General features: G+C 35.0%; 1 protein-coding gene across 1 annotated transcript; it reads right to left on the bottom strand.

The window, feature by feature from the left end:
* Positions 1-14,689: 14,689 nt before the first annotated feature.
* LOC145297917 (uncharacterized) lies at positions 14,690-44,786 on the bottom strand. The gene is made up of 2 exons (XM_080144257.1): positions 44,639-44,786; positions 14,690-18,282 (listed from the first exon to the last, which is right to left on the bottom strand). Exon 2 carries the CDS (start codon positions 15,135-15,137, stop codon positions 14,829-14,831), a length of 309 nt encoding a protein of 102 aa, XP_080000383.1. The 5' UTR covers positions 15,138-18,282; positions 44,639-44,786; the 3' UTR covers positions 14,690-14,828.
* Positions 44,787-72,089: the final 27,303 nt, after the last annotated feature.

Raw genomic sequence — 72,089 nt, 5'->3', positions numbered from 1 at the left:
ATCGTAAATTGAACTCATTAATAAGAAAAATTTCAAATACAATGGCGAGGTATACTCGAACTTGAACAGGGGTTCATTAAATGATTAATCGAATGTTCTAATATAACTCTATACCTCCGAGATCAATAATTCGTTTTTTTTTAAGAAGAAATATTTTGCTAAGATTTCATTATCTCCCTTGCCGTATAAACATGTAACATATAAAAAAATCTTCCTGTAAAAATTCTTCGTTTTTATCTGTGAGAAAAAAAAAACTATTTTAAGGATCGTATTTTTTCGATTTTCGGTACTTATCGGATGAATTACAGTACAAAACATATCTAAGTAAACTGCCAGATATATAAATTACCTTTGTGTAAAATCAGAAAGAGATAGGCTCAGCCGTTTCGGAACCTATAATGAAGAAACTCACACACAGAAAGTGACTTTTATATAATATAAGGGATAAAGATTTATATTTATAATTTTTAGTTATTTATAAAGCATTATTTGTCTACACATTTGCAATACATGTTTCGCTTATAGCTTTATAAAGTCCGGTATTTTTCGATACTATCATTTTTCTTTACGTTTTTATTTGATAAAATGAGTAAAATTTACTTTCAATAAAAGCCTTTCAAAAAATAATTTTCAACTATCGATTACTATGGTTAAGAGCACTCTAGCCAAGAGGTCATGATACACTCTATGATTTAAACATTTACAGAAGACATGAATTCGAACAAATACGTAGAATACATTGCTAAGATTGCTGCAAAAAAAAGATGGACTCTCTCTGCCGTGCTAGAAACCTACTCACACCTGTAAGTATCCGATATCTCTACAAAACTACCATTCGACCATTCATCTGGGCTGGTGAATCAACCACTAGTTTCTTTCTTTCTATTAGATATGGTTATAGCTCTCTCTCTCTCTCTCTCTCACTCTCTCTCCTCCTCCCCTCTCTGTATATATATATATATATATATATATATATATATATATATATATATATACATATATATATGTATATATATATAAAGTATTATGGTATCTGTTCAGTGCCCATAAGTATGGCAAACCACTTATAATTCAATAGTTGTAAGTTTTTTTTTTCATAAATAAACAATTATAAACAGAACGACTCATAGAAATCTATCTATATTCTTTTTTCGTTTCAATAAACTTTCATAGAAATGTTTCTGTTATGTCACAAAAAACTATTTTCTTTACGTCACAAGTGTAACGCTCATACATTAATTGTGTAGTCTAGTATATATATATATATATATATATATATATATATATATATATATATATATATGTAGGGAGACCCGATGTTGCCTGGGAATGATAATCAACGAATGTTAAACACGGCCATAATTTCATTCTCATCAAAATCGGTGAAATCGACCATTTTTCAATCAAATCAATTAATTGCCTACTCCAGTTACAGAACCATCGCGAAGCACCGAGAGAAAGCCTTACATGTCTTCCCACAATGACGTAGTCCACAATACATTTTAGTCCACATTGCACTGTAGAGAACCTACTGTTGATTTTATATAATTATTATTTCATATATAATGGCTTGAATTAAATTTAAAGTAAGAGTTCAAGTATCATGTTTCAGTTGTGCTCTAAATAGAAATATATATTTCGAATGAACGTCTGTCATATCAAAGGACATACTGTTGATTTTATGTGCATTGCTTCACTGCTTTTGTGATGACAATTGCTTGAATTTAAATTTAAAAGTAAAAAGTCAAGTATCATGGCGCAATTGTGCTTTGAACAGAAACATTCATTTCGAACGCTCCACTGCCATAACAAAAAACTACTGTTGATTATATATGTCGAGCTTTTCGACTTGTGTGGTAATAAAAAAATTCAATGCACTTGTAATATTAGGATGTTTAACTTTAGTAAAAATCGTATGTTTCTTCTTCTTTTATCGGAATTTTATGCATTATCGATTATCGATTACCGATACTTGACGAAGATACTCTGATACAAAACCCATATAAGAACATTGCCAGTCACATAAAGTACCTTCGTGTGAAATTTAATAAAAGTCAATATATATATATATATATATATATATATATATATATATATATAGTTTGGTTTATCGGTGGGAAGATATCCAAAAATGGAAAATAATTGAATTTCAACAAGGGTCGTTGATAGTGTTCAATCATAAGAGAGCAAGTTATATTTAAGATTTTTTTAAAATGTAAATACAGTCATATCTTGCTACGATTTGCAGACCGTTTCAATCATATTAGACATCATCAGGCAAGATAAATTAAGGTACAAAAACTGAACAGGTTCAACACCTTTTCAAATTTTGAGGAGAAAAAATTCGTCATGAATTCAGTTTGACAGATCCAAAATGTTTTTGCAAATTACAGGGCGACAGACCTCAACATTTTTTTCAACGAAAACATGACACACTTACAACTATTTTTTTTTTCGTCCCCCGACAAACGGAGGATGGACCTGTAAATTCACCCTCGTCCAAAAATCAGAAGCTCACAGTATAAATGCTGGTGTCCCTCAGGGGTCCATCCTGGGCCCAACTCTTCTTGATCTACATTAATGATCTTCCAAATCACATCCTTACATCATTTGTAGACATTTATGCTGACGACACTACCATTTATGGTAGCACATCTAAGACAGTAAACGACCAAGTTCTCTCCGATTCTCTCTCCTCTGATCTTGAGCACGTAGTACAATGGGGAAAGGAGTGGCTGGTTACTTTTAATGCATCTAAAACCAAGCTTCTCTCTTTACATCATCAACATTCTGATCCACATCTGGCATCAATTGAAATGAATGGCTCTGGTCTTCAGAAGGCCTCAAGTTTTGACAAGCTTCTGGGCTTGACCTTTACTCCTGATCTTAAATGGAACACGTACATCAAATCTGTTGCCAAGGCCGCTGAAAAAATGGTGGGATCTTTCTATCGATCCAGTAGATATCTCACTGCTGATGCAATTCTCTATCTATATAAGAGCCAGGTACGTCCAAGGACGGAATACTGTTGCCACATCTGGACAGGAGCTGCTAGAAAGGACTTGTCCAGCCTTGATAGAGTTCAAAATAGACTTCGTAGCCTGGTAGATGTCCTTTTCTCTTCCCTGCAACCTCTATCTCACAGAAGAGATGTTGCGAGTTTGTCTCTGATGTATCGTTACTTTCATGGAAAGTGTTCGACTGAACTTAAATCTATGGTCCCCCTTCGCCAAACTTTCACAAGAAACACTCGTCTAGCTGAAAACACTATCAATAATTTCCCCCACTCTCTATCTGTGCCTAAACCTAAACGTAGATTCCATGAACAAAGCTTCTTTCTTAGAACTGCGCGCCTGTGGAATTGTCTTCCGTTTTCCTGCTTTCCGGCTGACTACAATATGGTTGTGTTCAAGTCTAACGTAAATAAGTTCTTGATGAGCCGTTCCATATAAGTTATCAAATTTACCGAATTTTCATTACTAATGATTATTATGATGTCCGATTTCTACTGTACACTCTTTAACTCTTATCCTTGAGTGGCCTCTTGGCCTTGATAAAGTGATGATTCCTATGTAAAAAAAAAAAAAATTCGTCCGTTCGCACTTTTCTCAATAACTACGACTTGGAATTTTTGGGAAATTTTGCACAAACATTAAACATGATATGAGTAAAAAAACTAACAGAACGGATTTTCCCGGAAACCTCCGGTTGCCCCCCCCAGGGGTGCCTTTCGGGTTAAAATGGCTAAAGTTGACACTTTTGTGCTTATTAAAAAAAATTGATGCCTTGCATTTTTATAAAACTGAAAAGTTGTAACTAACTGGGTTCTATATAATTTTGTTTGTCTGTACTTCACGATAACTCTTGGGTGTGTCACAGGGTGTTTTTAAAGGCTAATAAAAACACTCCATTTTTGAGACTATTTTACAATATTTGTCCAAAATTTTCTGTGTATGTCTATTTAGCAGTTTTGCATGGTGCTGAACTCAAATTGAAATATCTTAAGGCCTTGGGGACTTTTGGGGCTAAATGGGGAGGGGGGAAAATGATGGACTTAGTCATTTCTTTTTCTGCATGGTGCAGAACTGAAATTTATATATGCTAAGGCATAAAACTGCACCGTTTGTTCATTTTCACCAAGATTTGACGTCCTTTGGGGACTTTTGGGCTAAATAGGGAGGGGGGCAAATGCTGACTATTTTTTATGCCTCGTTCACTGTGCACTCACGGGGGATCATGGATGCTTCATTTGTTCAAATCAAAAGCACGACAGACTAAAAACAATTTAGTTAATGCATGACAGACTAAACATGATTTTCTAAACAAAAGAGTGACATACATCTTTTTCAAACTAATACATCGCAACAAACAAGCGACATAGTTTCTTATTCAGATATTTTGAAGCATCCCAAAATAAGATGCAATTATTCAATCTGACATTTAAAAACCAAAGAATGGTAGACCGCCCGACCGACGAAATCTCTCAGTGAAGTTTGTTGACGCGCCCCCAAGCAAATACTCAAAAACCAATCAACATAAAAACAAAACGTTCCAGAAAACGCCAAGAAACGACGAACGCCAAGCTGGCTAGGTTGAAAGCATCGCATGAAGAAACCAAAAAAAAAAAAAAAAAAAAAATGAAAAAAAAATAATAATAAAAATCCAAATAAATATCCAAAGGTTACAAAAACGCAGAAGCTTTCATCTTTATCGATTCAAGTCTCGCGTTTTCTCGTTGAAATCTCGCCCTATTTCTGTATTTTGTTAACGTTTGCTATTTTTAGCGTTGAATATAATCTATTTGCGAAAGATATCACTGCATTTGACGTTTTCTGACGCATCTAACGCCATGATATTAAAAGTATGATAAGCTTGTTTGTTTGCATAATGAGTTTTTTTTTAAATAGTGTAAGGTAGTGGTGTGCGGAGAGGGGCAACAGGGAAGAAATGATTGGTGGAAGGACGTAAACTTGAAGACTGGTACAAGGAAAGGGTGGTTACTTAGTTCTGTTATATAAGTAACCCTTTTCAGGTTATTTAATGTCGAGAAGTAATTACACGTATCCTATTGTCATGCAATATACTCATTTATCCTATTGTCACGCATTGTAATTACACGTATCCTATTGTCACGTAATATACTCATTTATCCTATTGTCACGCATTGTAATTACACATATCCTATTGTCACGCATTGTAATTACACATATCCTATTGTCACGCATTGTAATTACACGTATCCTATTGTCACGCATTGTAATTACACGTATCCTATTGTCACGCATTGTAATTACACGTATCCTATTGTCACGCATTGTAATTACACGTATCCTATTGTCACGCATTGTAATTACACATATCCTATTGTCACGCATTGTAATTACACATATCCTATTGTCATGCATTGTAATTACACGTATCCTATTGTCACGCAATATACTCATTTATCCTATTGTCACGCATTGTAATTACATATATCCTATTGTCACGCATTGTAATTACACATATTCTATTGTCACGTAATATACTCATTTATCCTATTGTCACGCATTGTAATTACACGTATTCTATTGTCACGCATTGTAATTACACGTATTCTATTGTCACGCAATATACTCATTTATCCTATTGTCACGCATTGTGCGACTATAGTTAAGAACACTTCCGTCTTGCTATAGGACAGGAATCTCCAAACTTTTCCAACGAGGGCTATATGTATGACCTCTTTGAGCAACGCTCCCCTTAATCACCTGGACATGTTTTATAGTTTTACTTAAGTGATTAACTTTTTTTTTCCAAAACCATATTCCATTTTGATCCTATCCTGAAGAAAAATGGCTTAACCGCCTCATTGTTTTCAAACATATCCGTTTAATTCTGTTCTCTGAATATTTTTACGTTTTAAATAAGAGCTTCGCGGGTCAGATTCAAGACTTTTGCGGGCCGGATCTGAATCGCGAGCTGTTATTTGGAGACTCCTGCTATAGAAAGTCACGTACACATCTCACATTCATTGCACCCAAAAATAATTCTTAAACTTCTATCATCGTAAACAATTCGTCCCAGAGCATTGTCCGATTTTATATATGAATTAGAACGGGGGCTTTGTCCGGACATAAAATACGCTTAAATATAATATTTTAATTTTTCCAAATTTCGCATATATTATTATAGAGTCGTGATTTCAAAAGTTAAAAAGAAGTATTTGAGTGCCATCAGTTAGAATCGAAACCGAAGCTGTAGCATGCCAAGCTGATGACGTTACCAGTGACACGCATATGAACTGATTAAAAATTGAAAAAATTAAAGAGGAACATACAAAATGTATAATGATTTAATGAATTTTGACCCATTTTTGACCGCTAAAAAACGATTTTAACCGACTAAAGCCCCGTTTAAAAACGGTGCGTAAAAATCTAATTCTAGCGCCGCTCTGCGACTTTTAGTTTCCGAGGAAACAGATTTTGAAAATATGGAGACAGAGTGACAGACCGACCGACAGACAAACATATACCCGTTTATGTATTAAATTTTAAACACACACACACACACACACACACACACACACACACACACACACACACACACACACACACACACACATATATATATATGTATAAAATATTTATATTGTTTATATCGTCTTTATTTTTATTGAAATCGCCCTAGACAAGGCATAAAGCCACTTGTTGTAAGGAACTAACTAGAAGGATAGACGTTTATTGCAAAGACAGGAGACAGATATTGGTCTTGAAAAGTCCAAGGCTATAGGTATAAAAGGAAACCAACCTAAAAGGAGAGTATGCGGTTATTGTAAAGAAACTACTGGAATAAGAAGTACAATGGGATATGGTCCTGGATATGACCTTAAATTATATCTGATGGTGGGGCCCCAGCTTGTGGGGTATGGGGAGTGTAGAGCCACACTTTAATTGTATTGCTCCCAGGTCCACTCTTAACCGGAGTGGTAGTACCTGTTAAGGTCCCAACTATGGGTTGAATAGAGAATGACTTTAAGAAAATATATTCTATTAAAATTTTTTCTTAAAAAAAATAACTGGACTCGGCATTAAATAACCTGAAAAGGGCTGACATGCCGTAAAACAAAAACAACCAACCAACAATGGGGTATCAAAACAGATAATTAATGAAGACCAATAGACCAATAAGTCAAACGAGCTGGAACAAAGGAAGCAGTAAATATAGGATAAAATTCCGAAGAACACACACAGTTATACTATTTATCTTTACTCCTAACATCTTTTTTGTGTATTGATATTCATATTAAAACTATTTTTTTTCTATTACGTTATTTATTTGCTTCCCCACTAAGCAAATTAGGCACAAACCCGTTTTTTAATGAGGAGAGTAAGAGGTGGGAGACCAGCTCCCCCGAGAGGGAACTGAATAGTGACAATTGGTATGAAGGCTTTCCCCTACACTGACTAAAACTAACTGCTCAAGAGCAATGGTCTGATATGTGGGGTTGCCCCCACAGATTTTTTTTTTTTACACAGTGGCCCGGAAGTCACTCAGGGATAAAGGTTATTGCAAGTACATTACGTTAGTGTGGAGATTTGATGAAGTGTTTACTTAAGGGGGCGGTTCATCAGGAATTTGTTAACGTTGGACTTGAAGACATCCAAGTTGTAGTCCGGTGGGAAGCAGGCAGACGGTACAGAGTTCCACAGGCGTGCAGTTCTAAGAAAGAAGCTTTGTTCATGGAATCCGCGTTTTGATTTAGGCACAGATAAAGAGTGGGGGAAACTTTTGACAGTGGATTCAGCTAATATATATATATATATATATATATATATATATATATATATATATATATATATAAACGAGGTGCCGGCAATAAGTTTCCATATTTTTTTTACGTAAGCGAGAGCAACGCGGGTTTCTATGCATGCAGGCGCACATATGTGCATATATTTGCACGCCAGGGCGGGAATGTATGTGTACATGTGACCGTTTCTTTTAAGTATATATGTGTGCACGTGCGCATGTGTGTACCCCGGCCCGCGTCCGCTAGCTAACCCTCTCCAAACAAACAGACTTGAAGACATCCAAGTTGTAGTCCGGTGGGAAGCAGGCAGACGGAACAGAATTCCACAGGCGTGCAGTTCTAAGAAAGAAGCTTTGTTCATGGAATCCGCGTTTTGATTTAGGCACAGATATAGAGTGGGGGAAATTTTTCACAGTAGATTCAGCTAGACGGGTGTTTTTCGTGAAAGATTGGCGAGGGGGGACCAGAGATTGGAGTTCAGACGAGCACCTGCCATGGAAATAACGATAAAACAAGGATAGGCTTGCAACGTCTCTTCTGTGGGAGAGAGGTTGCAGGGTAGAGAAAAGGGCATCCCCTTTTGGTCTTTGATTGCAATATCTGCTGGAACAGATACTACACTTTGATAACGGAAAAAAGATCTTGGCCCGTAGGCAAAGAAGAAAAAAGGCGCACCATTTTCCTACTTATTGAAAAAGAAAATACAACTGTGTTATATATGTGTCGTGGAATTGCATTCTTCTGCAAAAAATTTAGCTAATTTGCATATTCTTTTAAACGTTCATTTGAATTAATCCCCTATTAGTTTTTACGGGTTTCTCATGGGATTATCACCTTTAGTTAAGTATTACGTGTAATTATATTCATGCAGATATTCTACATGATTTATACTTGAGTAATATTTGCGTAAACAGTTTATAATAAACACACACCTCTTTCTAGGTATATTTATGTATGCGTATATATATATATTTGTTTAAAAAATTTGCCTACAAAACTCTTCTGTCACGTTTTAGTCGACAAACATGAAACTTAATATATAGGGTATTCGAACCCCTGCGAAGCTTTATATTTGGGTTTTAGCAGGGGGAAATCGATGCAAAAATGTGAAAATTAAAAAAAATGGAATTTGTCAGGTGAAGGTCGAATAACGGCATTACGAATATACATGCGTAACGTAATAACTATGTGTTTATGTTTTAATTTTTAGCCTTACAGCAAACATGTCTTCATAGTTCAGACATTGATGTCAAAGAAAAAAGTAACTCGTTAGTTGAACGTTTTGGTTTCGATTCTTGGTGGTGGCGCACGAGTCATTTTCTTTTTAACTTTTAAAATCATTACTGTATATTGGGTCCAATATAATATAATAATAAATACGCCATTTGAATTAATCAAAATATCATGTTTAAGCGTATTGTATGACTGGGTAATACCGGACGGCTTGCAAGTATATTTATGTTAAAAAAATGAAACTAGCAACATCTGTGTGAGAGAGAGAGAGAGAGAGAGAGAGAGAGAGAGAGAGAGAGAGAGAGAGAGGTTACAGAGAAGAAGAAAGATCGGGCCGATCAAATTACAGAAACATTTCTGCACCTAATCATGTATCATCACTAGTTCAAATATAACAACAGCGCTCAATGCATGGTCTGATAGATTTGTAGAGGTAGAAAATAGCCTCAAGTATTAGAAAGTCTTTAGAGCCATAGTTTGCGCTTCCTATTGTCTTACATGTGTAGTTTAGCGCGGTCAGTGAACAATGGCGTCTTCGCACCATTAGGGAACAATGCATGGCGATAACATCCATCTCCAATGGACATAACAGTGACACACTGCCTATTAGATAGATAGATAGATAGATAGACAGAAACCGGGAGAGAAAGAGAAAGCGAGAGACGGGGGAAGGGATGGAGCGACCTTTCAACACAATCCGATTAAAACGCCATTATATTTGACGATACTGATAGGAGAGGAGAAGGAAATGGTCGTCTCACTGCAGCCGGGGTGGGGGTGGGGGATACTAAACCAAACTTTCTTATTGCTAATTTTCGCTATCTAAATATTTGTCGGAGCTATATTGTATTTGGACACAAGTGAAAATCACGTTCCAAGTAAAAACCCTTTTAGATACATTCGGGTCATGCAAAAATCAGAATCGTCATAAAAAATTAGAAAGAACTATGGAGTTTAATTAAAGTTTATAAAATATAATAAAGTTTATATAAACTATAAGTTTAATTAAAGATAAAAATCAGTTTCCATATTTTGCCGACGCGCCATTCATTATTACTTGATAAAATGACGGGCTGAGTTATCTCCTCCTGTTTTACTGGAGTTTCTCTCTTATCAATAGCGGGCTACGAAATACGATGAAACATATTTTGATTTTTAATCGAAATTCTACTCAATAGTTTCTTCCTCTCCGTAAGACACGGTGGCTTTTCTTCTAGAAATAATTCTAGCTAGAAAGATATCGGGGAAACGGACGCCAACCAGAATGATCTAATCCATAAGAAATAAATATGAATGAATGATGCTCATTTTTATCGTCCTCCTTGTCATCATAATCATCATCATCAACATCATCATCATCATTATTATCTGCAGCATCATCAACAACACGCTCGAGTTAATTCCCCTTTTCACCGTGGTAGGGGCGTGGAAGTAGAAAACTTACCTGGTTCTAGTGGATATTCAGGAGAATCGGTGTCAGGATCCGTCGCCCTCTGGTGTTCCCTGCCTGTGCACATTGCAAACAAATAAATGAAGTTTAAGTGACAACGTTTCTGTACAAATGCCTTGTGTTTGTTCATGGACAAACCTTCCCCGACTTCGCATGCAACCAGTAAGTACTACTGTTGCCAGATTCGAGGGCAAACACCTTAAATTCTGCAGGTTAACGTATGGCTGTCATCAACCAAAAGGATTTCATGCAGACAAAAACAACCATGGGACACAATATTTTTGTGTGATGTACATGCGGAAATCTGATTCGCTATACTAACAAACACACAAAACAGCTCTTATAGTATAGATGTTCTCCAGAGTGTTTAGAAGTGATTAAAGCCGTTAGTGAACAATGACGCTGACGCATCATCAGGAGAAATGTATGGCGATAATATCCGTTTCCAATGATAGTAGCAGCAACAATCTACCTAAGATAGATAGATAGATAGATAGATAGATAGATAGATAGATAGGGACGGGAGAAGGGCAGGACGACCCTGTTGAGCTCTCAGATTGAGACCCATAATACTTTTGACGATTCGGACAAGAGGAAAATATTATTGCCCCACAGTAGGGAGTGCTAGACCAAACATTTCTAATATTAATGTTGTTAGGATTTTATTTAGACAAAAACTTGCCTGGGGGCACGATGTTTGTGTATGATATACATGCGGAAATCCGACTCGCTTAACAAGCAAGCACACAAAATCACTTCCTAACCCTTTGGGAGGTATTCATATTATAGTATAGACATCCCCAGAGTGTTAGGAAGTGATTTAAAAAAGAGGTGAATCTATAACAATGGGAGAACAATGTTATTGTTTTATTTTTCTTCTCTACATTAGGCACTATGATTTTTAGAGAAATTAAAGATGATTCAGCAGGTTTTCGAAATTAATACATAAAATACATTGGCACAGTTAGACATTAGGCAATCCTTGCTTCGACATGAATTTCAATAATGTTGTGTTTCTTTCTCCACTCATTACCATAATTTAAAGAGAAACACATAAAAAGATAATGGAGTAGGTTGAGGAGCTAAGTGTTTTGAATTCTCAAGACAGGAAGTTACCGAGAAGGCCATTTCCGCTTTGCGTTCACCCTGGGACAAAAAACGAGATTTGTATGATTTCTCATTCCCGATTTAATAAATTTAAGAGAGTGGTAGTTTGTAAACAGTTTTCAATTAGGGATAGTTGACGACAATTGATTGCTCGGAGCAGATCAAAAGAGCGACCTCGATGGACAACTAAACGATGGAAAGATAAAATTGTCGCCTTTGCAAAGACGACATGATTCCATTTCCGTTTGATGAAAACCAGTTATTTTTTGTCGCGGACCACCTACTAGTTAGCTAGTTGTGTACAAATCCCAAGAGCGATAGGAAATTTTTGTTTATGTCTGAAAGTGAAACAATGTTTAACGAGCGATATCGAAGATGCGCCACTGTACAATTTATGATCTCTACCGATCCAAGTTATGATCATTGCCAGCACTTTTAAAATGCAAATCCGGACGGTTCAACGTTTGAGAGCACAAAAGTGATCCTCTAGTGTAATCAGGTGGTTGCTGGTAAACCCTGAGTGTGGGAGTAGGACTAGGCGCTAACATACAAGTCCAAAGAGACCCAGTCTTTGCTTCAAAAGGAGTGCCCGTACTTTGTACCCTTCTTTCACTGACACTAATTTTTCCCCCGACCTGAACCCGCTGGAGTACTTTGTTTGGTCGTACGTCGAGAACATCACCAACATGACCTCCCACAACACTAAAGCCAATCTGATCGTCGCCATCTGTCGAGTATTCGTCAAGCTCCACCCGACGCTTGTGGAAAAGGCATGCTCCCAGTTCCGGACCCATATCGAGGCAGTTATTAAGGCTGAAGGCGGCTACATTGTATAGATGTCAGCTCTATTACATAATCAATTCATCTTAATTGATTTTTTCTAATAAAAGTTTTAAAATAAATCTGTAGTATTGCTTTCTTTAGGACGAACAATGTATCGTTCCACCCTGTAAGATGTAGGCGTTAGCGTTTAGAAGGTCGTTTTCCAGGATGGTATCACACACGCACCCAGTGTGCAACTGCTATCTACAGATTGCGTCGGAATCTGTGTTTTCTTTTGTTTCTCTTGCGTTGTTTATTTTTCAGACTTGTAAACCAGATCTCGTCACCATTTCTACTCGACAGACACCACGCCAATGTGAGAGATGCCGACACAGCCAGAACGAGAACGAAAAGTAGAACAGATAAATGAAAAATAAGAAAACCACAGCACAGAGAGTTGTGTCGGCCATTGTTGAGAGGGAAAATTGAAACTGCAGCATTAACCCTAACATGGATTTAAACGACTTCCTCCAAAGAAGGAGGTCCGGGTATGACCGTAAACTATATCCGATGTTGAGGCTCCGGCTTGCGGGTTTTGGCGAGTGTGAAGCCACCCTTTAATTGCCATTGCTCCCAGGTCCACTCTGACCCGGAGTGGTAGTACCTGTTAGGGTCCCAACCATGAGTTAAATAGAAACCAACTTGAACCCCCCCCCAAATATATTCTATTAAAAACATTTTCTTCAAAATAACTGGATGCGGCATTAAATAACCTGAAAAGGGTTGATATACCATAAAACAAAAACAACCAACCAACCAAAGAAGGAAGTTCCATGAAAGTATGAAATTCACAAACGATCATCAGTCGCATGTATATGCCCTTTAGGGGAGATGACGATGCTAGGTTTTTGAAACTCTTGCAGGGAAGTGTCGAGGTACACCTGCATAAGCGCCTGGTATTTTCAAATTGGTCACATAACTGATACTGATAGGCTCAATGGTGATCCAACAAGAACCAGTCTGTCAATGGGATCATTCCGTATATTGTTGAGATAGGGGCGCATTCGGATTGATCACCAACAGCAGCGGGCATCATATTGAAAAAGCGAGTGCCTAAAGTAAAGTAAAGTGTTTTTATTCGAGAAGAATTTTTTAAAAAAATAGGAGACATTACTTATGTCTCCTTTTTTTTTTTAAATTCTTCTCGAATAAATTAGAGGAGATTGTAACTTGCATTGTTATTATGCCTGTATATATGCATTCATGACCTGGAAGTTTCATCTCTCTGTTACAGATATTGACATGCGGCAGAAACAAATATGCGTCATTGAATTCCTGGTGAAAGTGCATTGAGAATGGTGGTGACTATGTAGAAAAATAAATTCTGGAGCACCAAAGATCACTTGTTTTAATGGTTCTACTTCCGTCTTTGTAGCTCTTCAACTTTTTAAGTTAAAAAAAAAAATTAGAAAGTTTACTTTTGAAACGACCCCCGTATGACAAACGCGCTCCGAACGCTCATGCACTGCTGTCGTTCGTCGCTGGCATGAGATAATGACGGTGACTGTGTAGAAAAAATTAATTGTGGGACACAAAAGGTCGGTCATTTTAATGGTACTACTCCCGTTTGCGTAGATCTTCAGCTTTTCGTGGTTTTAAAAAGAAGGCTTCACTTTTGGAACGACCGTTGTGGAAACATTTCCGCAATAAATATAAGTGGAATTCTACGTGGAAACAATCGCAATGAAATCGATATCGCCATTAGTAGGATTCGAGACGTTATTTGAGAATGGGATTACAATCGTCTGACAACGGAACTGCATCAACCGGATGTCTTCGTAAATTAAGTCAACGAGTGGTTAGACGAGGGAAGTAATTTCAAACCAATATTTCACCCCGGAGAAATCAAGAAACATGTGCCGACAGAAAGGATTCAATTAGTTGGACATCCGTTTTGTGTGGCGTTTCATTCTGAAATCTGCGCGTGTGCAATCATATGGACATCTTGTGCCTCGTCATATTTTTAAAATTAATTTCTCCCTATGACGTAAGCAATGACATTCAACCATTTCTTATTCAATTTTTTTTTTCTTCTCACCTTCCTTTATTTTTTTTTTTCTTCTTCTTCTTCTTCTTCTTCTTCTTCTTCTTCTTCTTCTTCTTCTTCTTCTTCTTCTTCTTCTTCTTCTAACCTATTTTATCTATTTTTATTTTTCTACTTCTTTAATTTTTCTTCTTTCTTCTCTTTTCTTTTCTTCTAATCTACATTTATCTATTTTCTTTTTTCTACTATTTCCTTCTTCTTCTTCTTCTTCTTCTTCTTCTTTTTCTTTCTTTCTTTTCTTTTTCTTCTCATCTATTTTATCTATTTTCTTCTTCTTATCTACTTTATTGCTTCTTTTACTTTTTCTTCCTTCTTTCTTTTCTTTTTTCTCATATATTTTCTTCTCTCCTACTTTTCTTCTCCTTTTTTCTCCTTCTCTTCATTCACATGTTTCTTCTTCTTCTTTTCCTCCTCCTCCTCCTCCCTCTCCTCCTGTTTTTCTTCTTCTTCTTCTTCTCCGCTTTCTTCTTCGTCTTCTTCTTCTTCTTCTTCTTCTTCTTCTTCTTCTTCTTCTTCTTTTCCTCCACCTCTTCCTCCTCCACCTTTTCCTCCTCCTCCTCCTCCTCCTCCTCCTCCTCCTTCTTCTTCTTCTTCTTCTTCTTCTTCTTCTTCTTCTTCTTCTTCTTCTTCTTCTTCTTCTTCTTCTTCTTCTTCTTCCAAAACAAATCTCCGGCTGATAATTTTATCGCCATAGTTATTATTATTTTCACTAATCTACAATATAAAAATATATACTAAACTAAATGTTATGCACCACACACAATAAGGAGAAAAACGGCCCAAAACAATATGCACATTCATTTACAAAAACCGTAAATTAGACTAACAAAACCACATACAATAAAACGGCTTGTAACTTTTACTATACATGATAGAGAACGAATCTAAAACGCAAGTTTTCATATTGAACAACGTGGAATCCTATAAAACCTGGCGACCCCCCTCTCTCCCTCTCTCCATATTATGCTTCCTTGTTTATCATACTTTTGTTGCACGTGATGAATAGTCAGATGAAATGCTTGCAGTAATCGTTAATATTGGAAAATTGGTAAATTGGATTACAAGAATTTGTTTATGTTAGACCTGAAGACTACCAAATTAACCGCTACCAAATTGTAGTCAGTTGGAAAACAGGCAAACGGAAGAGAGTTCCATAGGCGTGTAGTTCTAAGAAAGAAGCTTTGTTCATGAAATATAAGTGTAGGTTTAGGCACAGATAAAGAATGAGGGAAATTATTGACAGTGATTTCAGCTAGACGAGTGTTTTTCGTGAAAGTTTGGCACAGGAGGGGGGCATAGATCGAAACTCAGGCGAGCACTTGCCATGAATATAATGATAAAACAGAGACAGGCTCGCAATGTCTCTTCTGTGGGAAAAGGTTGCAGGGAAGAGAAAAGGGCATCCTCTACTAGGCAACGAAGTCTATTTTGAACTCTGTCAAGGCAGGATAAGTATTCTAGCAGCTCCTGCCCAGACGTGGCAACAGTACTCCATCCTTGGAATGGTAGAAGGATCCCACCATTTTTACAGCGAACTTGGCAACAGATGTGATGTACGTGTTCCGTTTCAGATCAGCAGTAAAAGCCAAGCCCAGAAGCTTATCAAAATAGTGAGCCTCCCCAAGACGAGAGCCATTCATTTCCATTGGAAAAATACTCGATTAAGAACACAAAAAGATTGATTTCCGCACTAAGAGACACCAACTAGAAGAACAATACGCAAAACAGTGAAACCAGAAAAAACAAGCACAGAAAAGCAACATGAACAATTCATAAAAAACGACAAAATAAGTGTATGACGAAAACACCTGGACACAGTCAAGAAAAGGAAACTTGAACAGAAAAATAAAATCGCTACCGATAGATTAACTAAACAATCTACTTAAAACTAACTACATTAAAGTTAAAATAGATAAAACTAAAAAAAAAACTGTAAATGTAGACTCTGTGGACAAGACAGTACATATAATGCTAATAATTGTAGGGACACTAGAAATAGTCGTGAAAGAGAAAGAGGAAGGAAGAGGGTTTGTAAATAAAGAAAATTTCACGGATGACACACGCACATGAAAGAAATGCAAGCTGGAACACAGAAATCTTGACCACTACAGCAAGATACACCGTCAAAATGCATAATTTAGGAAGTATGAAAACCAAAACTTAATAACAAGAAGAGAAACATATATATAAAGAATTCATATGAATTACAAGAGAAGAGAAAACACGTCGACATGGCAAAATATGATACTCGAACAGATAAACGGAATTGTTACAGACAACTGTACAGAACAACACGATTAAAACTAACAACATTAAAGCAAAAATAGATAAAGCCAAGGAAAACATTAAATATAGGATCTGTGATCAAATATGCGAAAGAATAAATCACATAGTAAGTGAATGTATCAAACCAAAGAATACGAGAACAAATACGATAACGAAAGGAAAGCAGTGCACCAGGAACAATGCAAACGACTGAATTTTGACCACGAAAACAAATAATACAGATACAAACCATTAATAGAAAAAGAAAAGGTAAATAACAAGGTGGAAATCTGGGAGTAATATGAAAGGTGGAGAAAATCACTAAAGTGTACGGGACGCTGGGAATAGTTCCGAAACTACGGGAACAACAACTAAGAGAAATTGGGATAAAATGGAAAAGTTTGAGACATAAAAAAAAGATTCATCATCATCATCATCATCATCATCATCATCATCATCTGAAGTGTAAAAGGCATTGCGTAACACGTCTGTTCTTAATGATCATATGATTAATTTCTCGTGATATCGATTCCATATTTTTTTTTATCTGTTAAATTTGATCGATGATGGATGAGGTCACGCAGTTCGATTTCACAAAAAAAATCTAAACAGATCCAATATCAGCAGAAAAATTGATTCGGTCCGCCCGACTTTAATTTGCTTAATAAACAAATAGATCAATCGATAAAGTAATACGTATTCGAAATTACTGGAAGCTAGCTAGCTATATAGTTATATATAGATAGATGGATGGATAGATAGATAGATAGATAGATACATACATACATACATACATACATAGATTGATACACACACACACACACACACAAATATACAACTCTCTATATAATAAAATAGATAGGATTATTCCCGTCTAAAAATAACTGTATAGGAAAAGAAACTGTCGAGGTCACACATTAATCCAAAATGGCCACGCTACCTGTTTAAACCTGGGGCCTGTTTTCCGGCTATTTCATAAAATATATTAAATTTCTACAAAAGTCAGCTGAGAATACTTTCCCAAACAAGTAATAACTAGAAGTAGTAGTACAAATATGCCTTAGGATTCAATTATTTAACGCGTCCATCATTATTTCATTTTGCCATTACGTTTCATTAACAGCAAATTAATACCCAATAATTTTGCAAATAATGAACGCTCCCTGATTCTTGCATTCGGTCAACTGCTCAGATTTGTTTCCAGGTTTAACGAAGTGATTTTTCGAACAATTTAAGAAAGCCTTTGTTAAAATCAAATATAACGTCCACTCTACACCATAACATAGACACCTTCGATTTTTACAAATACTAATATATCAACGTTTTTCAGACTGCTTATTGCGACCAATACAAACAGATCTCTTAGTTTATTTTACAGAAACACGACAATGCAGACATTTCTACACTGTTTTTACTCCTTCGCCGTTAAGTAAATAAAGAGGTTATTTTAACTGGCCGGGAGCCAGTTTCTTTGGCAGTCACTAACAAGCTGCCCATTCTTCTTCTTCTTCTTCTTCTTCTTCTTCTTCTTCTTCTTCTTCTTTTTCTTCGCATTCTTCTTCTGTTTATATCCTATAAACGAAACAGATTAAATAAAGGGGGTTTCAGAAGTATAATTTCGACTTTTTCTAAACACATTACATAGAAACATTGAAACATTATATAAATAGATTTTCATGCGTATCAAACACGTAATATCGGCACGGTTTTCAGATTATTACTTACTGACAGCTATTAACAACAAAAAAAAAAAAAATTACGCATGTAAATACTAATTTCTTTAAAGATTGTGTAACAATAAACAGATTAATTTGAAAAAAAAACAACAACAATTAATTTATTTATCATATTGTTTTCAACACAAAAGCAACAACATTTGAAGCTATGTCTGCGTAATAAAAACATTACATTCATATAACTAATAAAATGCAAATATTACGTTTAAAGCCAATACTGTTATGCAGAATAGGAACCGTACTGAAAAAGTAACGTCTCATTTATAAATTCCAGTAAAAACATCGGAGGCACCTAATAATTACCGTATACAGTTACGTTTTATTCGAATGGCCAAAAGTAACCGCTTCAATACAGAAGTAACTCGCTCAATACAGCAGTGCCCGCCAGTTCCTGCCAGTGACCGCCAGTTCCTGCCAGTGACGGCCAATATCCGACAATGCCCCAACTGTCCGACAGTGCTCCTAAGTCACTAACAATGCAATTACTTGACATTAACAATCTTAAAAGAACATGACCCCCAGGTGCCGTCGACAACAGTCATAATCGCCAGTGGATGACAGTGCCTGCCACTGGATGACAGCACCCACCACTGGGTGATAGGATACTCCACTGGATGATAGTGTCCAACAATTTAAGATAGGCAGATTTTATTTCGGAGCAATCCAATGGACGCTGATAATTGTCGTGACCAACAATGGCCGATTGTTGTAGAGGTAACATGTGACCATCAAACGCATAAAAACGATTTTTTTTCATAGAGGGAAGATACAGAATAGTTAACAGATACTCCTTCCAATGTTAAGAATGGTTTCCTAAATAGTAACATTATTATGTAGAAATATTATATATATATATATATATATATATATATATATATATATATATGTATGTATAAAATTTAATTGAGAAATTTTTGAAAACTTTGAAGTGTCGAATATAATGATAAAATCATTTTTGTTTATTGCTTTTTTTTTGTAATCCTATATTTCGCTAATACATAGCCTCATCAGGGTCGAAAGTCCGGTTCGTGAATTTCTTTTTCTTCATTTTGGTGTTATGGCGAAGAGATGAGAATTTACATGTTAGTCCGGTGGTTTCAAGTATGTAGTGCTCCAGTTTCGAGCGGGATTTAAAGAAAAAGAAAAAAGAAATTCACGAACCGGACTTTCGACCCTGATGAGACTATGTATTAGCGAAATATAGGACTTACAAAAAAAAAAGCAATAAACAAAAATTATTTTATCATTATATTCGACACTTCAAAGTTTTCAAAAATTTCTCAATTAAATTTTATTAAAAAAAGTTTCTTCAAAAAGTGTGACCATCTTTTACTTTATATATATATATATACTTATATAAACATGTACAGGCTTTGCTACATTGATGTTGCCTTCTGTTTTTAAGTGTTCAGGAAAAAAAGCGAGACTGAAAAATACAACGTAAAGCAATTATCCTCGTCATAACAATCAACATCACCATTATCACCATCGTCATCAGAGATAGGATGGGGGGTAAGTCGTTACTGACACGAACGGGCAATCCGGGAGTGTCGAGTTCGAAACCAGTTCGTCTCGCAGAAACGCGATCACTTGGTGATGTTGGCAAACTTCACGTGATTCTGGCCGATGTCTTTCTAAAAAGCATTCTTTCTTGAAAGATATAAGAGAAACGAATGCCAGCTATAATCATTTCATTGATACGAAAATATATGAATGATTCCCCACAACCACAGCAATCATCATCATCATCATCATCATCATCATCATCATCATCATCATCATCATCATCATCATCATCATCATCATCATCATCATCATCATCGATTCATTTGAAATGTAAAATTGCATTGCGTAACACATGGTAAGTAAATGTACTAGTCCCTAAAAAGAATGCACGAGCAGATACGACAGCGCGAAGAAAGGCTTATACTAGGAACTATGCAAACGACATACAGATACACACCGGTAATGAACAAAGAAAATGTAAATATCAAGGAGGTAGAAAAAGGAGGCAGATACTTGAAACTGAGAAGAATGTTCAGGATGAAAAAAAAATCACTAAAATATCAATGATTATCGTGGCACTATGAACAGTTCCGAAACTACAGAAATAACGACTAAGAGAAATTTGGATAAAAGGGAAGATTGAGACATAAACAGGCATTCATCATCATCATCATCATCATCATCATCATCATCATCATCATCATCATCATCATCATCATCATCATCATCATCTCTACCATCATCACTATCACCATGATTATCATCATGATCATCATGATGATGATCATCAGCATCATTACCATCATCATGATCATCATGATGATGACCATCATCCTCATGATAATGATGACCATCGTCATCATGATAATGATGTTCATCATCATCATCATTGAACTGCAAATGGCATTCCGTAACACGTTGCCCGCTCTTAAGGATCATATGACTAATTTCTCGTGATATCGATTCCATATTTTTTCTGTTAAATTTGATCGATCATGGATGAGGTCACGCAGTTTGATTTTACCTCCCCCCCCAGATCAGCAAGAAATCCAATATCAGCAGACAAACTGGTTCGATTTTGTCTGATATGAATCTTCTTAATAAACAAATACATCGATTGATAAGATAATAAGCATTCAGACATGCTGACGCGTCTGTTACGCGTTGAGCACCATCGTTTGTGATATTTAATACTACTACTACTGTTGTGGGATAGCTGGGTAAAACCACGGAATTACCTATTGTTTAATGTATCTATCTGCTTATGTGGTTAAATATAAATCCGTATTTCTAGCTATTTATTGTTGATTGTCTGTATGTCTATCTAGCTAGCAAACAAGGTTGAGTCGATTCACCCAAACAATGGAAAAACATGGCTGAGACTCGTTATCAATGAGTGTTTTATCCATGTATGGATTACAATACAGAAGCCTGGCAAAATCATGGATTACAATTGAAAAATGCGAGCATGTTAAGTAATATGGTTAAGCTTGAATATGGAAAAGTAACGGACTAGTTGTTTAAACTGGAAAAGAAAAGGACAAGATATTATAGTAAAAAATATAATAAATTTATAACTTAAAATATTGCAGCATTAAGAATTGATTATACAATGTTATAAATTGAATCAAAAAGAAAATTCGGAATGCTACAATATTTTTAGCTATAAATTTATTATATTTTTTACTAGAATATCTTGTCTTTTTCTTTTCTAGTTGTAAAAACTAATCCTTTACTTTTCCATATTTAAGCTTAACCATATTACTAAACATGCTCGCATTTTTCTATTGTAATCCATGATTTTCCAGGCTGCCAATAAATTCCCAATATAGCTGAGAATGTGATCTATAAACTGTAAAATTGTTTGAAATTTGGTCGAAAAATGAGTGAGTGGTGAAGCTTTAAAGCAGTTCTAAATGACTTAAACTGCCACTTAACCATATATTCAAAAACTTAACCATATATTCAAAAACTTAACCATATATTCAAAAACTTAACCATATATTCAAAAACTTAACCATATATTCAAAAACTTAACCATATATTCAAAAACTTAACCATATATTAAAACACTACTGGGTTTGAATGCTCATCAAAAAGCAACAGTTTAACAGTTAAACAATAAGCATTCAACGTTATGATAAACACATCGATGCCTCCATTCAGTATTGAAAAGACAAAGGATACCCACTGTAGGAGCAGCTGCACGTGTAATTGTGAGGCAAGAGTTGCGCAATCTTCAATCACACCTCTCCTGAATCGGAACACATTCTGTGTTTGTGCCCCCTGAAGAAGAGATAATCTTTCAGAAATATTTAGGTAACTCACGCATTCCTCATAAATCATTGCTGAATAAATAAGTACGTATCGATTAATCATAAAATATGAATTGCTTGGTAAAATTAAAAATACTACTTGTTCAATGTACGTGATTTTTCATAGAACATCTTCATTTCGTCGAGTTTTGCTTGAGAACAAGAAAATATGTCAATGAGAGTCTCGATAGCGCTCCAAACTCGAAAATTAAACAAAATACTTAGGGAGACGAATCTTCTGTGGAGGAATCTTCCGTGGACGAATCTTCCGGGTACCTATTATTTACATGAATTGAATCTGCATGCCAAGATTTCGACCTATTTTTAGTATATTTCATGATAAAATGCTTTTTATTATCCCAATCCTTCTTGTGAAAAAAAAAGATCTTATATCTTATTTGTCACGGCCTTTTATTCGTTCCATTCTGTATGATTCTATCCGGTATTTTTGAGCAGCCGTTTCGTATCTGCTGCGCTGAGCTCGGCTCAGTATGAAAGCGGAAAAAAGGGAAATTGCATTACGCATGCGCTTACGGATTGCATTACGCTTAAACTGATGCAAATCACAAGAGATGACAGCAAACTCTCAACACGATTGAATGCATAAAGCTGATGGGAAGCTCCTCCATCAGTATACCTGTACACGCATCCACACTTTAAAAGACGATGCTTCACAAAAATAACTCACGTCAAACGGAGTTTCTATGGGCAAAATTTCTTTCTGTGAACTTCCTATGAATAACTCAGTAGACTACAAGATGGTAGACTATGAGATGGTTGACTACAAGATGGTAGACTATGAGATGGTAGACTACAAGATGAAAGACTACCAGATGGAAGACTACGAGATGGTAGACTGCAAGATGGTAGGCTATGAGATGGTAGACTACAAGATGGTAGACTATGAGATGGTAGACTACAAGATGGTAGACTACAAGATGAAAGACTACCAGATGGAAGACTACGAGATGGTAGACTGCAAGTTGGTAGGCTATGAGATGGTAGACTACAAGATGGTAGACTATGAGATGGTAGACTAAAAGATGGTAGACTACAAGATGGTAGACTACAAGTCCAATGTTAAAGAACTTTAAAAGACGATGCTTCACAAAAATAACTCACGTCAAACGGAGTTTCTATGGGCAAAATTTCTTTCTGCGAACTTCTTATGAATAACTCAGTTTCCCTGCAGACTACGAGATGGTAGACTATGAGATGGTAGACTACAAGATGGTAGACTATGAGATGGCAGACTACAAGATGGTAGACTACAAGTCCAATGTTAAAGAATACTTATTCTGTTCATCATTTTCAATCATCTCATAATATTCTTTGTCATTCTAGCTTACAATACCGCAGCTTTTTAAACAGCATATTCGAGGGAATTGTTTATATAAGGGATAGCTCAATATTAAGACAAATATTGAAACGTTAGACATTCACGTTTCTGAACTCTTGAGATGAAGATTGGTTATTCGTATTAGTTGGATTTCATCTTCATTGTCATTTTCACAACGCTTCGGTCGGTGTAACCTCCGACTTTCTTTAGTTCAGGCGTGTCTTGTGGAACTCAGGAATGTTACCGTCGAACTCAGGAATTTGGACGGAATTTTGAACGAAACACTTTATTTATTTCATACCTGTATGTTTTTCTTTTTTTTGTGTACTGATATTCATATTAAACTTTTTTTTTCTAAAGTAAAAGATGGTCACCCACTTTTAGAAGACACTTATTTTGAATAATATTTAAATGTCAAATTTGAAAACTTTCAAGAAAGAATGAAGATGCATACCGTTTACCAGATATGATACTATTACTCTTATGGCAACTCAGCTACAGTATCTGCTTCGTCTACTATGTAATACAGCAACTAAAGATAAATACACTATTTACAAATATAAATATAGTAGACGCTGCTTTTTTTGTCTTCGTTGCAACCTTTTTCCCACAGAAGAGATATTGCTTGCCTGTCTCGGCTCTGTCGTTATTTTCATGGCAAATATTTGCATCAGTTCCAATCTATGCCCCCCCCTCCTCGCCAAACTTTCACAAAAACCACTCGCTTAGCTACAACGACCATCAACTATTTCCCCGCTCTCTATATGTGCACAAACCTAAATGCAACTTCCATGAACAAAGTTTATTTCCTAAAACTTTCCGCCCGTGGAACACTATTCCACTGGCATGCTTCCCGGCTAAGTACAATATGGTAGTCTCTAAGTCTGATATAAACACTTTTTTTTTAACCGCCCTTTTAAATAATCGAAATCTATCGCATTTCGACCACTAACTGTTGTCTCTGACGACTATATACTCATTAAACCTTGTCCTCTAGTGGCCTTAGGCCTTAATAAGTGGTGAATCCTACGTAAAAAGAAGACAGAAAATATATTTACAACTTAATGTGACAAGAAAATGACGTAGCATAGCGACTTTAGAAATGAAGACGTGGCAAATAGCTATCTGGAAACATTATCTCGGGATTCGCTAGTGGAACTAAGCAGTCGTACTTTTATATAAAATAGATTGTCTATTTACGTCGTAACGTAGCTGTGTACATAGGTAGTAACAGTAGTGTTAGTGTACAGATACCCGTTGTTAACGAAGTGAAATTATCACTCATTGACACTGTGAATACATTGGAAGATGTGACAGTTGGCAACAATGGTGGCTACCGTCGAGCGGAAGTGGCGCCCTGTTATCCTTAGAGACTGTTGAATTAATACTGACATGGTGCAATTTTGAAAGACAAACAGCAAGACTGACAATATATGGCCGAACGATAAAGGTCATAAAAGTCGTATATTTCAGAGTATCGCGGATGCTAATGTTGCAGTCTCGATTCGCTGTCGGAAACATATGCGTAAATGCCAAAACACTGATTTTGTGATTCTCCCTTTCAAAGCGCCTTTTCTGTCTTTCTGTCTGTCTGTCTGTCTCTCTTTCCCTCTCTCTGTCGTTCTTTCTAATAATATTTCCAATTTTCCACTCAACTATTGTCTAGCGTCCGCTTTCTTTGAGCTCCCAATAAACAGTCGCTTTAATTCGGCGTTTTTTTTGTTTTGTTTCTCAAGAACTTTCAGTTTCTTTCCGAGTGGTTTGAACTATTTTAGAAGCAAGTTACATCCAAATTTCGGTTATTTTATTTCCCGCTTTGTTAGAATTTTCTGAAAGATAATTAAACAAAAAAATTTTTCCTTCTAAAAACATGAAAGAGGGATATAGAGAGTCTGTCACCACAGAATATGGATATATATATATATATATATATATATATATATATATATATGTAAGCGCCAAGTACGTATGCCAAGTACGTATATATATATATGTATATATATATATGTATATATATATATATATATATATATATATATAAAAGAAAAAAATTAAAATTGTAAGTTAAAAATTTACAATCCAAATTCGACTGAATATTCCAAAAAACAATTTACAAAGTCCTTATTCCACGGAGTTTCCAAAAATGCTATTCTTGTTATTCTTCTCACCAGATGGCAGAAAGGAATAAGCAAAGTTTATTTGTAGCAATGCTAGAACTTGCTGGTTATGGCATTAAGTGAAACCGCGATTTACTATAATCATAAATTGCAAAGATGTACATTTCCTTTAAAAACAAATGGGAAATGTAATCCGAAAAGAAAAATAATTCTTTAGAGAGAATTAAGTCCAAAATTAAATCCAGTGTGATGTTAATAGTCATAGTCCGGTTGGAAAGTTTTCAAAGCAGCTGAAATAATGGAAATTGTTTTTTCGGATAATGCTGTAGTTCAAAGAAAAGTCGATCTTCTGGACTCGAGAGATAAAATGGACAGAAAAGTAAACATGTCATTTTCCATCGCTGGCTTAACATAGTAATCTCAACCAAATAAATAAAAAAGCTCAATACAACCGAAATAAGTAATAGAGTTTGTTAGAAAAAAACACATTTTAAAACTGAAAATTTTAATATATATATATATATAGATGGTAGTTACCACTTATCAAGGCCCGGAAGCCACTCGGGGATAAGGGTTAGTGCGTGTGTAGTAATTAATGGGATGGTATCATAGTAGTCGGTAGTATTGGAGATTTGATAAAGTGTCTTACTTAAGGGGGCGGTTCATCAGGAATTTGTTATGTTGGACTTGAAGACATCCAAATTGTAGTCAGGTGGGAAACAGGCAGACGGAAGAGAGTTCCACTCGCGTGCACTTCTAAGAAAGAAGCTTTGTTCATGGAATCTACATTTTGGTTTTGGCACAGATAAAGAGTGGGGAAAATTATTGACATTGGTTTCAGCTAGACGGGTGTTTATCGTGAAAGATTGGCTGTGGGAAAGAGGTTGCAGGGAAGAGAAAAGGGCACCCCCCACTAAGCCATAAAGTCTATGTTGTACTCTGTCAAGGAAGGCTAGGCTATTTTTAGCAGCTCCTGCCCAGATGCGGCAGCAGCACGCCATTTTTGGACATACTTGGCTTTTATATAGATAGAGAATTGCATCAGCAGTGAGATAACTTCTGGAGCCGTAGAAGGATCCTGCCATTTTTTTCAGCAACCTTGGCAACAGACTTGATGTACGTGTTCCATTTCAGGTCAGGAGTAAATGTCAATCCTAGAAGCTTATCAAAATATGGAGCCTCCCCTAGACGAGAGCCATCCATTTCAATTGATGCCAGATGGGGATCAGAGTGTTGATCATTTAAAGATAGGAGCTTGGTTTTAGATGCATTAAAGTAACCAGCCACCTCGTTCCCCACTGTACCGTGCACTCAAGATTGGAGGAGAGAGAATCAGAGAGAACTTTGTCATTTACGGCCTTAGATGTACTGCCAGGATGTACCCGTGAGGGACTATATATATATATATATATATATATATATATAATATTTAATAGAGTGAATTAGACATGCAGTCTAAAGAGCAGATTTTATTTAATGTATTAATAAATATATTAATACATTAAAAAGAATAGCGCCCACAGTACTGTAGATATATACTAAGCTCAATAGGTATATTATTATAGAGCTATATTAATACATACTACAAAAATGCTAGTTTTATTTTCGTGTCTTAAACTTCTCCCCTCCCATTTATTTTGATGAGGAGATTATATTCGAAGAAAAAACCTTTGTCATTTATTGTCAATAATTATTGTCAATTTAAATAAAATAAATATCGTTTCCGAAACGATCGTATACTCGAGTTGATTTTCTTTGTCTTTGCTTTTGAAACTGATTCATAATGTACAATTATTAATCTTTTTACTCAGATCACCGAGTGTAAAGCAACGTTAAGCCTGGTTAGTACCAGATGGGTGACCGTTTGGGAATTCTAGGTGCTTATCTCGGCATTTGTTTCCAGTCGTCTTGTAAACACACAACACTTGCCACTGGTATTTAACAATGTCGACCCAGGAGATGTGTGGTTAGGGATTGCTCACTTCCTTCGTGGGTATCCATAGTCTGTTAAAGACTGAAGGAGCCCTATATATATATATATATATATATATATATATATATATATATATATATATATATGTACTAGACTAGACTACCCCTGACCCATTGGGTCAGTATGTTATATTAGCAATGGAATTAATGTATGAGCGTGGCACTTGTGACGTAAAGAAAATAGTTTTTTGTGACATAACAGAAACATTTCGATGAAAGTATATTAAAATGAAAAAAAGACTGTAGATAGATTTCTATGAGTCGTTCTGTTTATAATTGTTTATTTTTGAAAAAAACAAACAAACTTACAGCCATTGAATTGTAAGTGGTTTGCCATACTTATAGGTAAATGTGCACTGAACAGATACCATAATACTTAAAGTTAAATTCAAATTTTGATATATCTTTTTAAATGAAATTGTTAGTTGAAAGTACAGAATAGTTAAAAACACTCTCCCCATGTTAAGACTGGCTTTTAAAATAGAAAATGAAAATAAAATGTAATTTTTTTTTCATTTATCTTAAACAAATATTCATGACCCATTGGGTCAAATATTTCATTTATATGTTAATAATAAGGTCAATAAAACTAATTAAGACTATGCGGAAATGAACGATGTAAAAAAAAAGCAGAAAGTATTAATAATTGTTTATTTGGATAATTAAAACGCGAAAAAAAAAACAAACAAAAAAAAACAACAACAACAATTGGGACGATCGTGACGATTTTATTAACGCTGTTATGGGTTTATGTTTATGTACTCATGCCCAACCGGAAGTCGTAAATCGGATGTATGGTTACAACATCCGTTACAAGGTCTCTCTCTCGTTTATTTCCTATATTCTCTTTCTTTTCTTTCTCTTTTATTCCTTTATTTCTTTGCTGCCCACCCTCGTTCCGTTTTTACCCTCCTTCTCCACGTTCCGCCATTTTGACAATTAATTAAACGCCATTAATATTCTGTATTTGAAGCGCGCCAATACTGTCACATTATTGCTTGCTAAAATTATGTCCTTGTAAATTGTATATGATCGTCTATGACAGGCTGACTTGTGACTTCTGGCCTATTTCTGTATTCACACCGTATGATAGACCTATATATGAATATTATAAGTTAATTTAATGTATAGTTATCGCACTATAATTACAGTTACACAATTAGCAATTTATTTATAATAACATTATACCCCCTCTCTCTCTCTCTCTATATATATATATGTATATATATATATATATATATATATAAGGTTATAAAAAATATATGGAAATTAAGCTACACAGAATATTCCGCGTTTCATTCTCGTGAGAATTTTTCAGGCTCATGCAAAGAGTTGCAGTTACATCGCGTTTGTATATACGCACATGCCATTGAATTTTTAGTTAGCCAATCAGCTTTTTAATTTCCACCGTGTCCATCCTAATTAGCCAATTCAGAACAAAGTTGACCTTAAGTTCACCTCTTCCTATGTCTGTGCTTTTCATGGGGAGAGTAGATATCTAATTTACGCATAAAATTATATTTTCATATATTAACTTATGTGATAAAATTAAGTAGGTATATATATATATATATATATATATATATGTGTGTGTGTGTGTGTGTGTATGTTTTTCTGTCTGTGTGTTAGTTTGTTCCCTATGGACTTTTTGTGTCTGGGAGTGTTTTTAGATAAGTTTTGTATTGGAATGCCTCCGATAAGTATCGAAAAATCAGTTATCGAAAAAGCAACGATTAAAAAAAGAACGGTTCTGTTTTGACCAAACTTTACACCCTCATACAGCCTTACATAACAATTACATTGGAGAAGTCTTATCACCGCACAAGCAGAAGTTCCTGGGGTACAAAACCAACAGTAGATTCTTTGATAAGACAGGAGCGCGTTTGAAGTGAATGTTCCTGTTTAGAGCTGAGTGTAAACATGATGCTTGAATTTTGCACTTGACACTCTAATTCAAGCTATTATACAAAAATAGATTAGTAGCTTCTCTACAGCGCAATGTACACTACAATACATTGCGGACTAAATCACTGCGGGAGAAATGCGAGGGTTCCCTTGGTGCAATGCGATGGGTCCTTCACTAGAGCAGGCAATTAATCCAGTTAATTAAAAAAATGGGCTATTTCCTTGATTTGATGACAATAAATGTATTCATTCAATCCCTGACAACGTCGGGTCTCCCTACCAGTAATAGTAATATATATATATATATATATATATATATATATATATATATATATATATATATCACTAGGTAAAAGTTAAAGAGTATATATATGTACTCTTTAACTTTTAACCTAGTGATTTACTTTGAGAATTTAACATGGACATTTATTTATAGCTTACTTGCCATATATATATATATATATATATATATATATATATATATGAACTGATCGAAAATGTCTGAGTAGAATATGGCTGACCAACAACTTTGGGCGCCATTTTATACAGCATGTCAGCTAAAATAAATAAAAAACAATACTCGGCGAATGGAAAAGATATCCAGAAAAATCGGCAAAAAAGAATAACTCCGTCGTGTTCAATCAGGCGTCCACATACAGTACTGTTTTGGAGCTCATCAGTGCGGCTCGACAAGCAACTACCTCAAGCCAGGATCGAAACCCGACTGCCCAAATGACAGTCGGAGCTTCTAACAGTTGCGCTATTCTGTTGCAGCTATGCAGGCAGTCAATTATCAATGTTTTGACATTGTCCAAATCCCTAAGCTCAATTTCTTTACACAAAGAGCATCGCTTAATATGCTAATGGTAATTTGTATATCACTTCCCAATATGCTGAACCCTAGATAGGGAGCATTGTTATGTAATGGATGGCTGGGACCATCCGATACATAACTGAAAAGAAAAACTTCTTTAAAAAAAGATAATAAAAGATTTGAAAGGTGGGCATCGAATAATCGATTGTCCACCAGTCGAAACGAAAAAATAATTACGTCGTAAACAGAGAAATCGGACGATGATTTTTTTGTTTACAAAACAAGGAAACGTGACATTCCATCGTAAGAATGGAATGTATATGAAGTTAGCATGAGAGATGGATTCACGTGTATAAATAAAGTCAATAGTCGGTCAGCTGAAGAGAAATGGGTCACAATGTCTCTGGGTCAGATGCGGCAAAAGATTGTCAAAACGTGACCAGGAAACGCGTGATCCATTATCGATAACAGAGTGATCGACAGGTGGCGTGGCGTGGAAAAAAAAAACAAGCAAAAACCACATGCTAATATAAGAGATGATTTTTGGAGTCCGGAGAAGCAGAAGAAGACGAGGCAGAGAAGGAGGAAGGTAGAGAAGAGAGAGACGCCGATAGGAGACGTGCATTATCGAGAGCATAACGTTTTCACCCCCTCTCCATCACTGAAACGACAGTAAGCCACACTGTTAAATTTTGAACTATTAAAAATCTCGATGTACAAGAACGAGAATAATAATTTAAAAACAAAATATATTTTTATATAAAAAGCCAGCGTGTCTTACGTCTTGATTGGTATGCTGAGTTACGTCTGATCTTTGTGTGCATGTTAATTCTCTTTCAGTCGGAATCATTATTATGACAAGCGAATGACAGCTGAAGAACACCGAGAGAGAAAAATGCACAGTCAAGGGGGAAATAACTCTGCCGTCTTGGCCGTTACCATAACAACAAGAAAACTAAAAAAAAACAGACGATCAATAAGAGACGGCTACTTGGTTTTGTTGCAGCGGTGAACTTACTAACTACGACCGTTCCCAACCTAGGGGTCCTGGCGCTATATAACAGCATTATAGTCATCCACATACAGTTTCGCTGTATCACAGCTCATCAGTGCGGCTAGACAAGCAACTACCTCAAGCCAGGATCGAAACCTGACCGCCCAAATTACTAATGTATCGATCACTCTTGAAATAAATACGCACACTGCATAATTTTCATGGGCAAGTGGTTAGAAACGCTGAGCATCGTTTAAACATTGGAGTTTTGATCCTGGTTTGAAGTAGCTTTTTGTCTAACCGCTGTGATACCGCAAAACAGTCTATCATATATCCTTCTGACTACCTTTCCTTCTACGGAAGGTTCAGTTCTCTTTGACCTCATTCAGTGGAGGTCTGGTTAGTACTTTCACTCCTTAGTTTTCCTATCCACCTTGAGCCTTCATGAATATTTTGCACAGCATCACCATATTTGTAGTTGACTTATTACTTTGCGGTTTCAACGTTCCTTGATTCCATGTAGTGTTTCTCTATCTTTTTCTTTTACTTGCATTTTCCATGGTGCCGGTTAGATTTGTAGCTTTTTAGAAGGGTTTCCTTAAGGTTTCATTTCGGTTGTTTTCAGGATGACCGTCTGTTGATGAATAGTTTCAGTCTTACAGATGGTTCCGATTTCGCTTTGTCTTTTTTTATCAAGTATTTTTTTAATTGGGAGTCAATACTTATCAAGGCCTAGATGTCACTCGAGGATAGGGTTTATGAATGTAAAGTGATGGTGCAGTAATCACAATTGGTCGAATTTGATTATTTATGGGAATAGCTTAACAGGAATTTGTTTACATTATATTTTTTCGAGCGTAAAATACGTTTAAATATGATATTTTAATTTGTTCAGATTTCGTATATATTGTTACAAAGTCGTGATTTCAAAAGTAAAAAAAAGTATTTGGGTGCCATCAGCTAGAATCGAAACTGAAAACAAAACTAGCATTCAAGACTGGTGACGTTACCACTGTACCAACGTGACACGGGTATGAACTGACTAAAAAATAAAAATTAAATATAAACTAAGATGAATATACAAAACGGAGAACGATTTGTTCAATCATATATACACACACACACACACACACACACACATATATATATATATATATATATATATACAATATTTTCTAAATATATATTAACAATTATTTTTATACCAACAGAAACTAGTGCTTTATGCTTCAGTGTAGGAAATTATAATTACTGCCTATTGGGAGATCTGAACCTGGTCACAAATCCATCTTTCGGAAGCTAGTATCATTCCTCCAGGCCACTGATATGCCATCCTCTTTCTCACAGAAAGGAAGTTGCTAGTCTTTCTCTGCTCTATCTTTATTTTGACTGTATGCCTTCGACTGCTCTTTAACATATGATTCCTCTTATAAAACATTCACAAGAAAAAATGCATCTAACTAATTATTTTCCTACCTCTGTACAGATGAAAGTAAACGGAACTCACATGAAATGCACTTTTAGTTTCGGTAGATATAGGGTTTGAAAATATGGAGACAGACAAACAGACAGACGTATAGCCTTATATATATATATATATATACACACACACATACATATATATATATATATATATATATATATATATTAGATTTAAAGGCTACGCTGCTGTATTCAACCGGGAAGCATGCCAGTGGAAGAGTGTTCCAAAGGCGGGCAGTTCTGGAAAATTATCTTTTTCTTTCAGACTCTTGTAATTATTTGAATTATATTACAGTTTCTTCACGTTCTTAGGCAAGTTCTAAGTCTTGTTTTCGTTACTTTGATCTTCACACTGTGATCTGCAGGATCGGCAAAATCTACAATTAGACAATTTATTTCCTTCTTATTATTTATTATAACGTCCGTTGCTATTATTATTATTATTGGGATTTTTTTATTATCTGTTTTTACTTTTATGTTGCAACGAATTTTGTAATATTCATTTTCCAGTTTTGTGTCTGTACCATTTGCCCGCTTGTTCGAAATGTAGTTGTTTGCAAATATGATCAAACTGCCGTGTCTGCTCTTGTATTCCCTTGGAGCAAGTGTATTATGTAACAGACTAAGGCCGAACGGTAACGAAGAATCGATTAGGGTAATTAGATAAATATGCAAGTAAGCTTAACAAAATAGTTTGGAAAATAAATAGTAAATAGTATAGTTCTATATTTTAAAAAAGTTACCATTTGATATTTGTAGACTTCAATAGTGTCTGCTTCAAAAAAAAATAATAAAAAGAAAAATTATTTCGTAATCTCGTGTCATTTTATTTATTTAATCTATCACCGCTATATTTCCAAACACAATTATTTTTAATCTCTACGATATTTTAACTTTTAGACGTAATCCACTACACTAATTTACTCTAATTAATTTTATTTTTTTCTCTCATAAAATGTATATATATGTATATATGATATCTAATTTACATAAGGAAAACACTTTGCTCTCCCCATCATTATATATAGCCCCAATCCTCCGACTCTCTCGTCAATGACCATCCCTCTTGAAGAAGCCCACATAAATCGGGCGAAACGTTGAGTATCCAGGTCCTTCCACCTCTATGTTATTTCATATATATATATATATATATATATATATATATATATATATATAACTACTTCATTTATTCACATAAATTTAATATACGAAAGTATGGATTTATGCGTAAACTTTAAGTATTTACTTCAAAAGTGCTCAATACGTAGGTAGAGCTAGTTAGTAATTTATAAAATATATATGGCGATTAAGCTACACTGAATATTCTGCGTTTCATCCAACTTTAGGATTCGTCAGGCGCATAAGCCTGACGAATCCTATAGTTGGATGAAACGCAGAATATTCAGTGTAGCTTAATCGCCATATATATTTTATAAATTACTATATATATATATATATATATATATATATATATATATATATATATACTTCCGAATGGAAACCTCTGATTATAAGATATACTTCCGGTATGGAAACCTCTGATTATAAGATTTACAAAATATTACTGGTCGTAATATTCTATGCATTATCCCATCTAAATAAGAATTGCTCATTATACAAGATAGAGCAAATAAAACAAATTATAGTGATTCAATGAAATAAAAAAAAAACTTTATTTAAATTAAGGATTTTTATTATTCCAAGTAAGACAAAGAACACTTCAGAAATTTTATCTCCTTATCCTATAGGGTTTCGATGCCTACCATCTCTTCAGAGGAGAAAATATTAGCAAATAGATATAACGGCATTCACCCTATTTGCTTAAGTCAGTTAGACATGGAAAATCATAATCAAAAATTGATTAAGTAGAAGTCACGTAGCAGGAGAAATTGAAGGAAATGATATATAGGTTTAGTTCCAAATTGCGCGGTAAAATCCAAGGTAAATGTCCTTTAAAGCAGTGAAGGAATGAGATTCAAGCTGTATATTGTGTAATCCACATCATAGAGTAGAAATCCAAGTTGGGCATATTTCTGGAGTAATTCTTCTTTATTGGCCGGTGAAAAGATTTTTATGGTCTGGTTGGAACTTTTTATTAAAGAACTTAGTATTACTGGAATTAAACGTTAGTGAGATAGAATAGGTAAGAAGGAGGGGAGAGAAATTTAAAACGAAGTGATGGATGGGGGGGGGAAACATATATATATACGTATGTATATATATGTAGCAGAGAGTGACCTCTATAGACAAGTTCAAACACGCTATAAAAAGCTATAAAATGCTGAGTAGCCGTTTTGGTAGGTAAGCTTAGGCTTGGGTATAGGGACAGAGAGGAAAAAGAAAAAAAGAAAAAGAAAATAAAATGAAAGAAAGGAAGAGGAAGAAGAAGAAAATGAAATTTTGCGTTTTTCAAGCTGAAATCAACCTTTAAATTAATTAACCTAAAATTTCTAAAGTATTCTTTGTCTTATTTGGAATAATAAAAAATCCTTGATTTAAATAAAGGTATTTTTTAATTTCATTAAATCACTATAATTTGCTATATATATATATAGTGTATACTTTTTAAATCAATGCTCCCATTATTGGCTACATATGTGCATACACGTTACAAATCCAGGGTCATCAAGCAATGAGTATCTGAAACCAGACTACTTTGGAAAAAAACGCAGGTGAAACAAGTATGCAAATATGTAGCTAATAGTGTTTCTATAAATAAAGAAATTTATAGCATTATACAGTCCTATTTGGTATTGAGCACTATTTGATAAACACGTGAATTTTATTAGATTTGCATCAGTACAATCATTATATATATATATATATATATATATATATATATATATATATATATATATACATATATATATATATGAGCAAACAGTTAATAAAATATGTTAAAAAACACTTTGAAATGAGTTAAAAACATATTTAATCTGAAAAGGAAACACTAGATAAATGGAAAGTCCTATATATTATTATATCATATTAATAAGCTCTATTTCCTATTTGGTTTTATCGAGCTTTTACATCTGGCTGAGATAATTTTATAAATATTAATTCTTTAATATTTATAATATACTTTAATTTTGCCATCTTGGATCATTTTGGTAAATTTAATTGTAATTTATATATATATATATATATATATATATATATATATATATATATATATATATATATACTAGCTGTACTCGGCGTCGCTTTGCTGTGGCTCAGTGTGGTTAAATTCACAATACTTTTAGATACAAAATATAGTTTCTATGTAATTATAAAGGTTATCTGCTTTGCCCATTCTAGAACACGTAACTTATGATTATAAATGTAAGAGGCAATCATTGTGTTGTTAACCACACTATTCCAAAGATTGTCATTTAGCTTTGTTAAGGAATAGCGGAGTAATATACTTTTAAGTTTGTGATGTCAAAAACAGATTTTTTTGAAAAATATAAAGAAATCAATAAATATTTGATGAAATAGTCAATATATTATTTTATCAAATATTTATTGATTTATTATAATTCTAAAAGAAAAACCAGATTCGAATTATTGTAAAAACGTTTATGCAAAATATAATAAAGTATTCCATTGTTTTGTAAAGTATCAAATGCAGGTAACTTGCTAATTTAAACACTCGTCTAGCTGTAAACACTATCAATAATTCCCCCACTCTTTATCTGTGCCTAAACCTAAACGTAGATTCCATGAACAAAGCTTTTTTATTAGAACTGCACGCCTGTGGAATTGTCTTCCGTTTTCCTGCTTTCCGGCTGACTACAATATGGTTGTCTTCAAGTCTAACGTAAATAAGTTCTTGATGAGCCGTTCCATATAAGTTATCAAATTTAACAAATTTTCATTACTAATGATTATTATATTGTCCAATTTCTACTGTACACTCTTTAACCCTTATCCTTGAGTGGCCTCTTGGCCTTGATAATGTGTTGATACCTATGAAAAAAAAAAAGAAAAAGTCCAATGTGAACAAGTTTTAATTGAATCGTCCCCCTAAGTAATCCAAGTTACAAAATTCCCACTGTTTACTATGCTAAAATCACAATGACTAATGTATACCTATTAACCCTTATCCTCGAGTGGCCTCTGGGCCTTGATAAGTGGTGACACCCTTGTAAAAAAAAAAAAAATTAAAACTAAAACAGAAGTCTCCTTTTGTAAGCGAACCATTTTTGCGTCAATTCTCATTGTATTATTTAATGGCTTTTAACGTCACAGATGACTTTTACTTATTAACGTTCTACTAAATTATATCCCTCAGTTTCGGATACAGTAGAACGTTTATTAAGGCGTGAAGCACCCTGTGTTCATTCCCATATCAAAACTGGTGCTACAAGATCAGGCCGTCTGAAGATATTGGTTTCCTGAGACGAAATACGTCTAACATTGATGCTTTTTGTTTTTCTACTTCCTTTTGCAAAACTTAATTATGTTTTTCAAAACCAAAACCAAAAACAACTTCCCCCTTTTTTCCTTCTCTCCATTTCCTCTTTCTATCCTCCCCAATTCCTGACTAGATTCCTAACTTAAAATGTATCAAACATTAATACTGTAACCCGTTTCCCCCCTTCCATTGCAAAACTCATTCATGTGCTGCAGGACAAGGAACAAAAACGATACAGTACACTATAAAAACAACCAAACCAAACACTACAAACTATCGACTGAAGATACAAAGAAATTGAAGAATAAAAACCTTCTACAAAATAAATGGATGCAACATGAATACTATTTCCAAAATAACTCGAAAATGGTTCATATGCCGTAAAACCAAACAACCATACTCAACCATATTAAAAAATGGTCACTTCATTAAAAAAAAAAAAACAAATAATTTTTTTTTACACGATGGTCACCACTTATCAAGGCCCGGAAGCCACTCAGAGATAAGGGTTATTGCAAGTACATTACTTTAGTGTGGAGATTTGATGAAGTGTTTACTTAAAGGGGCGGTTCAGTAGGAATTTGTTAACGTTGGACTTGAAGACATCCAAGTTGTAGTCAGGTGGGAAGCAGGCGGACGGAACAGAGTTCCACAGGCGTGCACTTCTAAGAAAGAAGCTTTGTTCATGGAATCCACGTTTTGATTTAGACACAGATAAAGAGTGGGGGAAATTCTTCACAGTGGATTCAGCTAGACGGGTGTTTTTCAAGAAAAATTGGTGAGGGAGGACCAGAGATTGGAGTTCAGACGAGCAACTGCCATGGAAATAACGATAAATTTATTACATAAAAATTTAATGGAACGTTATAATTAAAAAATTATTCCCGACGTTAAAAAGCATTAAATGTACGTATGAAAGAAACGCAAATAGTAAAGAGAAAATGTAGACAATCTTAAAAGGAAGAAAAAATACTAGCACCATTTACGGAGTAAAGATAGGAGAATGATGATACAGTAACCAATTCACTGTTCTAATCATTATAAAGTCTCTCATATAATTACTCTCGTAGGGAATTACCGCGACCTAACGGAACCGTACTGACTGTTTAACTAGCAAATGTAAAAATCCAACAATCTTTACATTCACTATTATACTATACACTATATTCTTTTCTGCCTGTTGTTCGAGTCATTCACTTTTATATTTTTTTATAGAGCGACCACTGATCCTAGTTTTTATAATTTGACATTTTTTCTAAGTTTTTTTTTTTTTTCGCTATTCTTGTAAATATCCTTTTTGTAAATTCGAATCTCTCATCACCAAGTTACTGTGGCTCGGTATGGTCACCCACAAAAAAAAAAAAGCACGGACAGCGACATGGTTAGAAAAGTTAAATTGTATTAAAACAAAACAGAACGCTGTCAATATGGCCAATCTCTGCCCCCCCCCCCTCGCCAATCTTTCACGAAAAACACCCGTCTAGCTGAATCCACTGTGAAAATTTTCCCCCACTCTATATCTGTGCCTAAATCAAAACGCGGATTCCATGAACAAAGCTTCTTTCTTAGAACTGCACGCCTGTGGAACTCTGTTCCGTCCGCCTGCTTCCCTCCGGACTACAACTTGGATGTCTTCAAGTCCAATGTTAACAAATTCCTAATGAACCGCCCCCTTAATTAAACACTTCATCAAATCTCCACACTAACGTACTGTACTTGCAATAACCCTTATCCCTGAGTGGCTTCCGGGCCTTGATAAGTGGTGATCACTATGTAAAAAAAAAAAAAAAAAATTGGCGTAGTTAGAAGTATAACTGCTACACTGAAAGACGTAACTCTCGGTTTATTTCAGAAGAGTAAACTCTTATTTTTTTTAATTTATTTTTTTTATTATTCAATTTTCACCCCAAACAAGGCACAGTGCCACTTTGAAGCAGGGGGCTACTATCAGGGACTTAATTAGCAGGGTCATTATGAAGGGAGATGAGTAGAAAGATGTTTGTTAACATTACACTTGAACTTCTGCATATCAGTGCAGTTGGGAAAGCAGAATCCCGGAAGGGAGTTCCAAAGACCCGCAGTTCTGGGGAAGAAACTATTGGAGTAAAAGGCTTTCTTGCACCTAGGGATCTCTACTGTGAAGGGATGAGACTTAGTAGCTTGTCGGGTTTGTCGGGGGTAGTTACGTTGTTTATAGGTGTGTCCTCAGAACAATTACTAATTTTCTTTTTTATAAATGTTAGTATACTTCTTTCATTTTTCGTTGTTGGTTGTTTTTGTTTTACGGCATATCAACATTTTTATGGTTATTTAATGCCGAATCCAAAGATTTTGAAGAAAATTTTTTTTTTTAATAGAATATATTTGTTGTTTTCAAGTCGGTTTCTATTTAACCCATAGTTGGGACCCTAACAGGTACTACCACTCCTGGTCAGAGTGGACCTGGGAGCAATGGTAATAAAAGGGTTGCTCCACATTCCCCGAAGCCCGCAAGCGGGGAATTCACCACTGGATATAGTTTAAGGGTATATCCAGGACCTCTTTCATTTTTAAAGAAATTAAGCATATTAATAACATTTTTATTTTTGTGCGTGTTTGCAAGTAAAAAAAAACAGTTAAAATGAGAGGGGGGGGGGGGAGGAAACCAAGTTTGAACGTCGAACGAAAAAGGGTTCCATGTCGGGAATTTTCGCTAAAATTCGATTTTCAAAAAGAAAATGTTTTAAATATTGTAATATTTAAAAAAAAATATTAAATCAAAGGAAACGCGGTAGTATTATGTTGAAATGCTATAGCAAAATCTATATTATTTAAAGTATCCAGAATTTAATATCATGGAAATGTGCCTTAGTGGGCATTCCAACCCGGGAAAAAATATAAAAACGACAAATCAAGTCATTTTTTTTTGTTACGTACCTGAAAGTTTAGGGGTTTGTCGTTGAAACCCATCATAAATGAACGTTTAAAGAAAAAGATGAAAATGAATAGTCAGTCAATTTAGAAAATCGGAAAGAAAGAAATATACTAAACCAACAAAAAAGAAAGAAAAAAGAAGGAAAAGTAGAAGAAAGCCTGTCACATGTTCGGTTACAATTCCCATCTATGTTATAAGAAAGCCAAATAATTTATCAAATATAAATTTAATAGAACGTCATGAATAAAAACATGTCCGAGAATAAATTAGATTAAAATGCTGTAACAAAATTTCTAGGCAATTGGTTCAGTATTTTTTTTAGATTACCTGTTAGTCACAAACGAACACACACACATACACATATATATATATGTATAAACATATATATATATATATATATATATATATATATACACACCTTTTACACACTTAATATATAATAATAAGAAGAAATGAATACGTCTCATAAATATAAGGAGCGACACACACATACGCACACATACATATATATATATATATAAGGTAAAATTAAAAGCCAAGAACAATTATATGGAGTAAAATTAAATGAAAACAAAAGAAATAAATTTCTTTTTTTGTTGTTTGTTTTTTCTTTTTCACACAAATTTTAACTCTAAACAACAGTATTTTTTTTCTGTTGTATTCAATGGTGTTATATAATACAACAGAAAAAAATACTGTTGTTTAGAGTTAAAATTTGTGTGAAAAAGAAAAAACAAACAACAAAAAAGGAAATTTATTTCTTTTGTTTTCATTTAATTTTACTCTATATAAAAAAAATCTCGCATTGTTCTTGGCTTTTAATTTTACCTTATAATTTTCTTCAATGCTTCAAGCAAACTACAATCTACTTATATATATATATATATATATATATATATATATATATATATATGTATGTGTGTGTCGTTCCTTATTTTTTATGAGACGTATTCATTTCTTCTTATTATTATTATATATTAAGTGTGTAAAAGGTATATATATATATATGTTTGTAGTCATCGACATACAGTCCTGTTTCGTTGTATCACAACTCATCAGTGCTGCTAGACTAGCATCTCTCCCAACCCAAAGAATGACCCTAGAACCGTCGTGTTGATAGTCGGCAGTTCTCTCACTCGACCATGGAATCGACGCCCGTAAATAACTTGTCGGAATGTCTATTTAAATAGACACCCGCCACCACTTTTATAGTGCTCAAATCGCCTGTTCGTAAACAAACAAACAACGAGCTTCGCATTTTCAGCCAATTAAGTAGCGGGTGATATATGTGTTTATATATATATATATATATATATATATATATACTTGTTTATTGTTATATAAACATGCTCACATCCCGCTGCTACAAATAGCCACTTGTTTCAATCAAACAACAGATGTCATCAGGCAGCGACTTGACTTTTGAATAGTCAAGTCGCTGCCTGATGATATCTGTTGTTTGATTGAAACAAGTGGCTATTTGTAGCAGCGGGATGTGAGCATGTTTATATAACAATAAACAAGTATTATCAGCTCTTTTTATTGAGCACTATCTAACAACCTCGTTGAATTCATTAGTCCATTACTTTTGAATATAAAAAAACCCGAGTATATATATATATATATATATATATATATGTATATATGTGTGTGTGTGTGTGTGTGTGTGTGTGTGTGTGTGTGTTTGTGTGAATAACAAAAAAAAAAGCTTTTACTGCTTAAAAAAACGCTAAGGTAATGAAAAAAAAATAAATAACAGCGTTTCGAAGTTGTTAATGTCGCTAAAAAACGCCAACAACAAATCTTAAATTCAAAAGCAATAAAAAAACACGCGCATTCAAGTGTTGAGTCATCGTAGCTTATTTGTACAATACCAGATGACGAATGCCGGTGTTATGAGTTCGATCCTAAGTTATACTGATGACGGCTGAAAGCTAGAAGCATACATGTCAATGAATATATCCATTTTATGCACGTAATAATATTTGATAATAATGTAAACCTTCGGATATATATATATTCGAAGTATCTTTGATCCTACCTCTTAGAATGTTTAGGTTTTAGCACGTGAGCATCAAGTATAATTATTTTGGCGTTTGGATTGAACGTTGGCTTCCTAGCATTTTAGCGAACACTGTACCTATTTTGCCAAATGAGCCGGTAAGAGTACAATAGCCTTAAATAGTATAGTTTTGTCTTAAAACCGGTATATATTGTGATTTTATGCTATATTTGATTTATAAAAAATAGAAATCAGTTTTACTGTTGATCTTGATGTTGACCACGGTGAAGTGGAAAAGGATCGATGGGTTTAGCTTTTGGCTGACGGCGATCCTCTGGAATTGGATATCTCAATTCAATTCCAGCCTTGTTATGTAATTTGCCGTGACGCTTTTGACCATTGATTCTAGCGTTTTACGTTTGATAGCATCAAGTTCATTAATCAGGACGAGTCATTCTCATGGTTTTATTTTTTCTCGATTTATTTAGGACTCTTATTATTAGTAGACCTGACCTTGATTATCTAACAATATTGTGATGCCTGTTATTAATAAATAGACAGGTATTTTATTATTCATCATCTGTGTATAGAAGTGAACAGGCGCTTACTACCTTAATTACGTGTTTGTGACGTGCAGAGTCATTAGATGGAAGCGCCGAAAAAGAAGGTTACTATTTCTTTAAATAATGAGAAAAACATATTGAGAAATAAATAACAGTGGTTGAATAAAGCGAGAACAAGAGAGGGAAGAGAGAAATACGAGGATAGTTTAGAGAGAAAGAGAGAGAGAGAGAGAGAGAGAGAGAGAGAGAGAGAGAGAGAGAGTAAACTCGTTCAATTATTATCTCTACTATTATATAAAAGGAACTTTGTGTGTATGAATTCGTTTCCTATGAACTCGAAAACGGCTTGGCCAATTTTTATGAAATTTAACACGAATGTACTTTATGCGCTTGGCAGTGTTCTTAGATAGGTTTTATATCGGAATGCCTTCGATAAGTATCGATAATCGAGAATCGAATAATTCCGTGAAAGAAGGAAAGACCGATTTAACCAAAGTAAAAACCTTACACAGCTTAACATCACGAGTGCATTTGAGAAGTTTAATTAGAAAACAAGCTGAAAAGCACGATATATAAAATCAACAGTAGGTTCTTTGGTATGACAGGGGCGCGTTCGAAATGCATGTTTCTGATTAAAGCACAATTCCACAATGGTATTTTACTTTTTCATTTTAACCTCAAATTTAAGCAATTTAAACCGCACAAGCAGAAAGGCCAGGCATACAAAATCAACAGTATGCTCTTTTATACGTTCAAAATGAATGTTTCTATTTAGAGCATAATTGAAGCATGCTACTTGACTTTTGCATTTTGAACTTTAATTTAAACCATTATATACGAATAATAATTTTATAAAATCAACAGTAGGTTCTCTACAGTGCAATGCAGACGACAATGTATTGTGAACTAAATCAAATCAAGAAGCATGTGAAGCTTCCTCCCAGTGCACCGCGATGGGTCCCTAACTAGGGGATGCAATCAATCGATTTGATTGAAAAATGGGCGATTTAACAATAAATTATGAGAGGGTGAAACATTCGTTGATCTTCATGCAATCCTAGGTAACGTCGTGTCCTTCTGCTATTTATATAAACACATATTTTCATTAATAAAAAGAGGAAAAGAGAGCGACGGAAGCGATAGTGATAGATACGGTATAAAATAATTGGGTCGAGATAAATCATATAGTAAGAATGCTAAACAGAAACGCAGCATTTAAAACAAGTTACAGATTGAAAAGCCTCACACGGATATGAATTTTACCTACAAAGGTCGGTCCAAATGTAAGACATCCCATTATTTTTTACTTATAAACTAAAACGCTGAAGAGCTACGAAGACGGCAATAGTACCACTAAAACGAGTGACCTTTAGTGTTCCACAATTTATTTTCCAACATAGTCACTATAATCACCAATGCACTTGTGCCAGAATCTTTTGATGCCTCGATCCTAAAAGTCTCTGTTGCCACTCTGAAATCGACGAACACATCTCCTAATTGTAACTGTGCCGACATCAACTGCGTCGGTTTCGTACACGTTCGACAGGCGCCGGTGAATGTTCATCTCTCCCACTTTTTTTCTGCATAAAGAAATTTAATGATGCTTCTCTTTTTCTGACGCATATCCTTTACAGGAGTTGCTTTCTTTAAGTCTCACACCGTCAATATCAACAAGAGAACGATGAAGCGTTCAGGTCATAGATAAATGGTTTTAGTTATCATTACACTGACAATTTGCAACCCTCTCTTATCTATTCGGGCGAAATAAAAAGATAGGAGACATTACTTTTGGAAGGCCTTTCGTCTGTATAATTTTCGGTTATGAACAACATAAAAAGAGGTTAACTTACTGCTGATTCATATGTCCATCTCTCCATAAACTGACACAACTCCCTCTTTCTCTCAGACTAGTGTAAAATAACATATTAGAATCACTTTATCGTCTCTTCCGTCTCTGTGCACTTCTCTATGTCTCCTATTCCTGAGCACACACTACAGCTTTCCCTGTCTGCATGTACTACTGTTTTCAGCTGCTACTGAACAAGTGCGCGTAATAAGCACGAAGGCGGAAGACGGTAGTATTATCATTAATATATAGAATGTTGTGCTTGTGTGTTTTTACATATACTTTACGCAAATAAACAGACGGATGAGAAGTAACATTGGCACAGTGGTTAACAATACCGACTGGGTGTGCCAAGTTCGAATCCAAAAGAAACATCTTATTTTATACGACATAATCACGTTGACACCGGTTCCCGCTGGATCACCGAAGTTAAGCAACATTGAACCTGGTCAGTACTAAATGGGTGACCATTTGGGACTTTCAGGTGCTGTATGTTCTCTCTGCTTATCTCGGCATTGTTTCCAGTCGTCCTGGTCTTCTCTTTGCCACTGGAGTCAAACAGTGCCGATTCAGGAGAAGTGTGGTTGGAGATTACGTAACCCTTGCCTCACAATTACATGCGCTACTGCCCCTACAGGGGTATCCTTTGTCTTTCAAGACTGAACGGAAGCATGGATGGATATAAGACACTAATTCGGAGTTTTCCGACATTTCCGTTTCTTCCGAATATATTAGACGGTGAAACGGGAGTAGAGTCCATAAAAACAAAGAAAGTAATATGATGTCATGTGACCCTAATTCAATTCCGAGCAATCCTGGGCCCCCAAAATCAGCAAAGAATATACCAATCCTGTAATGATCCGGTCTTTGTGGATTTTGCGGTGGGAGTTTAGTTCTGTGCAGTTCTAAGAGGTTCACTCACCCAGGCCTTGAAAAAAGGCTAGTTTATTGCCAATCTCCTGAGGCGCTCTTACCGGGGAATGCCGATTAGGCTGTGCAGGCACTTTTTGAAGGTCAGAGTGTTCCTCCTCGGGGGGGGGGGGGTGCTGACTTCTCAATTCCACTTTCCAACCGTTGTGTCACTGCCCCTAAGGGGTATCCTTTGTCTTTAGAAACTGAACGGAAGCATGGGGATTTTAGGATATTGGCAACCTTCATGTGTGCATGTGTGTGTGTGTGTGTGTGTGTGTGTGTGTGTGTGTGTGTGTGTGTGTAAGTACGTGATGTCTTCTTGGAAAGGTTCTTACTAGAAAGATATCATGGAAACCAATGCCAATAATAGAATCATCTGATTCGTGCAAAATGAATGAATGAATGAATGAATGAATAAAAAGTCGGTTTCTTTTCGATCAGATCTACACGACCAGCGCCTCGTGGCTTCAACACACGCACGCTCTGGTCGTGTGCAGAATTCGAAAAGAGACGCCATCGTAGCGACACCAACCGCGGGTTCTGAAAACAAAGGAAGATCACCTGATTGCCGTAGCCTCATCATTCATTCATCTGTGACGTTTCTTTCTCTTCTTCTGCTTTTGCTCTTCGACTTTCATTACATAATCGCTCACGTCATATAACCGAGCAAGTTTTATCCCCATTTACTGGAGGCACGTCACTTTTAAGACACACACACACGCACACGCACACACACGCGCGCACACACACACACACACACACACACACACACACACACACACACACACACACACACACAAAACAAAACAAAAAAAAACAAAACAAAAAAAAACAATAAGAAACAAAGCTTCTGCACGAGAACAGAACATGCATTGCATTTTTATTCTAGCTGTTAGGCTCCAAAATGACTGGACAACATTACTCGACATTTGAAGGAAGGCAAACTTGAAACACTATGTGTATTATAGGAGTGAACATGTTACTACTACTACTACTACTACTACTACTACTACTACTACTACTACTATTTGTTTTCGTTTTTGTATTACTCACTAATATCATCACTTGAACTACTCGACATAATGGCCCAAAATAAAACAGCAGTGATATAAAGATATAACTACTACTATTTCCACGACTACTACGTGTTTTCTGTCTTTCTTTGCTTAGATTATGTCTCTTATATATATATATATATATATATATAGTTTGTTGCTACACAGTCATGAGCATGTTTCGGTCTACTAGTGTTTACTAACTAGAGAACAGGGTTGAATTGGGTGCTTATTTATTAGTTTATTCATTCTCGTATCTGTTTATTTAATTATTTATCAGTGACTTTATTTATTTTCGTGTTGGTGTTAGGGGTTAGAGTTTGTGGGTTGAGGGGATTAGGTTCTAAATTTAGGGCTATACAGATGTTATCTTTAACAAGTGAGAAGCTCGTTCGTCCATGTCTGAGACCTTCAAGGGTCAGTGTGTCATAAAATTCTCTCTTTTTAAAAAGTTTATTTCAATTTAATATGCTTATATGTGAGAAGAGGTTAGGAATTTACTCGGGTCTGTTGAATGTTGTCTGAAAGAATAAAAAAAAAAATTATCAAAAAGAATTCAAGAGAATTAACCTTAAAGTTGAAATTACCACGGACATTAAAAACGTCCACTAGATGTCACACTCAACCTAGATAGATAAACTACTGCTTATGTAAAGACAAATGTAACCTGCTCTACTCCTGTATTGAGCACTCTTGTATGAACCTCGTTATATTTCACTGGTTACCCTACCTTTGGAAAATAGCAACCTTAAATTATATATATATATAGAACCCGCTTAAGATTGGGCACAAAGACTTGTCAGATAATCTTGATTTTCCTCCTACTCTCACCCCTCCTCTCCTATTCGGAACACAGTCTCATGGAAAAAAATCCAGAATGCTGCTGCATGCTCTCTCTTTCCAGCATCGAGGCATCTGTTATAACCAAAAAACAATGGCGGTTGCTTCTGATCTTTAAAACAAAAATTTACTTCCCTGTCTAAAACGTTTCTGGTTCATGCCTCCATTCTTGGAACTTTGGAAGGCGTTTACTACTTTTGTTACTTTCTATTAATTTATTTGCGTTATTATTCCTCTAAAATGTCTTTCCATTTTTTTTTCTTCATTTCCACGTCTTCTTCTTTTCCACTCCTCTCTTTCTCTCTCTCTCCTTTAATCATTCTCCTCCTACTTCTTTCTTTAGTCTCCTCCTCCCCTTTTTACGTGAAACTCCAGTCTTTCCCGCCACCTTTCTTCTGATTTAAACTGTCTCTTTTCTCCTCTCTTTAAATGTTCGCACATCACCCCCTTTTTTTAGTCTTGTATTAAATAACCTTAAAAGGTTGATATGCGGTAAAAAACAAATAAAACATGCTTCCTTTTATTTTTATTTACCTCCTCCTCCTCCCCCTTTCCCCTGAAATATATATATATATATATATATTTATATATATATATATATATATATATATATATATATATATATATATATATATATATATATATATATATATATATATATATGAGCAAATAGTTAAGAAAACATGTTAAAAAACACTTTGAAAAAGAGTTAAAAGCATATTTAATCTGAAAAGGAAACACTTGATAAGTGGATAGTCCTTAATCCGCGGAGTTTCGAAGAAATACTTTCCTTCTCATCAGAGGGTAGGAATTAGCAAAATGTGGGATCGGATTTTGCATACAAAAGTATTTGATGAAACAACAAGTAAGTCAAAGATCTTACTTGATAACAAAAAGTGTATATATATATATATATATATATATATATATATATATATATATATATATATATATATATATATATATATATTTAAAAGAGTGTAGCCATCAACAATTGTGGTTTTTTTTTAAAGGTTTTCATCATATTTTTATTTTAAAATATTTTTATAACGCGTTTCGAGCTTAGGGTGTGCTCTCTTCAGATATTTTCGTAAAAAGTTTTTCTTTAAAATGGGAGTTTGTAGATATGCCTCCGCTGATATTAAATAATTTAAAAAAAAAAATATATATATATATATATATATATAAAATTAAAAAAAAAAATATATATATATATATATAAAATAAAAAATAAAAAAATAAAAATAATTGTTAGCGGTGGATGTATGCGAGTACGTGTGTGGGTGTGTAGGTGGGTATGTATATGTGTATATATGTATGCTCCTACATATATTTCTATGTATGTACGTGTGTGTATGTGTGTGTGCATATGGACGGGGAGATGGCATTCAGTGGACACTCTGGACTCAGCTGGACGACCTTGACTTCCCCGATGAGATCGTTCTGCTCTCCCACAAGCAGCAACAGATGCAGAACAAGATTTTTAGCCTAGCGACTCACGCCTCTCAAGTTGGTTTCTACATCCACCCCAACAAGACAAAGATCCTGAAAATCAACGCTTCCAGCAAAGAGGCAGTGAAGTTGGGCTGTATCTATTTGCTTCCCCACTGAGTAAATCAGGCACAAGCCGTTTTTTAATGTGAAGAGAGTGGAGGGAGGGAAAAGGGGACCAGCTCCCGAGAGATGGGAAATGGGAGCTGGATAGCGAGAGCCATTTGGTCCATATAGGGGCAACCCTATATGGACCAAAAGATTGCCACAAGGACAATGGTTTTTGATTGCAGCATCTGTCGGATCAGATACGACACTTTGATCTTGGCCAAAAGGCTACAAAGGTCCTCCCGGGGTGGGGGGTGGGGGGCGAATCAGTGAAGTTGGGCAACAACAACCTGGAAAAGGTCGAGACCTTCACATACCTTGGGAATGTGATCAAAGAGCAGGGAGGAACAGATGCAGATATTAAGACTCGAATCGGGAATACAAGAGAATCGTTCATAGCCCTCAAGAATATCCGGCGATCCAACCTCATCACATGTCGCACCAAAATCCGCTTGTTCAACTCCAACATCAAATCAGTCCTACTGTATGAAGCAGAACCGTGGAGAACAACAAAGACCAGCATCAGAAGAGTGCAAATTTTTATCAGCTCATGCCTTCGAAAAATGCTAAAGATCCACTGGTCAACTACCATCAGTAACAAAGATCTCTGGGGAAGAACCAACGAAGTACCAGCAGAAGAAGAAATTAGAAGAAGATAGCGATGGATCGGGCACACCCTGACCTAGAACCATCAAGGGAAGAGGTAAAGAGGCCGACCAAAGAACACCTGGAGAAGAGACCTGGAGGCGGACGCCAAACAGACTGACTACTCCTGGGGGAGCTGGAGCGAATAACCCAAGATCGTGAACGCTGGTGGAGGTTGCGGATTGCCTATGCCCCTTTAGGGGCTCAAGGAGATGATATATATATATATATATATATATATATATATATATATATATATATATATATATATATATATATAATGGGTTGAGAAATTCCAACGAGAGAAAGATGTATATTTAAATAAGAGAGGTCACCAACAATGTGTATGTATTTGTAACATTATTTTATTATTCCGTGTTTTGATTTTTCATTAAAAAATATGTTTATAATTGTAATAATGTTTTAAATCATTGAAATAGTTTATAACACGTTTCAGACGTTCTGTGAAGCGTCCTCTTCAGACCACACACCCACCCCTACGCACTCATTTGACCAAGTATCAACGTGCCCCTCACTTCCACTCAAGTAAGAGAAAAGAAAAAATAAGAAAAAGTAAAGAAAGACAAGTAGAAACACAGGAAAAGAGAGGGAAAAGCAAAAGACAGCAGTGACCACGGTCTGACCCCCCCCCGCCCTCAATAAGCAAGGGAGGAGTTGAACACACCAATGAAGACTATGTGAATCATTTACAGATATTTCCACCGCTCGGAAACATGTCACCAAAATGGACTACGAAAATGATCTTTTACATTTTAAACACATCTTAAATAGATTCTAAATATTTTACACTTTAAATACTTTCTGAAGAGGACGCTTCGCAGAACGTCGGAAACGCGTTAAAAACTATTTCAATGATTTAAAAACATTATTACAATCATGTAAACATATGTTTTAATAAAAAATCAAAACACGGAATAATAAAATATTAAAAAATACATACAGATTGTTGTTTAAATATATATATATATATATATATATATATATATATATATATATATATATATATATATATATATAGTCATCCACATACAGTACTGTTTCGCTGTTTCACAGCTCATTAGTGCGGCTGGACAGACAACTACCTCAAGCCAGGATTGAAACCCGACCGTCTGTACGACAGTCAAAGCTCCTAACCACTATATATAAACCAGACTACAAGACCACTCGAGATAATCAGTTGGTAATATATGGACATAAAAAATTATTGATTATGTGGCCCACAATAAAGTATGAGCCTATATTTGTGAAAATATCAACTGGGTCAGAATCATACCGTGGAACACCACATTCTCAAAACATTACCATTTCAATTTATTGATTGATTTCTCTTCGCACAGTATTTCTTTCAATGCAGATCTGTCGATAAGTGCATGCACCCCAATAAAACACACACACACACACACACACACACACACACACACACACACACACACACACACACATATATATATATATATATATATATATATATATATTATATAGATATATAGGATTGCTGATTTATTTTTTTTTTATTAGCGATTCTGTAGTATTTTTTCTTTTCGCGCACTGAACGCTTTTTAAGAGATAAGTTATTCATTCTTTGTTTACTTTCAGGTTGCCCCCCATTAAGAACGTGTTATTTGTTATTATAAATATATTATTTTAAATATTGGGAAAAAAATTTTTTTTACATACACAAAAGTGCATGTCTATAGATAACTAACTTTTATCCACGTAAAAATATTTTTCAAATATTTAAATATTTAAAATTATATATATATATATATATATATATATATATATATATATATATATATATATATATATATATATATATATATACTAGACTACTTGTGACACGTTGGGTCAGTATGTTATATTAGATATGGAATTAATGTATGAGCGTGACACTTATGACGTAAAGAAAATAGTTTTGTGGCATAATAGAAACATTTCTATGAAAGTATATTAAAAATGAAAAAAGAATATAGATAGATTTCTATGAGTCGTTCTGTTTATAATTGTTTATTTTTGAAAAAAAAAGTACAACCATTGGATTATAAGTGGTTTGCCATACTTATAGGTAAATTTGCACTATTCAAATTTTGATATATCGTTTAATTTAAACGCGAAAAAAATAACAATTGGGACGCTGAAAACGTACACAGTAAAACAATACGTTGTAAAATGCTCTTATGGTTGTAAAAGGTTAAAGTAGATTTATTTGTAAGAAAATTGCGTTAAAATAATTTAAACGTAATACGGAAATGAACGATGTAAAAATGCAGAAAGTATTAACAATTATTTAGATAATTTAAGCGCGAAAAAAAAACAATTAGGACGTTGAAAACGTACACAGTAAAACAATACGTTGTCAACGGGTCAAAGTTGCTTTATTTGTAAGAAAATTGCGACAGTATACTTGTAATACAGAATAGTTGCAAAACATCCTCACCCTTCCATGCACATGAACCTACCGATTAGAAATATAAGAATGAAAAACCCATATTAGAATCCTTCAACCAAGTTATAGAAACTTAAAATCTAAAAAAAAAAAAATAATTAATAAAACCTGAAGCAAAAGAAAAAAAACATAAATAAAATAAAATAAAACTAATATTGAAAAAGATTAGTAAATGTGTCAACAAATTCACAACTATTTTGTATCTAGAAATGTAAACAAAAATAAAAAAAAATAGGAAGGAAAAGGGACGGACAGAGAGTAGTTGTAGTAGTAGTAGTGTTGGCTTTACTACAATTGTTCTTATATTTGTCAACGGGTTAAAGTTGTTTAATTGTAAGAAAATAGCGACAGTATAGTCGTAATAAAGAATAGTTGCAAAACACCCCGCTCTTCCCATATTAGATAATAATTTCGAAATAATAACATTAATATTTCAGTGCGCAATAAAAATCTGCAAAAGGAGCGATTTGTGTTTATTTGTTTACGTTGTTATGGGTTAATGTTTATGCGCGCATGCGCAACCGAATGTCGTAAACCGGAAAATGGGTTACATCACTCGTTACAAGGTCATTTGAGTTTTATAATTATATATATATATATATATATATATATATATATATATATATCACATGCACCTTATCCAACTCAATAGACATGCATAACTGCACATGCTTACACGTAGTTATACAAATAGCCCTTTGTCTATATGTATGTCTGGGTGTGTTGTGTGTCTAAGTTCGTTCCCTATTGACTCCGAAATAATTGGGTCGATTTTTAAAGATTTTAGACAAATGCTGCTTTACGTGTCCAGGAGTCTTCATAGATAATCACAAAAGTTACTGTTAACCTTTTTGTCGGCTTCAGAAAAAGGATCTGTATTCATACATGCAAAGCACTTTGTCTGTGAGTGTATCCGCGCGTGTGTGTCCGTGCGTGTGTGGTTATTCAATATGGATTCCGAAACAGCTGGGGGCGATTTCTTTTTTGAAACTTTACACAAATATAATGTCTTCAAGTGTTCTTAGATAGGTTTTGCATCGGAATGCCCCCGATAAGTATCAAAAATCGATAAGCGAAAAAATCCAAGGAGGAATAATCCGATTTTTACGAAAGCTAATAGCATCATGCAGGCTTACATTGCAAGGGCATTGAAGAAGTTTTATCACCATGCAAGCATAAGGGCTCGGCAAATATAGCGGGTTCTTTGATAAGACAGGGGTGCGTTTGAAATGAATGCTTCTGTTAAAAGCACGATTGAACTATGATACTTGACTTTTGAATTTTAAACTTGAAGTCAAATCATTTTACAAAGATAATTTTATAAAATCAACAGTAGATTTTTTACAGTGTAAGTTAGACTGCAATGTATTGTGGATTAGGTCACTGTGGGGAGGCATGTGAAATTCTTCCCAGTGCACAGCGTTGGGTCCCCGACTAGAGCCGGCAATCATTCGATTTGATTGAAAAATGGGCGATTACGCTGATTTTGATAAAAATAAAAGTTCTCGATGTGGAGAGTATTCGTTGGTCCTCATTCAATCCCGGGCAACGTTGAGTCTTACTGCTATTAGCATATAATACTACATGTATTAGTGAGAAAAAAAATGTGTACCTCTACTCGACGATTTGTATTCATTTGTTTTCCCGCATGTTAACAATGCAGCTAAACTCATTGACCGAACGCATCAATTTTAGACAACAAATACGACCACTGGTAACCTCATCAACTTGCACTTTCGTTTTATCTGATCTCTTCCCTCGGTGATCTCCTCCGTTCCCATCTTTATTTTCTCGATCGATCATTTCTATTCGAAAAGTGTGAGGTTACAGAAAGTAATGACCGCGTTCACCTCCAACACCACCCAAAAACAGAAAAAAGAAAAACGAGCTATCCTCAATGCGATTCTTTTTTCCCGTATCTATATCTATCCCCAACCCATCACTCTTTAACCTGAACGCCAGAAACACCCTGGAAAATGTCCAAACGCCAAGGTAGGTCTACAACGTCTACATGACCATACTTTTATCCTCCCTCGCAAACAAGGCCAGACTCTTGCATGTAAAGGCCAGAAAATAAATCACCACTTCTCACGACCAAAAGCAACTTAAGGATAACGGTTAATTGAGACAGAATCAATGTTGAAGAGCACCCTGGGAGTACTAGGGTTGATCAATAGCATGGTCTACGTTTGATTATCTTTAGATCTCTGAAAGTGAGAATGTGTGCGTGTGAGGACACTTCTCAACCTATATACTCAACACATTTTTTTTTATCTACAGACTTAAATTTTGGTATATAGAGTATTCAAACTTTTTAATCGGTCTTCATCCGTAAAAAGAGGCTGCTAAGGAGTAAAAATTGCAAAATTGTTAGGCGGAATTCATCGGATCTATTTCTGTTTGTCAACTGTTTCACGATTGCGCATGCGTGGATGGTTCACATGACAGATTACTTATGGTAAGAATAAGTAGGTTTGAAAACACTTTTTAATGATCGCGTAAGACTGGCCCAATGGTTATCGTATTTGAATCACTGTTTTTAGGTTTTGGCTCGAATATTGTTTGGAAATTGCAAGAATGAATTGTTTAGAAAAAAACCCATAATACTCACACGCACATGTCTCAGTTTCTTTCCGTTTTTTTTTTTTAAGAATTTAACGTTACGTTTAATACGTACGGTATTTCTGTTTACGATGAATAATAATTCTACATTAATTAAAATATAATATTTATGCGTATTTTACGACCGGGCAACGTCGGGCTATATGCGAGTTGAAGATCATGTTTATAACACAAAGTTGGGGACATCAGATTTGAAAACGACCAGGTTATAATCTACAGGAAAGTGGTCTCGTAGGAATGTGTTCCACGGTAGGAAAGCTATCGGAAATTAGCTTTGTACATGATAATTCTGCTGGATACTAGACACATGAATGGAGAAAGGAAATCACTTTTTTACGTTGTAGTAGGAAGACGAACTCTTGCTGTGAATGCCTTATAAGGAATACTATTTCCATATTTCTCATATATATATATATATATATATATATATAAATGAGTAAAGAAAAGAAGATAATTTTAAGTAGAGGCAAGACAAAAATGTTCAAACTTTATATATAATCAAACTGAATCCTTGAAATGGTATTCTGCACAAGACGACAAATGTCCAAGTTAAACAAATGTTGAAGTTAAACTCCAATGCACTGTTCTTGAATATAATACTTCTCTAGAGAAGTTAATCCGTTTGTAATCGATCCAAACCGGTCACATGTGCAGGCATATCTAAAAAAAAAAAAAAAAAAAAAGCTTGTAAATATGCAGTATAATTTTTTTTTAAAAGGATAATGCGCAATAGAGACGTTGATAATATTATATTCAGTACAAGGAGAAATTTTAAACTCCTATTTGTGGAATAAATGACAGATTGTCCTGGGTGACAGAGCAAGTGAATGGCGAAAAAAAATGAAGAAAAGAATTCTCTTGATTGTTTTCTTAAAGATGGACTTCCATTGAATGATTACAACATGAAACCGAGCGAATTGTTCGGGTTTATCTTTTGCGTTCAAATATCGACTGAAATCAGAAACCTCATGGTGCATGACTGGTTTTACTCTGATCGAAAGATCTGTAACAAAGAATTATTATATTGACAAAACTATCGCCCTTACGGGCAGTAACCATGTGTAGTTGGTCCGCAACTCAGTTTAATCTGTTAAATGAAAGCTTTTGCGGCCTTCTAAAGTAATTAAATTAAAAAAATAACAAAATAGTTTTTTTTACCAAAATAAATGATTTGATGTTTTAAAAATGATTATTTATTACTTACTGTGTTATTAAGAGAAAAAGTAATCCGTGCTGAGCGCGACCATGAAAAAGGTAAGCCCATAAGCGACCATGAAAAAGGTAAGCCCATAAGCGAACATGAAGAAGGTAAGCCCATAAGCGACCATGAAAAAGGTAAGCCCATAAGCGAACATGAAAAAGGTAAGCCCATAAGCGAACATGAAAAAGGTAAGCCCATAAGCGAACATGAAAAAGGTAAGCCCATAAGCGAACATGAAAAAGGTAAGCCCATAAGCAAACATGAAAAAGGTAAGCCCATAAGCGAACATGAAAAAGGTAAGCCCATAAGCGAACATGAAAAAGGTAAGCCCATAAGCGAACATGAAAAAGGTAAGCCCATAAGCGAACATGAAAAAGGTAAGCCCATAAGCGAACATGAAGAAGGTAAGCCCATAAGCGACCATGAAAAAGGTAAGCCCATAAGCGAACATGAAAAAGGTAAGCCCATAAGCGAACATGAAAAAGGTAAGCCCATAAGCGAACATGAAAAAGGTAAGCCCATAAGCGAACATGAAAAAGGTAAGCCCATAAGCAAACATGAAAAAGGTAAGCCCATAAGCGAACATGAAAAAGGTAAGCCCATAAGCGAACATGAAAAAGGTAAGCCCATAAGCGAACATGAAAAAGGTAAGCCCATAAGCGACCATGAAAAAGGTAAGCCCATAAGCAAACATGAAAAAGGTAAGCCCATAAGCGAACATGAAAAAGGTAAGCCCATAAGCGAACATGAAAAAGGTAAGCCCATAAGCGAACATGAAAAAGGTAAGCCCATAAGCGAACATGAAAAAGGTAAGCCCATAAGCGAACATGAAAAAGGTAAGCCCATAAGCGAACATGAAAAAGGTAAGCCCATAAGCAAACATGAAAAAGGTAAGCCCATAAGCGAACATGAAAAAGGTAAGCCCATAAGCGAACATGAAAAAGGTAAGCCCATAAGCGAACATGAAAAAGGTAAGCCCATAAGCGAACATGAAAAAGGTAAGCCCATAAGCGAACATGAAAAAGGTAAGCCCATAAGCGAACATGAAGAAGGTAAGCCCATAAGCGACCATGAAAAAGGTAAGCCCATAAGCGAACATGAAAAAGGTAAGCCCATAAGCGAACATGAAAAAGGTAAGCCCATAAGCGAACATGAAAAAGGTAAGCCCATAAGCGAACATGAAAAAGGTAAGCCCATAAGCAAACATGAAAAAGGTAAGCCCATAAGCGAACATGAAAAAGGTAAGCCCATAAGCGAACATGAAAAAGGTAAGCCCATAAGCAAACATGAAAAAGGTAAGCCCATAAGCGAACATGAAAAAGGTAAGCCCATAAGCGAACATGAAAAAGGTAAGCCCATAAGCGAACATGAAAAAGGTAAGCCCATAAGCGAACATGAAAAAGGTAAGCCCATAAGCGAACATGAAAAAGGTAAGCCCATAAGCGAACATGAAAAAGGTAAGCCCATAAGCAAACATGAAGAAGGTAAGCCCATAAGCGAACATGAAGAAGGTAAGCCCATAAGCAAACATGAAGAAGGTAAGCCCATAAGCGAACATGAAAAAGGTATGGTGAGCTACGATGTTTACTCTTTCGCTGCCGGAAGTTCAAGTGCCCCGAAACGTTTTCTGCGCATACGGCTAGAGGCGCCTTTTTACTAAATTACTTTAAAAATTCAATGTTTTGATTTTCTGATCAATCAGAGAATTTTCCAAGCTGTCGAAAATTCGGTGTCTGTGGGAGCCGATGGGAATCTTTAAAAGAGCTCTGTATTTTCCAAAAAAAAAACAAAAAACAGTTAACAAAAATTCAGAGATAGTGTTGGAAGACATATATCACTACTCTCTGCAACTCAACTCTAACACGACAGCACTTTGAACATAACAGTCAGCTAATCAGACAATGTAGGCGAACACACAGACACAGAAACAGTAACTAACTTTTGCATTCCCCCTTTTATTATCGTATGCTCACTTGAAATTAAGTTTATGAAAACCGTCATAAATTGCTGTTTCATTTAATTCCTTAACCAGCAAATTTTAGCTCTGCTATAATAACAATTTGAGAATTTCTTTCATTTGATAAGACTAGTGTTAAATGAAGCTTTTGCGTGTTTATTTATTTAATCGTTTACTTTTACTTTCGTTTACTTTTACGAGCCTGTGTTCTTACATATATGGGCGGGGGTGTGTATACTCTTACGTATCTTACGCGCAGTTCACTGTTATATGTGTGTGTGTGTGTGTGTTCTTATCCTTACACCGTTTCTTGCCTTGAAAGTCTTCGAGACGTGTATGTGCCATGTATAATGCGTACATACCTAGTTGCCTTGGCCAGCGGATGATGCCTTCTTGAACGCTGGTCTCTATCTCGTGGGGAGTGGTCACTGCAGACAGATGCATTGATAAACAAGATGGATTTGAAGCTTCAATCTTTTATTTCAAGGCAAGCCTATCATCTCGAACCCTGGTTGTCGGAGAGCCTGAAATCTCCGATCTGCATTCCTCTGCTGCTTAAACCACTATCAGCCCATGTGGTCGTCAACCGGAAGGCCTCGACCACAATTCCCGTGTAACCCCTTATTTCCGGTGCATTCTCTCTAGGTTGATACTTGTCAAACTTAACCTTTTGTGACCCTGCCAACCCGCTGATGGGAAATGAAAATATACTCACATAATTTTCTATTTCTAAAACTACCTAGATAGCAATTAAGCTGGGATTCCCAATACTACTAAACTGAACGTACGTGTGTCCGGCTCATTTTACATACCAAAATTTGATTTTCTGAACAAAAAGAGTAAGGCTTACCCTAAATATTAAAATTCAAAAGAAATGAAACAATTTATTTCATTTTTTTTAATACAAACACAAAATTATTTCGTCGCATACGATTATAAAAATGGGAGAAAGGAAAACAATCCTTTGCTTATCGTTTTGTCATTTTTCCTTATGCATTACTAGCGGGGGATGCCTAGCTTTGTTCGGTCGAAAAATACGCTTAAATATGATATTTTAATGTGTCCAGATTTCGCATATATTATTATAGTGATAATCTCAAAAGTTAAAAATAAAAAAATTATTTGGGTGCCATCAGCTAGAATCGAAACCGAAAGCAAAACTGTGATATTACCACTGTACCAACGTGATTCGCAGATGAACAGATTAAAAATAAAATAAATATACAAAATGTATAACGATTTTTTCAATTTCGATCCATTTTTGATCCCTTGAAACTAGTTTAACCGGATAAAGACCCATAACTTAGGGGGTCCATAAAAAATCTAATCATTCGAGACGCAATAGCGCCACTCTGCGACTTTTAGTTTCGGATGAGACAGAGTTTGAAAATATGAAGACAGGCAGACATACGTGGTGAGTTTTATAAATAAAATGTTGTTTTATTGATAAATTTCGTCTTTTTTCTTTATATATAAAGAGAGAGAGAGAAAGAGAGAGAGAGAGAGAAAGAGAAAGAGAGAGAGAGAGAGAGAAAGAGAGAGAGAGAGAGAGAGAGCATGGGGAGTAAGTAGAAAGAAAGTGTCGGGTTTTAGTCTTCTTTTTCTCATGGATTGGTTTCGTTTCAGGGATTTCAGGTAATGGATAGGAGTTAAATTGCGAAACGATAGCGTGCGACTGCTCGTAAAATATTTGTTTTATGTCTGTGCCTTGGATACGGCAGCAACAACAACGACGACGACGACGATGATGATCATGATCATGATGATGATGACAATTACGATGATGATGATGATGATGATGATGATGACGTTTATGACGATGATGATAGCGATGATGATGACGACGACGACGACGATGATGATGAAAGATTACGATGATGAAGATGGTGATGATGATGACGATTACGATGATGATGATGATGACGATGATGATGACGATGATGTCAATTACGATGATGACGATGATGACGTTGATGACAATGATGATAGCGATGATGATGCTGATGATGATAATGATGAGGACAGATTATGATAATGACGATGATGACGATGATGACGATGATGATGGTGATGATGATGACGTTGATGATGACGATGGTGACAATGATGACGACGACGATGATGATGATGATGATGACGACGACGATGATGATAATGATGATGATGATAAAAGAAAAATGGAAACAGTTCAAGTTCGTATAATTTGGATTATTTAGATTAATGCATGTAGAGTGTTATTTAAAAAAAAAATTATTTATAGAACCAACACGTTGTATGCAGTCTACGTCGCAAGTAATCACTCGACTCCATCTCTTTTTGTAACAACTACATTTATTTTCGGGTGTGGTCGTGCTCTTTTATTCCTCTCGAACGTCGTTTTCGAACGTGTTCTCGAGCGTGCTGAACGTGACCGCCAGTCTGTGCACACGCTCGTTTTATAGTGTTTTTCTGCACACGGCTCGGCATTTGCATACGCGCATCCGCGTTCTGTAACAGCCTTGGCTGAGTAGAAGTCTTAAATAATTCGTAACTGTCTGTAAAACCCGTGAGAAAAGTACTAGCTAAAATCTAGATGCGAATCATACCCTTCTGAATGTTTCAGGTTCAATCCTCGGTGTAGGCGATACTAAAAATATAATTAGTCGATTGATCCTGGTAATTACATGTCTATTGTCTGGATTGATAGTAGAAAAACAATAATGGTCATTATGACCTCTATTTTAATTTCGCCCGATGGATCAGAGGTAATTGCAAACTGCATTGTTCTGCATTCATGACCTGAAAATTTAATATATCTATTACAGATGTTAACGGTGTGACTTTCTAAGAAAGCAGCCCATGTTGTGGCCGTGGGTAAGAAGTAGATATGCTTCACTGAATTCCTGGCAAATGTGATGACTATGCAGAAAAATAAGTTCCGGGGCACAAAATGTCGCTCGTTTTAATGCCACTACTCCCGTCTTCGTATCTTTTCAACATTTTCAATTAAAAAAAAAACATAGAATGCTTTACTTTTGGGATGATCCTCTTATGAAAAAACACGCTCCAGACGCCCATGCACGTCCATCGTTAAACGCCAGCAAAAGTACATTGAGAATGGTGGTGATTATATGAAAAAAATCTGGAACACAAAAAGTCGCACGTTTTATTGTTACCACTCCCGTCTTCGTATATCTATAACTTTTAAAATATGCGGTTTTACTTTTGGAACGATCCTTGTATGACAAAGCGCGCTCCGAGCGTCATGCACACCTATCGCCAAACGCTGGCGAAAGTGCGTTGAGAATAGATTGTTGACTATATATATTGTTAAACGTTAGTTTTACTCATTTAGAACTGCTTTCAAGCTTCACCATTCATTCATTTGTGACCAAATTCCAAACAATTTTTACAGTTCATAGGTAAACTTCTCAGCTATATTAAAAAAAAAAAATCAATTTCAATTTTCGTTCGGCAAAACAAAAGTTATTATAAAATTACGGTGTTCAAAAATTCTCAGAATCTGTAAGGAACATAGCTACGTTTTTGTTTTGATTGATTGTTGGTTACCATACCAACCAAATCTGTTACGATACCTTAATTCGCCTGGGAACAGCGGAGATGTTGCTATAACAAGCTATAAAAAAAACCTGTCTCTAATAATTCACCACTGTCCCAATCTAATAATTTATAGGTAACATGTGAAACAGAGAGAAAATATTTTAAACAAAGCCTGGAAAAATCATGGATTACATAGAAAAATGCGAACATGAAAAGTAATATGGTTAAGATAAAACATGGAAAAATAAAAGGACTAGTTGTTTAAACTGGAAAAGAAAAAGACAAGATATTTCAGTAAAAATATAATAAATTTATAACTTAACATGTTGCAGTATTAATTAAGAATTGATTATATAATGCTAAAATGAATTAAAAAAAATTCTTTGATGCGGTTAAGTTATAAATTTATTATATTTTTTACTAAAATATCTTGTATTCTTCTTTCCCGGTTTTAACAACTAATCCTTTTACTTTTCTATGTTTAATCTTAACCATATTACTTTTCATGCTCGCATTTTTCTATTGTAAGAAAACATGGATTCTGGAGCACAAAAAGTTGTACGTTTTAATAGTACAATACCTGTCTTCGTAGCTCTTCAACTTTATGAGTTAGAAAAAAAGGAAGCATTAATTTTTAAACGACTCTCGTATGTCTACGTGTATAAGGAGAGAAGAAGAAGAAGAAGAAGAGGAAGAAAAAGGAAGAAGAGGTACAGAGATAGATAGATAGATAGATAGATAGAAATACACATAGCTAAATTTATACAAGTAGAGATACTCCTCAGTTCCCAATTATAATGCATGCCACCTGCAATTCATAGCATAATGGATTGATATTTTTTGTAAGAAGAGAAAGAGGGAGGGAGAGAGAGAGAGAATAAAAGAAGAAGAAGAAGAAGGTAAAGAGATAGATGGATAGATAGATAGATAGATAGATAGATAGCCGGATAGATAGATATATAGATGGATAGATAGCTAGTCAGATAGATAGATAGCTAACTAAACAGATAGATAGATCGTCAGATAGCTAGCTAGAAATTCACATCGCTAAATTTATATAAGTAGAAATACTCCCCAGTTGGTGTTTTATAGTGAAAGAAGAGAAAGAGGGAGAGAGAGCGAATAAAAAGAAGAAGAAGAAGAAGAAGAAGAAGAACAATGAGGTACAGAGATAGATAGATAGATAGATAGCCAGATAGATAGATAGTCAGATAGATAGCTAACTAGACAGATAAAAGAGGAAGAAGGAGGGGTACAGATATATATATATATATATATATATATATATATATATATATATATATATATATATATATATATAGATAGATAGATAGATAGATAGATAGCCGGATAGATAGATAGATAGATAGATAGATAGATAGATCGTCAGATAGCTAGCTAGAAATTCACATCGTTAAATTTATATAAGTAGAGATGCTCCCCAGTTGGTGTTTTATAGTGAAAGAAGAGAAAGAGGGAGAGAGATCGAATAAAAAGAAGAAGAAGAAGAAGAAGAATGAGGTACAGAGATAGATAGATAGATGGATAGATAGATAGCCGGATAGATAGATAGATAGATAGATAGTCAGATAGATAGCTAACTAGACAGATAAAAGAAGAAGAAGGAGGAGGGGGTACAGAGATAGATAGATAGATAGATAGATAGATAGATAGATAGATCGTCAGATAGCCAGCTAGAAATTCACATCGTTAAATTTATATAAGTAGAGATACTCCCCAGTTGGTGTTTTATAGTGAAAGAAGAGAAAGAGGGAGAGAGAGAAAGCGAATAAAAAGAAGAAGAAGAAGAAGAAGAAGAAGAAGAAGAAGAAGTAGAACAAGAATGAGGTACAGAGATAGATAGATAGATAGCCGGATAGATATATAGATATATAGATGGATAGATAGATAGATAGATAGCCGGATAGATAGATAGATAGATCGTCAGATAGCTAGCTAGAAATTCACATCGCTAAATTTATATAAGTAGAGATACTCCCCAGTTCGTGTCTTATAGTGCATGTCACCTGCAATTCATGGCATAATGGATTGATATTTTACATTCCCATAACAGCAATGATTGTATATGGAAATAGATTTAATTAGATAAAATATTACATCGCGACATAATAACCAGATGAAATTGTAGAACAACTTCATGACACATCTGCAATCGTGCATCTCACCAATATAACAACGTCGAACAAGAATCCTTTACAACTAGATTTGCAAATCATTTATGTATGACGTCAATGCGAGTATCGGTCGGGTGGGAAAAGAGGCAGGAAAACAATTGCGTGTGAAAATTAAAGGGTGGTATCAGAATTTTGCGATTCTTCCGAAACAAACGTTTCAGAATTGCAACAAAAGGAATTAAAATCGGAAATTATGCACAACGAGTGGAAATAGCCAGATTTTCCCGAGCACACATAAGAAAATAAAAATATTAGTAAATTATATATATATATATATATATATATATATATATATATATATATATATATATATATATATATATATATATATATATATATATCCAGGACCGAAACAACAACTAAGAAAGATGAGAATAATTGTCCGCAATAAATAAATTAATACCCCAATCTGTTTGACTACCCTGTTGTTGCCATCTCTTATCGTAACGGCAACAGTTTCTTGGAGGGGAGAGTTTCATTGAATTTTTTAACCAGCTCCCGTCTGTAATTCTCTGTAAAATCAAATGGAGACGTAACTCTTTTGTTGGGCTGTCCACGACTTCTTGGTGTTGGTTTTTCTGGCTGAAAATGGATGCTGGCACGAACATGCCCTGTAATAAAAAATGACACGCAACACAGTTTATTTTTTATATATAAAAAGATCTTGCAATTCTGAATTTTTGTGATGAGATGTGAATGCTATGTTGATTACTCCATCTTTATAACCGAACCTTCTTTATGATCTACAGACCCACCCTAAAAAAACGGTTCGAATTCTTGTAATGCAAAGCAAACCCCCCTTTTCCTTAATAGGAAAAGAAGCATGTTCTCAACTACCGAAGAAGGTCGCAGGTTCCAGCGACCAAAACGTTGTGCTAATAACACTCAAGATGGGAATAATAGTCCGAGTAATCAAGATAAAAGAATCTTCTCTATTTATTTTACAAATAATAACAATGAAACTTTTAACGGATTTAACTACTCTTAACTAAACTATTGCGCTGGGGAAGCGGGTGTTGCGCCCTTTTTTTACGGAGAGACAAAATGACACGTGCTTACCCCATGCTAGTCGACCGAAAAAGAGAACGAGTCAAGGTAGAATAGGGCAGAGCAGACAACCGCTGTATCTCTACGTAACGGCCTATTCACAACGCAAACAAAAAAATTAGCCGTGGCACAAAATAGTGCAACGCAAGTACTCATCCGAGCTTCAATTTTATGTCCCCGATGCCAAATTTTCACAAAAAACACTCATCTAGCTAGAACCACTACTAACAGTTTCCTCCACTCGTTATCTCTGCTTAAATCTAAAACGCCAATTCCATGAACAAAGGTTTTTTCCTAGAACTATTAGCCCGTTTATCTATCTATCTATCTATCTATCTATCTATCTATCTACAATTATATAACTGCAACTGTGTGTGTGTGTGTGAGTGTGTGTAAATTCGTTCCTTATAGACCCCGGAACGGCTGAACAGATTTTCTTTAAAATTTACGCAACTTTAGTGTATAAGTCTGGGAGTGATCTTAGTTAAGTTTTGTCTCAGAATACACCAGATAATTATCGATAATCTAAAATCGATAATCGAAACCGTTATTTTAATTGATCTATCATCGGTAAAGCCATTTTTTATGTTGTCGCTTAGTACCAATGATAGAAAAACGGGATGTGAAAATTTTACTGTGGGTAAGTTAATAGCGTATTTTTTTTTTGCATGACGTGGTGTGTAGATTCAAACCCCAACGTAAATTTCTTAATTTTTTTTTTCGTTAACTGGAAAGAAGTTTATATAAAATAATTTTATGAATGAAACAATAGGGTACAATGTAGAATAACATATATTTTGGACTAAATTACTGCATGGAGGCATGTGCAGCTTTCAACCGGACGATTTCACGGATTTCGATGACAATAAAAATATAGGACTGTGGAATATTCGTTGATTATCATTCAATCCCGGGTACGTCCGATATCTCTGCTAGTATATATATATATATATATATATATATATATATATATATATATATATATATAAAGCATATATATATATATATAAAGCATATATATATATATATATAAAGCATATATATATATATATATAATACCACTGAGGCGTATTGTTTTTCAATTTCAACCACTGAAGCAAGCACCTGCTGTTGTTCATTTACCTGCAAATATTAACCTCCATTACACTGGACTTCTTCTTTAAATGCGGTTGGTTATTTTTTTATCTTAATGTTGAGCTCTGAATGAACTGTCCGCATGAACTGTTTTCCATATTTATATTCTTATGTTTTTTAAGTTTTGTGACTACAAATCACAAATAATAAAATTCTAAGTTTCATCTTATGCAGTAACCAGCAAAGACATAGAAATGTCATAACTTTTAACGTGACTTTCTGATTATTTTGTTAACAGTTTTTCCTCTGATGAGAAGAAATAGCATTCTTTGAAACTCCTCGGTTTAAGGAGCACCCATATTTGGATATATAATAAAAACTTTTTGTAAATTTCTACTTTACAGCTCTGTTTCTCCTCCTCCTCCTTCTTCTTCTTCTTCTTCTTCTTCTTCTTTTCTTCTTATATATATATATATATATATATATATATATATATATATATATATAGAGAGAGAGAGAGAGAGAGAGAGGGAGAGATAGATAGATAGATAGATAGATTTATATATATACTTCAGAATAAAATTATCCAACAATCAACTGGTATGGAAACCTGTGATTATAAGATTTACAGGATATTACTAGCAGTAATTTTTTATAAGTATTATCCCACCTAAATAAGAATTGCTCGATATACAAGATAGAGCAAATAAATCAAATTTTATTCATTCAATGAAAAATAGAATAATAAAAATGTTTTGATTTGAAATTCAAACATTTTACGTCACAAACTATACATATATATATATATATATATATATATATATATATATATATATATATAGATGGAGAGATATATAGATAGATAGATATCGAACATAATCGTCGCTTAATTATCCGCTCCAAGTAATTATAACGCTATTGTCGTTTGATCTAAAATAGAGCGAAGTGCGTCCGTTAATCAATTCGCTTTTCCGTCTCAATCGTTTGTTCGGATATCTTGATTAAACGAAATTTGCAATCGCGGAAATTGTTTCTTGTCGCAATTGTCGGAAATCAGCACGACGGCAGATTCAGTCTCATTTGTACTTACATCTTTCAGGATGCGATTCGTCGAACGGAATGATTTACCAAAATGACACATGTTTAATCGCTTTATCTAAGACATATGGAGTTTATGAATGGCATAACATTTTCTGTTTAAAGTTAATCCATGTAATAGTGTTTGTTTCTTATTTCATCCGTACGTTACTCGTTGGAAAAAGCTGAAATACTATTTTTGAAATCCAAATTGCTTCAAAAACGGCAAATTTGCGGAAATTAGCTCTGAAAAGGCCAATCTGCCAACCACGAACAAAAATATGAGCGTAACCTCCCTTTTATGTAGCCTCGTTTTCTAATATAATAATAATAATAATAATAATAATAATAATAATAATTTGATCATTATTGTAATCGTGTAAGAAAGGAACTTTTAGTAATTTTGACGTGCAGAGGTTCTTCACCAAAGAAAGAACTCAGTGAAAGTGGAACATTCGAAACTGGAACATTCGAAAGACATAGGGCAAAAATTACATGATCTGCCAAGAAGTGCTGGACTGAAAGAGTACATTAAACATTGTCTCTTACAATGTGATTTTATTATTTGTATTGAACTATGTAGCACAATATTACTTTCTGAGTATTTATTAATACTTATTAATTTAGCTCATTTGGTTCAGTTCTATATTTAAAATACAATGGACACAATTTTCATAGAAATCTTAATAAACTCATATTTGCTGTGTTTTATTGAATTTTTCTGTCGAAAAACTATGTTTTTAGTGCTACGCAGGAAAAGATGACCTTTATCAAAGCATATTTGATTATTAAATACATTTCTCATTCCGTTGAATTTTCACGGGTCCTGCTAGTATAATAAAGGATGGGACGATAAAATTGATGCCATAGAAAAGACGACATGATTCCATTTCTGTTTGATTAAAATCAGTTTTCTTTTTTTTTGTTGCAGACCATCTACTTGTTGGCCAGTTATGTACAAATCCCAAGACCGATAAGAGCCTTCTATCATGTCTTCAACGAGCGAGATCAGAGATGCGCCGCTGTGCAACTAATGCTCTACCGATCCAAGTCATGACAACAGGACCATTATCAGCACCAAAATGCACCGCTGGATATCCACGAATAACAGGGATGATGAAAACAAAGTTTCCGGCCACGGTTATGATCTTTGGTGTGATTTGAAATGAAAACCATATCATGTCAACTCACATCATCGAAGTCGGCTTGAAAGTCAACACCAAAGAGTACCTGGATGTGCTGAAAAGTGTTGTGATTCCCTGGTGCAATCAGATGGCCGCTGACAAACCCCGGATGTGGCAACAGGGCTGGCACCGGTCCACAAATCCAAAGAAACCCAGGCTTGGCCTCAGAAGGAATGCTACCGCTTTGTACTCTTCTCTCACTGTCCTCCTGCTCCCCCGACCTGAACCCGCTTGACGACTTCATTTGATCATACGTCGAAAATATCACCAACATGACCTCCCACAACATCAAAGCGAGCCTGATTGCCGACATCCGCCGAGTATTTACCGAGCTCCCGCCAGCGCTTGTGGAAAGGGCGTGTTTCAAGTTCCGGACCCTATCGAGGCGGTGATTGAGGCTGAATGCGGCTACATTGAATAGCTGTCAGCACTACTAAATAAGCAAGTTACCTAAATTATTTTATTTCGATAAATGTTTTAAAATAAAGCTGTAGTGTTGTTTTCTTTATGACGACATCTTCTATCGTTTTTTCCTGCATAAAATTCCTTTGAAGACTTAGCAAGACGAGACATCATTTTAACAGCAAACGTGTTGCATTTATATATATATATATATATATATATATATATATATATATATATATATATATATGTGTGTGTGTGTAGTTATCGATATACAGTCCTGTTTCGTTGTATCACAACTCATCAGTGCTGCTAGACTAGCACCTATACACCTTTATGTATATGTATATATATGTATATATATATATATATATATGTATATATAGTTTTTATTTGTTTTACACAAGCATTAATATGTCGCTACACATCCATGAATATGTTTCGGTCTGCCAGTTACAAGTAATTAGAGAGCGATGCTGTTTATACTAAAGTAGAAGTAGAGTCTGTCTCTGCTGTCGTATATGTAGCATTGTCCGAAGAGGTATCTAGTTACTTGTAACTTGCTGATTGAAATATGCTCATGAATGTGTAGCGACATATAAATACTCATGTAAAACAAATAAAAAAAGTATATATTGTCCTACTTCGCTATGGAGCATTTTGTATGAACCTCGTTAAATTCATTGGCTATTTCATATTTGAAAAATATTAATCTGGACTATATATATATATATATATATATATATATATATATATATATATATATATATATATATATATATATATATATATCCCTCTGATGAGAAGAATTGCTCTCTTCGAAACTACGAAATAAGGTTTTTCTTGTTTCATTTGTAAATTAAAATTTTGTATACCTTCCTTACATGTTTATAAAGTTTTATTCAAATTTTCAAGATCAAGATTATATATATATATATATATATATATATATATATATATATATATATATATATATATATATATATATATATATATATATAGTCCAGATTAATATATACGAGTTAAAATAATAGCTGTTATATATATATATATATATATATATATATATATATATATATATATATATATATATATATATAATAACGCTAATATTTCAGTCCGCAGGTCAAATTCTGCAGAAGTAGCAATTTGTGTTTATTTGTTCACGCTGTTATGGGTTTATGTTTATGTGCACATGCGCAACCGGAAGTCGTAAACCGGAGACGTTGTTGCAACACTAAAATCATTTGAGTTTTATAATTATATATATATATATATATATATATATATATATATATATATATATATATATATATATATATATATATATATAGGCCTATCGTATAAGCGAGAAAATCTCATACAGAAAGTTGCGAAGTTGAAACATATATGGTAATAGAAGGTTATATTATAATGGAACTAATTCTAATTTTATCATTTAAGTGTAAAATGAAGAGTTATGTTTTTTTACAAAGGAGTCACCACCTATCAAAACCCGGAGGCCACTCGAGGATAAGGGTTAATGAGTGTACAGTAGTCAATGGGAAACTCTCATAGTAATCGCTAGTAGTTGGAATTGGGTAAATTGGATTTCTTAAGAGGGATGCTCATCAAGAACTTGTTTACGTTAGACTTGACGACGACCATATTGTAGTCAGCTGGAAAGCAGGAAAACGGAACAGTGTTTCACGGGCGTGCAGTTCTGAGAAGAAACTTTATTCATGGAATCTACGTTTAGGTTTAGGCACAGATAAAGAGTGGGGGAAATTATTGATAGTGGTTTCAGCTATACGAGTGTTTTTCATGAAAGTCAGGCCAGAGATTGGAGCTCAGACGAGCACTTGCCATGAAAATAACGATACAGCAGAGACAGGCTCGCAACGTCTCTTCTGTGGGGAAAGAGGTAGCAGGGAAAAGAAAAGGGCATCCCCTACGAGGTTACGAAGTCTATTTTGAACTTTGTCATAGCAGGATAAGCTGCTTCTAGGAGCTCCTGCCCAGATGTGGCAACAGTACTCCATCGTGGTACGTACTTGGCTCTTGTACAGGTAGAGAATTGCATCAGCAGTAAAATATCTCCTGGAACGGTAAAACGATTCCACCATTTTCCAGCAGCCTTGGCAACGGATTTGATGTAGGCGTTCCATCTCAGATCATGAGTAAAGTCCAGAGCTGGAAGCTTGTCAAATCATGGAGCCTTCTAAACACGAGAGCCATTCATTTTTGATACCAGACGGGGACCAGAGCGTTGATGATGGAAAGATTGAAGCTTTGTTTTAGATGCATTAAAATTAACCAGCCACCTCTTTCCCCATTGCACCACATAATCAAGATCATAGGAGAGAGAATCAGAAAGAACTTAGTCGTTTACGGCCTTTGAAGTGTTGCCACAGATAGTAGTGTCGTCAACATAAATGTCTGTGAAGTTATTTTAGTTATTTTTAAGAAAAAAATATTGATACATCTTTTTTAGACAATCTATCTAGCCGGAAAAATAAATCATTTTCTTAAAGAAGCCACAGCAAAATATAATAATTCCATGCGTAAAGAACATCACCAACATGACCTCCCACAACACTAAGCCCAGCCTGATTGTCGCCATCCGCCAAGTATTCGCTGAGTCCCCGTCGGCGCTTGTGGAAAAAAATACATGCTCCCATTTCCGAACCCGTATCGAGGCAGTGATTGAGGTTGAAGGCGGCTACATTAAATAGCTGTCAGCTCTACTGCATAACCAAGTTACCTTAATTGATATTTTAAAATAAATTTTAAAAATAAAGTTCTAGTATGGTTTTCTTTAGGGCGACAACTTTATCGTTTCACCCTGTATTTACTTATAAAGAATAAGTTTGAAAGATAGGGAAGACTATAATCAATTTTTTATATGCAGGATTCGTTACTATTTGGTTTTAAACTTTGACAATCAGACAGCAGTTCATCCTGTCATAAACAGGGCCGTTCCAAAAGTAAGGCTTCCTATATTTTAACTCAAAAAATAAAAACGTTGTCGCGCTGCGAAGATGGGAGTTGTGCCATTAAAACGAGCGACCTTTTGTACTCAAGAATTTATTTTTCTACATAGTCACCACCATTCTCCGATGCCCTTTTGTCAGCGATGAACAGTGAGTCCGGAGTGCGCTTTGTCACTCACACCCCTTTCGTCACTCTGAAATCGACGAATTCATCTCCTAACGCTGCTGACATCAACTGTATCGGATTTGTAAACATTTAGCAAGCGAATGTTCATCGGTTCAAGTTTTTTTTTTTTTGTATGGAGGGATTCAATGACACACCTCTGCTGCTGACACACATCCGTGACATAAGCTGTTTTTTTTTTTAAATCTAACACCGTCAATATCTGCACTAGAGAGATGAAACTTTCAAGTCATGAATGCATGAATTGAGTCATCATAATAATGCAATGTGCTATTATCTCTGATCCATTCGGGCGGAATATAAAATAAGAAGCGATACGTTTAGAACGCCCGTTTTCTAATACATATAGAACAAAGGACGTTTCAAAAGTAATGCATCTTAGTTTTTATTCCGTATAAGACGTAAGTGTAACTTGCATTGTTATGAGGATTGAATTTATGCATTCATGACCTGAACGTTTCATATCTCAATTGAAGACACTG

Source organism: Euprymna scolopes, chromosome 18 (assembly GCF_053919585.1).
Source record: "Euprymna scolopes isolate OS-2025 chromosome 18, ASM5391958v1, whole genome shotgun sequence".
In the NCBI taxonomy this organism is placed as follows: Eukaryota; Metazoa; Mollusca; class Cephalopoda; order Sepiida; family Sepiolidae; genus Euprymna; species Euprymna scolopes.
This window is presented reverse-complemented; position numbering and strand designations above follow the sequence as displayed.

Coding starts and splice junctions, on each gene's coding strand:
- LOC145297917 (XM_080144257.1), bottom strand. CDS start 15,137: ATGGCGATAAAATTATCAGCCGGAGATTTGTTTTGGAAGAAGAAGAAG.